This window comes from Arachis ipaensis, chromosome B4 (genome assembly GCF_059453495.1).
Source record: "Arachis ipaensis isolate K30076 ecotype BB chromosome B4, ASM5945349v1, whole genome shotgun sequence".
NCBI lineage: Eukaryota > Viridiplantae > Streptophyta > Magnoliopsida > Fabales > Fabaceae > Arachis > Arachis ipaensis.
In genome coordinates, this window is record NC_142439.1 from 122,516,188 (window position 1) to 122,588,276 (window position 72,089).

At 38.2% G+C, this 72,089-nt stretch overlaps 2 protein-coding genes and 3 non-coding genes across 6 annotated transcripts; 4 read left to right on the plus strand and 1 right to left on the minus strand.

Annotated features, from left to right (window-relative positions):
* The first annotated feature begins 15,208 nt into the window (after nucleotides 1-15,208).
* Nucleotides 15,209-15,316, plus strand: LOC148569038 (small nucleolar RNA R71). Its single transcript, XR_015882252.1, has one exon. It is a non-coding gene; the product is annotated as a small nucleolar RNA R71 (small nucleolar RNA).
* Nucleotides 15,317-23,482: 8,166 nt separating this feature from the next.
* On the plus strand, nucleotides 23,483-23,590 carry LOC148569039 (small nucleolar RNA R71). Its single transcript, XR_015882852.1, has one exon. It is a non-coding gene; the product is annotated as a small nucleolar RNA R71 (small nucleolar RNA).
* Nucleotides 23,591-28,314: 4,724 nt separating this feature from the next.
* On the minus strand, nucleotides 28,315-32,846 carry LOC148569040 (uncharacterized). The gene is given in 7 exon segments (XM_088484863.1): nucleotides 28,315-28,368; nucleotides 28,492-28,596; nucleotides 28,889-28,993; nucleotides 29,091-29,491; nucleotides 29,598-29,838; nucleotides 29,902-30,008; nucleotides 32,696-32,846. Coding segments are annotated over 7 exon segments (1,164 nt in total).
* Nucleotides 32,847-50,916: 18,070 nt separating this feature from the next.
* Nucleotides 50,917-51,024, plus strand: LOC148569041 (small nucleolar RNA R71). Its single transcript, XR_015882438.1, has one exon. It is a non-coding gene; the product is annotated as a small nucleolar RNA R71 (small nucleolar RNA).
* A 15,306-nt stretch (nucleotides 51,025-66,330) lies between these two features.
* Nucleotides 66,331-71,266, plus strand: LOC107639617 (delta(14)-sterol reductase). 2 transcript variants are annotated; one of them, XM_016343169.3, is made up of 14 exons: nucleotides 66,331-66,663; nucleotides 67,062-67,233; nucleotides 67,344-67,461; nucleotides 67,945-68,015; nucleotides 68,112-68,168; nucleotides 68,609-68,700; nucleotides 68,914-68,961; nucleotides 69,164-69,284; nucleotides 69,398-69,444; nucleotides 69,627-69,708; nucleotides 69,816-69,892; nucleotides 69,981-70,114; nucleotides 70,777-70,851; nucleotides 70,961-71,266. In XM_016343169.3, exons 2-13 carry the CDS (start codon nucleotides 67,186-67,188, stop codon nucleotides 70,803-70,805), a joined length of 924 nt encoding a protein of 307 aa, XP_016198655.1. In that variant the 5' UTR covers nucleotides 66,331-66,663; nucleotides 67,062-67,185; the 3' UTR covers nucleotides 70,806-70,851; nucleotides 70,961-71,266. The 2 variants fall into 2 exon arrangements, with proteins under 2 accessions (XP_016198655.1, XP_016198651.1); XM_016343165.3 differs by having other exon boundaries at nucleotides 69,995-70,114.
* The last annotated feature ends 823 nt before the right edge of the window (nucleotides 71,267-72,089 follow it).

A 72,089-nucleotide genomic window follows, 5' to 3' on the forward strand; every position in this document is an offset into this window, starting at 1 on the left:
CGGTGTTCGGCGGAACCTGGTGTGTAGAAACAGAAAGTAGGCTTAGAGAGATGGTGGCGATACGGTGGTGACACAGCGGCGGTGGATGGTGGCGCGGCGGCGGTCCGAGGTAGAGGTAGGGGCAGTTTTGGTGGTTGAAGGTGGTTAAGGTGGAGGGGGGAAAGAGAGAAGGGGGTGAGGGTTGTGTTGTGGTGGGAGGAGGAAAGGGGAGAAGGGGAGGGAGGAGAGAAATGAAAGAAGAAGAGGGGGTGGCGTTGGTGGCGGTCCGGTGGCTGGGATGGCGGCACGGCGGCGGGTCTGGGCGGCTGGGAGAGGTGGTGGTTGGAGGGTGGGAGAAGAGAAGTTGCAGAGGGGGGATGGGGGGTTTCGCGTGAATGGGGGTTAGTGTTTTTGAATCCACGCGAACGTGTGGAGCATGCGATCGCGTGATTTGGGCGAAAAGTGTGTTGACGCGATCGCGTGAGGGTGGGATAATGAAAGTGACACGTACGCGTGGGGCACGCGAACGCGTCGCTCAGAATTGTGCGAAATACACGATTCCAGCGTCGTTTTGGCGCAACTCTCTGTTTCCATGAAGGGCTCCATAAAATCCGCGTGACGCGTACGCGTCGCTCACGCTTTCGCGTGGGATGTGCGTAGTGCAAGTGACGCGTTCGCGTCAAGGACGCGAACGCATGGGCCAAATTGTGCTAAAGGCACACCAGCCGCACGATTCTAGCCCAACTTTCTGGATGTTGGATTTTTACGCCAATTTCCATTCGACGCCCACGCGTGGCCTACGTGCTCGCGTGGGGTGATTTTTTTTATACAATTATGCAGTATGCAATATGCAGTGCTAATGTAGATGCTATGAATAATTCCAGGTTCAATGAAAATAAAATAAAATAAAAACAAACACGAAATAAAATTGAAGAAGGAACGATCATACCATGGTGGGTTGTCTCCCACCTAGCACTTTTAGTTATAGTCCTTAAGTTGGACATTTAATGAGCTTCCTGCTATGGTGGTTTGTGCTTGAATTCATCCAAAAAGCTCCACCACTGTTTGGAATGCCAATAGCCTCCGGGGTCCCAAACTAGGCATGTAAAGCCCTCGAGCAGCTTCAAATAGATTCTCAGGCTTCCGGGGTGTTGAATGTCAGAACAGATTCCAGGATCCCAAACTTTGCTTTTATATCCACCTTTGTCTTGATCTATATTTTTCCAGCCGGGCGGTTTGGAAATTGTATTCTCACCAAGATGACCAAACGTCTTCCAAGACCCATTCAATTGAACTTGATACCAATCCTTGCACTTCAGATTGAAGTGTGGAACCTTATTGAATCTTGCACACCAGCTCTGAGTACGAGCCATTTTCCTCTTACTCTTAAAGCCGCAAAGAGCTTTAAGCTGACCATCTGTTTCAAGCAAACCATATTCAAGTGAAAAAGTAAAGATAAAAGCTAAAGGTTTTACCCACTTGAAATTTGTATTGGGTGGTAATGGCCTTGGGATAGGTGTTTCCAGTAGTTCTGCAAGCTCTACTCTCTTGTGTTCTTCTGTGAATTCCTCCACTTCCTTGCAAACTTCTTCAAATTCAACCATGTCTTGATCAAAGTCCTCGATTTCTTCCTCATCATCACTCAAGTCATAATTTGGAGGTTGAGAAAAATTTACCTCCACATCACCTTCGTATTCACTTGGGTAAGATTCTTCAGGCTCAAGGAGTTCAGTTGCGGATGCAAGTTCATTACTAGGAGAGCTTGATTTATGATCATCAATGCTAAGGGAATCAGCTTCTTGGTCTGTTCCGCCCAATTCTTCACAAGGTATATGCCTTGGAGGTTGTGCACTATCCTCCTTAGCATCAATTTCAAGCTTCTCGGCGGAATCCTTTACAGTTCTCGATTCCCATGGAGGTTCAGCGTCTCCTAAATCTTCAACCACTTCTTCCTCTGCAACTATTATGGCTTCCTCCACTTGTTCCAATACAAAGCCATGTTCCTCATTGTCCACCGAAGTTTCTAGTGTCTCCTTCATGCTATGCTCTTCTTTTGATTCTCCACATGCAGCCATGGGAGTAATTTGAGTGCTCAGATGTTGGGAAGCTAATTTATTTACTACCTCGGTTAAGGCAGTCGCGACTTCCAGTACATCCCTTTGCATCTTCGCTTGTCCTTGAAGAAGGACACGAAGGGTGTTATCCATTGGAGATTGGGGTGGATATGAGTGTTCATTGGTTGGGAGAGAGGGCTCATAATACGGTGGTGGTTCTTCTTGAGAAGGATATGGATATGGTGAATATGGATGTGGTGGTTCTGAGGAGTAATTGGATTGGAGTCGGGGTGGATATGGGTTAGGGTCGTCTAGAGGTGTTTGGTTGTAGGGGGCTTGTGAGTATGATGGTTTAAAGCTGTGTTGAGGAGATGGTTCATAGGCGTATGGTGGGGCTTGTCGGTAATAATGCTTTTATCTGCTAACACAAAATGAGCTGCCGACCTTTTTAAGGGAGGAAGCCTCAAAACATCATATATAGACAAAGGCATTATACTGACACATGCTCCTAAATCACACATGCAATCATAAATTACTACACCACCAATAGTACAACTAACTATGCAAGGACCTGGATCACTATATTTTTCAGGTAATCCTCCCATTAAAGCAGATATAGAACTACCTAAAGGAATAGTTTCTAATTCATTAATTTTGTCTTTATGGATACATAAGTCTTTTAGAAACTTTGCATATTTAGGTACCTGCTGAATAACATCAAAAAGGGGAACAGTTACCTCAACCTTTTTGAATATTTATACCATTTTAGGATCAGGTTCCAGCTGCTTCCTGGGCTTCCTTGCAAGTTGTGGAAATGGAATGGGAGTAGTGTTTTCTGTGGTGCCTGCACCTTTTTGTGCTTCTTCCTGTGGTTGAGCTATCTCTTCTTCAGCTATGTCCTGTATGTCCTCTTCCTCTTCAACATCTTCGATTTCTACCACCTCTTCAGCTGAGGCGTATTCTGGTGAGCTTGGTTCCTCCTGATTCCTCTCCTGGAGTGTGGTTCCGGACCTCAGGGTGATGGCATTAATGCCTCCCTTTGGATTGGGTAATGGTTGAGAGGGGATTCCAGTGGTGCTTGAAGGTTGGTTACTGGAATTTTGTGCTGAACCAAGTTGTGTCATAAGAGCTTGCAGAGTAGAGGTGAAACCATTCAGACTGGTGTTAATACTGTTCACGATGGTATTTTCCATGGCCAGTTGTCTTTTCTCAAAAGCTTGTAATAAATCTTCATTAGAAGATACAGAAGAATGAGTAAATTGAGAGGTTTGCTGCTGATTGTTCGGTGGTCCTTGGTTTTGCCTCAGGTGAGGTGCTCGGTAAGGTTGATTTTGCTGCTTGTTATTGTTATTATTCCACCTCTGATTTCCCTGATTATCTCTGCCTCCCCTATTATTGTTGTCTCTCCAATTCTGGTTTGAATTGTCCTGCCATCCATGGTTATTATTTCCACTTTGATTGTACCCTTGGTTGGGGCGGTCATAGAAGTTGTGAGTGGATGCCACCATGTTGTCTTCTTGTTGGAGCTGCGGGCATTCATCAGTGTAATGGCTGTAATCAGCACAAATTCCGCAAATTCTTTGTGGAACTAGTTGTTGATTTTGCTGCGGTTGAGTTTGCTGAGCTTGTTGACTCAACTGCATTTGCTTTAGCAGGTTGGTCATCTCACAGATGCTTCGATTTAGAACAGCAGTCTCTATGCCAGAAGATACTTCTGCAACGGCTTTTGAACGGCCTGGCTTCTGTCTGTGGTTTCGAGTAGATTCAGCTAAATCGCTGATCAATTGCCAAGCTTCATCAGTGGTCTTGTACTTCTTCATGGACCCATTATTGGCACTTTCCAATGTGGTCTTATCTTGGGGCCACATACCTTGTGTGATATAGCTGAGTAGCATGATCTTGTCAATCATGTGGTAGGGGCATGCTTCCAGAAGATTATTGAAGCGCTCCCAGTATTCAAAGAGAGTCTCATTGTCATCCTGAACAATTGTAGAGATATCCTTCCTCAGTTTATCAGTAACTTCAGATGGAAAGAATTTCTCCAGAAACTCCTTTCTGAGTGTATCCCAGTTGGATACATTTGCTATAGGTTGAGTGTAGTACCACTCTCTTGCTTTTCCCTCAAGAGAGAACGGAAAAACTTTCAGCAGAATTGAAGTTTCATCAGTGCCATCACGCCTGACAGTAGAACAGGCTGCCTGGAAGTCTCTCAAGTGCTTGATAGGCTCTTGAGCAGGTAGGCCATGAAACTTGGGCATCAAATTTAGTAGTGCGGTCTTTATTTCAAAATCCATAGCTACCGCTGGATGATGCGCTTGGAACGGTTGCATTGGAAAATCAGGAGCTCCTTCCTCCTGAATGGTAACTCTTCTAGCTGCCATGTTTTCTGCACGTAAAACAACCGAATCAGTAGAACGGGGGCTGGTTTCTTCCTCAGATTCACTTTCAGATCCGCCCTCAGAGCGGGCTAACCTACGCTGTTCTCGCCTTATTCGTGAAATAGTCCTTTCAATTTCAGGATCGAATATTAGCAAGCGCGGATCAGGAAGTGAACGCGTCATTTGACGGAAGAAACATGCAGCTTATATTAGCAAAATTAAATAAAATGCAAATAAATAAATTCTAATTAATAAAATTAGCACTCTATTGCAACTCCCCGGCAACGGTGCCAAAAATTGATGGGAAGCAGAAGCTGGTGAATTAAAAATTTATTAAAATGGTTACGTTGCAAGTATAGTTCTTAATTCACTGAGAATCTGCTTATCAATTTAGAAATATGTCACAGAGAGTTTAAATTAAAATTACTGGGAGTTTTAAGTCCCAGGTCGTCTCCCAACGAGTTGCAAAAAGTGTGCTGTTTTATTAATCAGATGTTCCAAGAAGTTGAGCTAAGTAAATTGGAATTTAAATTGAGGATTTTTAAATAATATAAATAAAAGCCTTGACTGGGAATTGATTGGTTAGAATCTCTATCATTGATGGTGTGATTGTAAGATTAATTTATAATTAATGGTTGTTCTGTTTGGTTATCCTTTACTAGGTAAGGGAAAGTCAAACAAGTGGGAATGCCAGATCTGTTCACAAGTTGCAACCCACTTAGTTCAAAGGGATTGGCGTCGGTGACAGGATAGCAATCCAACATTTAACCAAATTACAAATTTTCTTTCAATCCTTCCAACTCAAGAGTTCCTTTTAATCAACTCCCCATCAAGTAAGAAAACTACTCACGCATTGTAAATAAAGAATCCATAGCGCATGAAAGGGAATTAAAAGAAGACATGATTATTGGAATTGAAATTGAATTAAAAAGAAATAATCCTTGCATTAAATAATCATAAAAGTATCTGAATAACAAAATTGAACATAACAAAGAACATGGAAGAATAGAACCAAGTTAAAAGAACAAACTAGAATGATGAAGTCTTGATGAGGAAATAACCCTTCTCACTGTTCCAATGCTAAGATCAATTGAAAATTAAAATTCTAAAAACTGGAGAGAAAAACCTAAGAGAGTGAAAAACTAGATCTAAAACTACTAAATGAATGTCTATGTTGTTTCAGCATATTCTCTGACTCTAATCTGTTGTTCCGGGCCAAAAACTGGGCCGAAATAAGGTCCAAAATCGCCCCCAGCAGATTCTGTAGATTATGCAGATCGCACATGTCACGCGATCGCGTCGTCCATGCGGACGCGTCGCTTGCGCTTTTTTCCTCTCCACGCGTTCGCGTCGTCCACGCTACCGCGTCGCTTGCGCTTTCCAATCCGCGCGGCCGCACAAGCCATGCAGCCGCGTCACTGCTATTTGTGCTCCTTCGCGCGGTCGCGTGAGCCATGCGATCGCGTCACTTTTTGCTGGTTATCTCCTCAAATTCTTGTGTTCCTTCCATTTTTGCTAGCTTCCTCTCCAATCTCCATCTCATTCATGCCCTATAAAGCCTGAAACACTTGACACACAGATCACGGCATCGAATAGAATAAAGGAGAATTAAAAATAAATAATTAAAGTCTCTAGGAAGCAATTTTCAAACATGTACTGAATTTAGGAAGGAAATCTAATTGCATGCTAAATTGCTGAATAAGTGGGCAAGGATCATGACAAAACCACACAATTAGACACAATATAAACCATAAAATAGTGGTTTATCAACCTCCCCACACTTAAACATTAGCATGTCCTCATGCTAAATTGAAGGAGACAGGGAAATAATTATGAACATGTAGAAACTCATGAAATGCAATGCAACCCTACATATATAAATAAATGCAACTATATGATTATTGTCCACTTGATCAAAAGTAAATAAGCCCTTCAAAACAGTTTCAAATCAAATTCCACTAATTCTATCATTATACAATAAAACCGATAAAAGTGCAAGAAGATAGCTTATGAAAGCAGGAAACATGAAAATTCAAGCATTGAACCCTCACTGATAATGTATGTACACTCTAATCTCTAGTGTATAGGGTAATCACTCTATTCTTCTCTAGTCATGTTTTCTAACTTTTATTTTTCTCCTAACCAATCAACAACAGTTAATATACCAATGCAAACATCATGAGGTCTTTTCAGGGTTGTAATGGGGTCAAGGTGCAGGTAAGGATATACATATGGCTAAGTGAGCTTTGTAAATTGAATCTTTAATTAACCTAAGCTCTCACCTAATATACATATATTCTATATACTTTTAAATTCATGCTTAGCCACCCATAATTCCCTTTTTCAACCCATACTCATGTTTCAACTTTGCATTTTAATTCTATCATATGTTCATTGATCCTTGAATTCTGAATTTAACGTTGGGGTAATTTTGTCCCCTTATTTATTATTATTTTTTTTATTGAATACATAAAGCTTATCAATGCACATAGATTTTTCATTCTTATATTTTCACATGAGTAGGTATCCAAATTCCCTTTAAATTCTCATGACATATTCCCTCAACAACTTTTGTTCCCACAATTTCCCATGCTTAACTAGCACACACAATTCTATCTTAAGCTAACCAAAGATTCAATTTGGGATATATAATTGTTTTTTCGGCTTAAGGTTAGTAATGTGGTAAGATATCGAACAAATGGGGATTAAAGGCTCAAAGTGGTTAACAAAGGTAATTGAGAAGGGTAGGCTTGATTTGGATAAGTGAGTTTAAACAAGTAATGGCCTCAATCATGTGCAAGCATGTAAATATAATAAATATTGGACATATAAGATAAAACAAAATATAGATTACAATCATAGAGAAGTAAACACACAAGAATAAAATGATTATGGTTAAATAATGTAACCATACATAAAGGCTCAAATCTTTCACAGGTTGTGTGTTCTTTAGCTCAAACATCATGTTCCAAATACAACTCAAGCAGATTTATCATAAAAATTTTGAAAAATTAGTGAAATTTTGTTCCAAAGATAGATTTTAAAAGAAACTTATTGTCTCTTCAATCAAGTAGAACATGCATGCAACTATTCTAACCTATGCAATTTATTCTATTCTATAAAAGAAGGGAAATCTAACTAAAATATCCTAATTATTGGTGCCAAAGAAGAGAATTTACCTCCGGAAGTCAGGTACTGACCGACCTCCCCACACTTAAGACTTTGCACCGTCCTCGGTGCCATCTGTCAGAAACAGGGGTGGGCTGGTAGCAGTATCTCCATAGTCGGGACCATCATGGCTCCCGGTGCTGGTAAAGGAAGTGGAGTCCGGAGTGTCTGAGTCCTTGAATTTGCCCATGATCAGCTCCTTGAGGTATGTGAATCGGCGCTTGTTACGGCGCTCTCTCATCTTAGCTTTCTATTCATGCCGATCCAACTGTTCAAGTATCTGCTGGAGCAATTTCTCAGTGGTGGATGCTTGTGGTGTTGAAGAAGGAATATCTTCAACTGGCTCAGTAGGCTGGCTTGTAGTGGCTGGTGAAAGTCTTAGGTATTTCCCGTTAGGGACATATTGATCATCCCGTGGAAGCATGACTTTGGTGTCCCCAGCTCTGTAGGAGACTCCGGCTGCTGAGACAAGATCTAAGACCAGGGTGAAAAAAGGTAGGTTGCCCGCAATTTGTACGTGTTCCATAGCATTCCGGATATGTCTTGAGAGATTCAGAGGTTGGTCTGTAAGGATGCACCATAGTAGAACAGCCATGTCTGTAGTGAAGGAGGACTCATGAGTGCTCGGAAAGACGTAATGGGACATGATCTGTGCCCATACGCGAGCCTCCAAGGTAAGTGCGGAAGCCAAGATTCCCTTAGGGCGGGTACGGTGGTATCCGTAGATCCAACGGCTGCCAGGTAAAGCGATGACTCCGAGAACGGAGTCCCAGTCAAATTGGTATCTCTGGCGCTGAAGGGTGGCTTTTTGAAAAGCATCCATTCCTGCTGGAATAGGGGGAAGACTCAGAGATTGCTGAATGGCCTCTTCTGTGATGGGGACTTGCTTCTGCCGGACATAAACAGACTGCAGGGTCGGTATGTAGAAGTTGGAGTAGAACTCAACTACCCAAGAGAGATTAACCTGCCTCGGTTGTCTCCATAAGAAACCCCATTGTCTTCGCTCAATTTGCGGCTCAACAAAGTCGACAATATTGGACGGGAGGATAAGAAGGTATTCATTGTTATAGTTCCTTTCTGCTAGGATAGGGAACATCTGCTCACAGTAGCGATTGGGAAATCGCGCAGTGTCCTTTGCTGGAAAGGCTTTCTCCTTGTCGTCAACCTTTATTATCCTGTTAACTCTTTTTGTTGAGGGCTTGACTGCGGTTGAAGAAGGCTCTGCCACTAATGCTCTTTTAGTTCCTCTTCTTGCTGGTGGTTTGGAAGTAGCTTTCTCTTTTCCTTTCTTGGTGGCCATCCTGAAAGAAGGGAAGAGAAACGAAATTAAATTCAAAGAGATAAAGCAAGGAAGAGGGTATTGTAAGTGATAGTCAATGCACAATAAAGATAAATGGCATTAACACATGGTCCGGATTACATGTGAAAAGCTCATCAATGGAAATATAGCAAGTGCATGTAGGACAATGGAATGCAAGAGGTTTATTGGCATGCAGGCAAAGGCATGAGTAGCATATATCAAACATTCAATGTCCAGTTTAGATGACCATTTGTAACAAACTATCACGTTTGTATTGACAATTAAATCTAATTAATAAAATAATAAGGGAAAGTTGTGAAAAGCAAGCATTGAATAGTATAGCAACATAGAGAAGTGCATAATGCCACATGAGCTTTTTCACAAACATATAGCATGCATGGTGAATAGGGTATAGAAAATATGAAGATAAACATGCAAGCAATCCCTTAAATAGGAGAAAAATAATTGTCAAACAATTTGCAATAATCCACAAGCATATAATGGGGGATGATGACTCAAAAAGGTTTCTAACACCATGTAAAAGGGAAAGAAGAAGAAGAAGAATAAAAGTTTGAAAAGAAAAAAGAAAAGAAAAAGAAAATAATAATATATATACATAATAGAATAAGAATGATAGAAAAGAGAAGAAGGAAGAAGAAGGTAAAACCTTGTTAATGGAGGAGGGAGAGAGAGAGTGAGAGGTGAGATAGAAAGGGGAAGGGGGGAAAGAAGAAAGAAGGAGGGAAAAGAAAAATTAGGATTTGGAGGAAAGAAAGATAAGATAATTTGGCAATTGGGGTTTAGTTGTGCGGCGCATGCGACGCGGCCGCCTGGGGCACGCGTTCGCGTGGGGATGCGTTAGAGAAGGGGACGCGATCGCGTCGGTCATGCGGTCGCGTGACCTGTGTTGCACTGCTGGCGCGAGTGCAGCCTCACTCCAGCACAACTCTCTGTTCGATTCGTTTTAATAGCCAAAATTGGGTGACGCGATCGCGTGGGTCATGCGATCGCGTGAGTGTGCGTCAGAAAGTAATTGACGCGGCCGCGTCGGCGACGCGGTCACGTGACAAGGATTGTGCTTCCAGCACCAATCCAGCACCACTCTCGCACAATATAGCATTGTGCAGCCCTTTTACGTCGAAAATGCAGGGCACGCGGCCACCCCACGCGGCCGCGTGGGGCACGCAGTCGCGTGGGTCAATTTGTGCCATTGGCATGACTCCAGCGCTCCTCCTGCGTAACTTTCTGTTCATTTTTATTTTTCTTTACTCCCCCCTGCCACGCGGACGCGTCGCTGGTGCGATCGCGTCGCGCGGCAAAATTTTTTTTTTTTAAAGATAAAGATATGTAATTGAAAGAGCACGAGAGCACTAATAAAGAGAAGAGTTATTAAAGAAGAAAAACTAAGAGTGAAGAAAAGAACGATCATACCGCGGTGGGTTGTCTCCCACCAAGCACTTTGCTTTTACGTCCGTAAGTTGGATGCTCCAATAGCTCAATCTGCTGCGATGTGGGGATCTTCCAGGCGGAAGATCTCAAGCTCTTTATTTTTCTGCACCTTCTCACCATGGTATAGCTTCAGGCGCTGTCCATTAACCTTAATAAGTTCAGAGCTTGAAGGATGGCTTAGGTGATAGACTCCGTACGGTTCAGCCTTCTCTACTCTGTATGGACCTTCCCATTTTGATCTCAACTTACCGGGCATGAGCCTCAGTCGAGATTTGTAAAGGAGAACAAAATCTCCAGGTTGGAACTCTCGCTTCTTGATGTTTTGATCATGCACAGCTTTCATCTTTTCCTTGTATATTCTGGAGTTCTCATAAGCTTCTAGGCGAAGGTTCTCCAGTTCCTGCAGTTGCAACTTTCTTTCAGTTCCAGCATTCTCAATTCCCATGTTGCACTCCTTAACTGCCCAGAAGGCTCTGTGTTCTATTTCAACTGGGAGGTGGCAAGCTTTTCCATAAACCAAGCGGAAGGGACTCATCCCAATGGGTGTCTTGTATGCTGTTCTGTATGCCCACAGTGCATCTTGTAGTCTGGTGCTCCAGTCTTTTCTATGAGGCTTTACTATCTTTTGCAAGATACGCTTAATTTCTCTGTTTGACACCTCGGCTTGCCCATTAGTTTGGGGATGGTAAGCTGTTGCAACTTTATGGATTATCCCATGCTTCTTCATCAAGCCTATTAGTCTCCTGTTACAAAAATGGGTGCCTTGATCGCTCACGATCGCTCGTGGTGATCCAAAGCGGCATATAATATGGTTTCTCACAAAGAAAACAACAGTGTTAGCATCATCAGTGCGGGTAGGAATTGCTTCCACCCATTTGGAAATATAATCCACAGCTAACAATATATAAAAATATCCACTAGAATTTGGAAATGGACCCATGAAGTCAATGCTCCACACATCAAAAATCTCACAGAAAAGCATATATTGTTGAGGCATCTCATCCCTCCTGGATATGTTACCAAATTTCTGGCATGGGTGACAAGATTTACAAAACTCAGCGGCATCTCTAAAAAGAGTAGGCCACCAGAATCCGCAGTCTAAGATCTTTCTAGCTGTTCTTTGAGGGCCAAAGTGTCCTCCACTCTCAGATGAGTGGCAGGCCTCTAAAATGGAATGGAATTCTGATTGAGGTACACAACGTCTAATTATCTGGTCAGTGCCACATCTCCATAAATATGGGTCATCCCATATATAATATTTAGACTCGCTTTTCAGCTTGTCTCTTTGATGTTTAGAAAAATGTGGAGGAAATGTACGGCTAACTAAATAATTAGCAACAGGTGCATACCAAGGGACTACCTCGGATACTGCTTGCAGGTTGTCAAAAGGAAAATTATCATCTATAGGAGTAGAGTCATCCTTAATATGTTCAAGGTGACTCAAGTGGTCTGCTACTAAATTTTGATTACCACTCCTATCCTTTATTTCTAAATCAAATTCTTGTAACAGCAGTATCCAACGTATAAGTCTTGGTTTGGATTCCTTTTTAGCTAATAAATACTTTAGAGCTGCATGGTCCGAATACACTACTACTCTAGTACCAAGTAAATAAGCTCGGAATTTATCCAGAGCGAAAACAATAGCAAGTAGCTCTTTCTCAGTAGTAGTATAATTGGACTAGGCAGTGTCTAAAGTCTTAGACGCATAGGCAATAACAAAAAGGTCCTTACCTTCTCGCTGAGCCAGCGCTGCTCCTACTGCATGGTTGGAAGCATCGCACATGATTTCAAACGGCTGGCTCCAGTCGGGTCCTCTCACAATTGGGGCTTGAGTTAGAGCAGTCTTCAGCTTATCAAATGCTTGTTTGCAATCTTCACTGAACTCGAACTCAATGTCCTTCTGCAGTAATCTGGATAAGGGAAGTGCCACCTTACTAAAGTCCTTAATAAATCTCCTGTAGAAACCTGCATGGCCAAGGAACGAACGAACTTCCCTCACAGAAGAGGGGTAAGGTAAACTAGAAATAACATTCACCTTTGCTGGGTCTACAGAAATGCCATTATTAGATACCACATGTCCTAATACAATTTCTTGCTTTACCATAAAGTGGCATTTTTTGAAATTCAATACAAGGTTTGTATTAACACATCTATCTAATACTCTAGATAATCCATCTAAGCAAAGGTTAAAAGAATCACCATAAACGCTAAAATCGTCCATAAAAACTTCCATACAGTCCTCATTAAGATCAGAGAAAAGGCTCATCATGCACCTTTGGAAGGTGGCTGGTGCATTGCACAAGCCAAAGGGCATTCTCTTATAAGCATAAGTCCCAAAAGGACATGTAAAAGTAGTCTTTTCTTGATCCTCAAGAGCTATATGAATCTGGAAATAACCTGTGTAACCATCTAGAAAGCAATAATGTGATTTACCTGACAGGCGATCCAGCATTTGATCAATGAATGGAAGTGGGTAGTGATCCTTACGGGTAGCTTGGTTGAGACGCCTGTAATCAATGCAGACTCTCCAAGCATTCTGAACTCTAGTTGCTATGAGCTCTCCATGCTCATTCTTCACGGTAGTGACTCCGGACTTCTTGGGCACCACTTGTACTGGGCTTACCCATTCACTGTCTGAAATGGGATATATGATACCGGCCTCCAATAGTCTGGTCACTTCCTTTTTGACAACTTCCAAGATGGTGGGATTTAATCTTCTCTGGGTTGACGGAAAGGTCTTGCTCCTTCTTCTAAAAATATTCTGTGCTCGCATACTTGAGGGTTGATTCCCACTATGTCTGCCAAACTCCACCCAATTGCCTTCTTATGCTTCCTCAGTACATCAAGTAACTGCTCTTCTTGTTGAGAAGTCAGTTCCCTTGCAATAATAACCGGAAGCTTCTGTTCATCCTCAAGATAAGCATATTTGAGATGTGGAGGGAGAGGTTTCAATTCTAACTTTTGATCATGGGCAGGCTCTGGATTATCTGGGACTTGCGAAAATGGCGAAGTGTCCTCATTGTTAGTTAAGAGGGTCCCCACACTTGGATCTTGTCCAGTGTGCCTCTCTTCAAACTCTTCTTTTTGAACTTCAGCCACACTCTCGTCTATGACATCACACTGGAAGATAAAACGATCTTCTGGGGGTTGTCAATGACTCCATTCAGATTGAAGATCACTATGCGGCCATCTATTTCAAAGGAGTATGTTCCTGAAAAAGCATCCAATTTGAATTTTGATGTCTTCAGGAATGGTCTTCCAAGTAGGATTGATGATGGCTTATCTGAATCATTATGGGGCATCTCCAAGATATAAAAATCAGTGGAAAATGTGAGCCCTTTAATGTTCACTAAAACATCTTCAGCAACTCCAGCCACTATAATAATGCTTTTATCTGCTAACAAAAAACGAGCTGCCGACCTTTTTAAGGGAGGAAGCCTCAAAACATCATATATAGACAAAGGCATTATACTGACACATGCTCCTAAATCACACATGCAATCATAAATTACTACACCACCAATAGTACAACTAACTATGCAAGGACCTGGATCACTACATTTTTCAGGTAATCCTCCCATTAAAGCAGATATAGAACTACCTAAAGGAATAGTTTTTAATTCATTAATTTTGTCTTTATGGATACATAAGTCTTTTAGAAACTTTGCATATTTAGGTACCTGCTGAATAACATCAAAAAGGGGAACATTTACCTCAACCTTTTTGAATATTTCTACCATTTTAGGATCAGGTTCCAGGTGCTTCCTGGGCTTCCTTGCAAGTTGTGAAAATGGAATGGGAGTAGTGTTTTCTGTGGTGCCTGTGCCTTTTTGTGCTTCTTCCTGTGGTTGAGCTATCTCTTCTTCAGCTCTGTCCTGTATGTCCTCTTCCTCTTCAACATCTTTGATTTCTACCACCTCTTCAGCTGAGGCATATTCTGGTGAGCTTGGTTCCTCCTGATTCCTCTCCTGGAGTGTGGTTCCGGACCTCAGGGTGATGGCATTAATGCCTCCCTTTGGATTGGGTAATGGTTGAGAGGGGATTCCAGTGGTGCTTGAAGGTTGGTTACTGGAATTTTGTGCTGAACCAAGTTGTGTCATAAGAGCTTGCAGAGTAGAGGTGAAACCATTCAGACTGGCGTTAATACTGTTCACGATGGTATTTTCCATGGCCAGTTGTCTTTTCTCAAAAGCTTGTAATAAATCTTCGTTAGAAGATACAGAAGAATGAGTAAATTGAGAGGTTTTCTGCTGATTGTTCGGTGGTCCTTGGTTTTGCCTCAGGTGAGGTGCTCGGTAAGGTTGATTTTGCTGCTTGTTGTTGTTATTATTCCACCTCTGATTTCCCTGATTATCTCTGCCTCCCCTATTATTGTTGTCCCTCCAATTCTGGTTTGAATTGTCCTGCCATCCATGGTTATTATTTCCACTTTGATTGTACCCTTGGTTGGGGCGGTCATAGAAGTTGAGAGTGGATGCTACCATGTTGTCTTCTTGTTGGAGCTGCGGGCATTCATCAGTGTAATGGCTGTAATCAGCACAAATTCTGCAAATTCTTTGTGGAACTAGTTGTTGGTTTTGCTGCGGTTGAGTTTGCTGAGCTTGTTGACTCAACTGCATTTGCTTTAGCAGGATGGTCATCTCACAGATGCTTCGATTTAGAGCAGCAGTCTCTATGCAAGAAGATACTTCTGCAATGGCTTTTGAACGGCCTAGCTTCTGTCTGTGGTTCCGAGTAGATTCAGCTAAATCGCTGATCAATTGCCAAGCTTCATCAGTGGTCTTGTACTTCTTCATGGACCCATTGCTGGCACTTTCCAATGTGGCCTTATCTTGGGGCCACATACCTTATGTGATATAGGTGAGTAGCATGATCTTGTCAATCATGTGGTGGGGGCATGCTTCCAGAAGATTATTGAAGCGCTCCCAGTATTCAAAGAGAGTCTCATTGTCATCCTGAACAATTGTAGAGATATCCTTCCTCAGTTTATCAGTAACTTCAGATGGAAAGAATTTCTCCAGAAACTCCTTTCTGAGTGTATCCCAGTTGGATACATTTGCTATAGGTTGAGTGTAGTACCACTCTCTTGCTTTTCCCTCAAGAGAGAACGGAAAAGCTTTCAGCAGAATTGAAGTTTCATCAGTGCCATCACGCCTGACAGTAGAACAGGCTGCCTGGAAGTCTCTCAAGTGCTTGATAGGCTCTTGAGCAGGTAGGCCATGAAACTTGGGCATCAAATTTAGCAGTGCGGTCTTTATTTCAAAATCCATAGCTACTGCTGGATGATGTGCGTGGAACGGTTGCATTGTAAAATCAGGAGCTCCTTCCTCCTGAATGGTAACTCTTCTAGCTGCCATGTTTTCTGCACGTAAAACAACCGAATCAGTAGAACGGGGGCTGGTTTCTTCCTCAGATTCACTTTCAGATCCGCCCTCAGAGCGGGCTAACCTAAGCTGTTCTCGCCTTATTCGTGAAATAGTCATTTCAATTTCAGGATCGAATATTAGCAAGCGCGGATCAGGAAGTGAACGCGTCATTTGACGGAAGAAACATGCAGCTCATATTAGCAAAATTAAATAAAATGCAAATAAATAAATTCTAATTAATAAAATTAGCACTCTATTGCAACTCTCCGGCAACGGCGCCAAAAATTGATGGGAAGCAGAAGCTGGTGAATTAAAAATTTATTAAAATGGTTACGTTGCAAGTATAGTTCTTAACTCACCGAGAATCTGCTTATCAATTTAGAAATATGTCACAGAGAGTTTAAATTAAAATTACTGGGAGTTTTAAGTCCCAGGTCGTCTCCCAACGAGTTGCAGAAAAGTGTGCTGTTTTATTAATCAGATGTTCCAAGAAGTTGAGCTAAGTAAATTGGAATTTAAATTGAGGATTTTTAAATAATATAAATAAAAGCCTTGACTGGGAATTGATTGGTTAGAATCTCTATCATTGATGGTGTGATTGTAAGATTAATTTATAATTAATGGTTGTTCTGTTTGGTTATCCTTTACTAGGTAAGGGAAAGTCAAACAAGTGGGAATGCCAGATCTGTTCACAAGTTACAACCCACTTAGTTCAAAGGGATTGGCGTCGGTGACAGGATAGCAATCCAACATTTAACCAAATTACAAATTTTCTTTCAATCCTTCCAACTCAAGAGTTCCTTTTAATCAACTCCCCATCAAGTAAGGAAACTACTCACGCATTGTAAATAAAGAATCCATAGCGCATGAAAGGGAATTAAAAGAAGACATGATTATTGGAATTGAAATTGAATTAAAAAGAAATAATCCTTGCATTAAATAATCATAAAAGTATCTGAACAACAAAATTGAATATAACAAAGAACATGGAAGAATAGAACCAAGTTAAGAGAACAAACTAGAATGATGAAGTCTTGATGAGGAAATAACCCTTCTCACTGTTCCAATGCTAAGATCAATTGAAAATTAAAATTCTAAAAACTAGAGAAAAAAACCTAAGAGAGTGAAAAACTAGATCTAAAACTACTAAATGAATGTCTGTGTTGTTTCTGCATATTCTCTGACTCTAGTCTGTTGTTCCGGGCCGAAAACTGGGCCGAAATAAGGTCCAAAATCGCCCCCAGCGGATTCTGCAGATTATGCAGATCGCACATGTCACGCGATCGCGTCGTCCATGCGGACGCGTCGCTTGCGCTTTTTTCCTCTCCACGCGTTCGCGTCGTCTACGCTACCGCATCGCTTGCGCTTTCCAATCCGCGCGGCCGCACAAGCCATGCGGCCGCGTCACTGCGATTTGTGCTCCTTCGCGCGGTCGCGTGGGCCATGCGACCACGTCACTTCTCGCTGGTTATCTCCTCAAATTCTTGTGTTCGTTTCATTTTTGCTAGCTTCCTCTCCAGTCTCCATCTCATTCATGCCCTATAAAGCCTGAAACACTTGACACACAGATCATGGCATCGAATGGAATAAAGGAGAATTAAAAATAAATAATTAAAGTCTCTAGGAAGCAATTTTCAAACATGTACTGAATTAAGGAAGGAAATCTAATTGCATGCTAAATTGCTGAATAAGTGGGCAAGGATCATAACAAAACCACACAATTAGACACAATATAAACCATAAAATAGTGGTTTATCATTGCCTAAAGGGTTGATCAGATCCTCGTGGCTCCATCCATCTCTGATTGTTCCGACCTTGATGCATGTTTCTATCATAACTTCCACTCCTTGCAACAACATTGGAACCAAACTCAAAGCGATAGGGGTGAGAATTCATAGTAGATAAAAAAAATTAAAAATAAAAACAAATAAACAAGTAAAAGAAAATATTTATAATAACCAATAATAAGGCATACGTTTGTAATTCCCCGGCAACGGCACCATTTTTTGACGTTCGGATTATCTATTGGTAAAGAAATTTTATAAATATGATCGCGTTGTAAGTATAGTTTCTAAACCAACAAAGAATCCTTTCGTACAAAAGTTTGGTTGTCACAAGTAACAAACCCTAAATAAATTGATAACCGAAGTATTTAAACCTCGGGTCATCTCTCAAGGAATTGCAGGGAGGTGTTCTTATTATTGGTTATGAGTCTTGTAAATTGGGGGTTTTTAAAATAAGGAACAGGTAATTTAAATAACAAGAAAAATAAATTAATAATAATAAAATCTCTTGGCAAGGTATGAGAAATTGAAGTCCTATCCTAGTTATCCTTATCAGGTGTGAAGAGAATTGGATTCTGCTCCCACTTAGTAAAGTCAAGTGGACTAATTAATTTAATCCTCAAGTCCTAGTCAACTCCTATGGAAAGATGGTGCACGAAATTGTGATCATCAACAATGGCGCCAAAGACTTGGTGCTCTCAAACGTGAATCACACTTTGTCACAACTTCGCACAACTAACCAGCAAGTGCACTGGGTCGTCCAAGTAATAAACCTTACGTGAGTAAGGGTCGATCCCACGGAGATTGTCGGCCTGAAGCAAGCTATGGTCACCTTGTAAATCTCAGTCAGGCGGATTCAAATGGTTATAGAGAATTGATAATTAAAACATAATTAAAATATAAACTAGGATAGAGATACTTATGTAATTCATTGGTGGGAATTTCAGATAAGCGTATAGAGATGCTTTTGTTCCTCCTGAACCTCTACTTTCCTATTGTCTTCATCCAATCATTCCTACTCCCTTCCATGGCAAGTTGTATGTTGGGTATCACCGTTGTCAATGGCTACATCCCATCCTCTCTGTGAAAATGGTCCAATGCGCTGTCACTGCATGGCTAATCATCTGTTGGTTCTCGATCATACTAGAATAGGAATTACTATCCTTTTGCGTCTGTCACTACGCCCAGCACTCGCGAGTTTGAAGCTCGTCACAGCCATCCCTTCCCGGATCCTACTCGGAATACCACAGACAAGGTTTAGACTTTTCGGATCTCAGGAATGGCTGTCCATGGGTTCTAACTTATACCACGAAGATTCTAATATCTCGGACTCGGTCCCCTGTATTAGATACCTAAGAGATACTCATTCTATCTCATCTTCATGTAGAACGGAAGTGGTTGTCAGGCACACGTTCATAGTTGAGAATGGTGATGAGCGTCACATAATCATCACATTCATCATGTTCTTCGGTGCGAACGAATATCTTAGAATAGGAATAAGCTTGAATTGAATAGAAAAACAATAGTACTTTGCATTAATTCATTAGGAACAGCTGAGCTCCACACCTTAATCTATAGTGTGTAGAAACTCTACCGTTGAAAATACATAAGAACAAGGTCCAGGCATGGTCGAATGGCCAGCCCCCTAAACGTGATCAAAAGGATCAAAAGATAATCCAAAGATGTAAATACAATAGTAAAAAGTTCTATTTATACTAAACTAGTTACTAGGGTTTACAGAAATGAGTAAATGATGCAGAAATCCACTTCTGGGGCCCACTTGGTGTGTGCTTGGACTGAGCATTGAGCTTTACACGTGTAGAGGCTTCTCTTGGAGTTGAACGCCAGTTTGTAACCTATTTCTAGCGTTTAACTCCACTTTGCAACCTGTTTCTGGCGTTTAACTCCAGAATAAGGCAGGAAGCTGGAGTTGAACACCAGTTTGCGTCATCTAAACTCGGGCAAAGTATGGACTATTATATATTGCTGGAAATCCCTGGATGTCTACTTTCCAACGCAATTGAGAGCGAGCCATGTGGAGTTCTTTAGCTCCAGAAAATCCACTTTGAATGCAGGGAGGTCAGAATCCAACAGCATCTGCAGTCCTTCTTCAGCCTCTAAATCTGATTTTTGCTCAAGTCCCTCAATTTCAGCCAGAAAATATCTAAAATCACAGAAAAACACAAAAAATCATAGTAAAGTCCAGAAATGTGATTTTTATTTAAAAACTAATAAAAATATACTAAAAACTAACTAAATCATACTAAAAACTATGTAAAAATAATGCCAAAAAGCATATAAATTATCCGCTCATCACAACACCAAACTTAAATTGTTGCTTGTCCCCAAGCAACTGAAAATCAAATAGGGTAAAAAGAAGAGAATATACTATAAATTCCAAAATATCAATGAAACTTCGCTCCAATAAGATGAGCGGAACTTGTAGCTTTTTGCCTCTTGAATAGTTTTGGCATCTCACTTTATCCATTGAAGTTCAGAATGATTGGCATCTATAGGAACTTAGAATTCAGATAGTGTTATTGATTCTCCTAGTTTAGTATGTTGATTCTTGAACACAGTTACTTAATGAGTCTTGGCCGTGGCCCTAAGCACTTTGTTTTCCAGTATTACCACCGGATACATAAATGCCACAGACACATAACTGGGTGAACCTTTTCAGATTGTGACTCAGCTTTTCTAAAGTCCCCAATTAGAGGTGTCCAGGGTTCTTAAGCACACTCTGTTTTTGCTTTGGACCTCGACTTTAACCGCTCAGTCTCAAGTTTTCACTTGACACCTTCACGCCACAAGCACATGGTTAGGGACAGCTTGGTTCAGCCGCTTAGGCCAGGATTTTATTCCTTTAGGCCCTCCTATCCACTGATGCTCAAAGCCTTGGATCCTTTTTATTACCCTTGCCTTTTGGTTTTAAGGGCTATTGGCTTTTTGCTCTTGCCTTTTGGTTTAAAGAGCTCTTGGCTTTTTCTGCTTGCTTTTTCTTTTTCTTCTTTTTTTTTCGCCATTTTTTTCTGCAAGCTTTTGTATTCACTACTTTTTCTTGCTTCAAGAATCATTTTTATGATTTTTCAGATTATCAAATAACATTTCTCCTTTTTCATCAGTCTTTCAAGAGCCAACATATTTAACATTCATAAACAACAACTTCAAAAGACATATGCACTGTTCAAGCATTCATTCAGAAAACAAAAACTATTGTCACCACATCAAAATAATTAAACCAGGATGAATTCGAAACTATGTACTTCTTGTTCTTTTGTAATTAAAATATTTTTCATTTAAGAGAGGTGGTGGATTCATAGAACATTCATAACTTTAAGGCATAGACACTTAGACACTAATGATCATATAGTAAAGACACAAACATGAATAAAACATAAGGCTCAAAAACCGAAAAACAGGAAAATAAGAACAAGGAGATTAAGGAATGAGTCCACCTTAGTGAGGGTGGCGTCTTCCTCTTCTTGAAGAACCAATGGTGCTCTTGAGCTCCTCTATGTCTCTTCATTTCCTTTGTTGCTCCATCCTTAGTGCTTTTGGTGCTCCTATCCTTAGTTGCTCCAATAGTTGTGGGGAGAAAAATGTATCCCTTGAGGCATCTCAGGGATTTCTTAATAAGGGAATTCCTCATGCTCTTGTTGAGGTCCATGAGTGGGCTCTCTTGATGTGCAGTCAAATGCTCTACTACTGAGCTATGGACCCTTGAGACAAATCTTCTCCATCTCCCATGACTCGGAGATGGAAGCTTTTGCCTTCCCTTTCCTCTTTCTAGAGGTTTCTTTGGCCTTAGGTGCCATAAATGCTTATGGAAAAACAAAAAGCAATGCTTTTACCACACCAAACTTAAAAGGTTTGCTCGTCCTCGAGCAAAAGAAGAAGGAGGGGGATAGATGGGGATCCTGTGGGGTCCACAGATCCTGAGGGGTCAAGGATTTCATCCCTGCTCCTTTCAGGCATGCAAAACACCCTTATTGTGCAATCCTAGCGTTTAACGCCAGACTACTGCCTGTTTTTTGTGTTAAACACCCAAATGTAGCCTGTTTCTGGCGTTTAACGCCAGGTTGATACTTTTTTCTGGCGTTAAATGCCAGCTTGGTGCCTGTTTCTGGCGTTAAACGCCAGACAGATGCTTGTTTCTGGCGTTTAAACGCCAGAATGCTCCTCCTCCAGGGTGTGCTATTTTTTTATGTTGTTTTTCATTCTGTTTTTGATTTTTCAGTAGTTTTTGTGACTTCACATGATCATCAACCTAATAGAACATGAAATAACAATAAAATAGATATAATTAAATAAAATTGGGTTGCCTCCCAACAAGCGCTTCTTTATTGTCAATAGCTTGACAGTGAGCTCTCATGGAGCCTCACAGATGTTCAGAGCATTGTTGGAACCTCCCAACACCAAACTTAGAGTTTGACTATGGGGGCTTTGGTTGACTCTGCAGTGAGAGAAGCTTTTCATGCTTCCTCTCCATGGTTACAGAAGGAGAACCTTGAGTTTTAAATGCAAGGTAGTCCGCATTCAGTTGAAGGACCAACTCTCCTCTGTTCACATCAATCACAGCTCTTGCTGTGGCTAGGAAGGGTCTTCCAAGGATGATGGATTCATCCTCATCCTTCCCAGTGTCTAGGATTATGAAATCAGCAAGGATGTAAAGGCCTTCAACCTTTACTAACACGTCCTCTACTAATCCATAAGCCTGTTTTCTTGAGTTGTCTGCCATCTCTAATGAGATTCTGGCAGCTTGCACCTCAAAGATCCCAAGTTTCTCCATTACAGAGAGTGGCATAAGGTTTATGCCTGACCCCAGGTCACACAGAGCCTTCTCAAAGGTCATGGTGCCTATGTTACAGGAAATTAGGAATTTACCAGGATCTTGTTTCTTTTGAGGTAATTTCTGCCTATCCAATTCATTCAGTTTATTGGTGAGCAAGGGAGGTTCATCTTCCCAAGTCTCATTACTAAATAATTTGGCATTCAACTTCATGATTGCACCAAGGTACTTAGCAACTTGCTCTTCAGTAACATCTTCATTCTCTTCAGTAGAAGAATACTCATCAGAGCTCATGAAGGGCAGAAGGAGGTTTAATGGAATCTCTATGGTCTCTAGATGAGCCTCAGATTCCTTTGGTTCCTCAAAGGGATACTCCCTATTGGTCACTGAACGTCCCAGGAAGTCTTCCTCACTAGGATTCACGTCCTCTCCCTCCCTTGTAGGTTCGGCCATGATGGTTAAATCAATAGCCTTGCACTCTCTCTTTGGATTTTCTTCTGTATTGCTTGGGAGAGTACTAGGAGGGGTTTCAGTGACTCTTTTATTCAGCTGGCCCACTTGTGCCTCCAAATTTCTAATGGAGGATCTTGTTTCATTCATGAAACTTAAAGTGGCCTTAGATAGATCAGAGACTATATTTGCTAAGCTAGATGGATTCTACTCAGAATTCTCTGTCTGTTGCTGAGTGGATGATGGAAAAGGCTTACTATTGCTAAACCTGTTTCTTCCACCATTATTAAAGCCTTGTTGAGGCTTTTGTTGATCCTTCCATGAGAAATTTGGATGATTTCTCCATGAGGGATTATAGGTATTTTCATAGGGTTCCCTCATGTAATTCACCTCTGCTATTGCAGGGTTCTCAGGATCATAAGCTTCTTCTTCAGAAGATGCCTCTTGAGTACTGTTGGATGCAGCTTGCATTCCATTCAGACTCTGAAAAATCATATTGACTTGATGAGTCAATATTTTGTTCTGAGCCAATATGGTATTCAGAGTATCAATTTCAAGAACTCCCTTCCTCTGAGGTGTCCCATTATTCACAGGATTTCTTTCAGAAGTGTACATGAACTGGTTATTTGCAACCATGTCAATGAGTTCCTGAGCTTCTGCAGGCGTTTTCTTTAGGTGAATGGATCCACCTGCAGAATGGTCCAGTGACATCTTTGATAATTCAGATAGACCATCATAGAATATATCCAGGATAGTCCATTCTGAAAGCATGTCAGAAGGACACTTCTTGGTCAGTTCTTTGTATCTCTCCCAAGCTTCATAGAGGGATTCACCTTTTTTCTGTTTGAAAGTTTGAACATCCACTCTAAGCTTACTAAGCTTTTGAGGAGGAAAGAACTTGGCTAAGAAAGCCGTGACCAGCTTATCCCAAGAGTTCAGGCTATCTTTAGGTTGAGAGTCCAACCATACTCTAGCTCTGTCTCTTACAGCAAACGGGAAAAGCATAAGCCTGTAGACCTCGGGATCAACCCCATTGGTCTTTACAGTATCACAGATTTGCAAGAATTCAGTTAAGAACTGAAAAGGATCTTCAGATGGAAGTCCATGAAACTTGCAGTTCTGTTGCATCAGAGAAACTAATTAAGGCTTTAGCTCAAAATTGTTTGCTCCAATGGCAGGGATTGAGATGCTTCTTCCATGTAAATTGGAATTTGGTGCAGTAAAGTCACCAAGCATCTTCCTTGCATTGTTATTATTTTCGGCCATGTCTTCTCCTTTTTCGAAAATTTCTGTCAGATTTTCTCCAAAGAGTTATGCTTTAGCTTCCCTTAGCTTCCTCTTCAGAGTCCTTTCAGGTTCAAGATCAGCTTCAACAAGAATGTTCTTATCCTTGTTCCTGCTCATATGAAAAAGAAGAAAACAGAAAAGAAAATATGGAATCCTCTATATCACAGTATAGAGATTCATTTATGTGAGTAGAAGAAGAAAAGAAATTCGAACACAGAAAGAGGTAGAGGGTTCGAATTTTTAAGAAGAAGAGAAGTGTTAGTAGATAAATAAATAATTAGAAGGAGGTGAGGGAGAAAATTTCGAAAATTAGAAGAAGGAAAGAAAGAAAAATATTTTTGTTTTTATTTTATTTATTAATTAGTATTCGAAAAAGTTAGAAGAAACAATTAATTAATTAAAAAGATTTTTGAAAAAGAGGGAGGTGATTTTCGAAAATTAGGAGAGAGAAAAGTAGTTAGGTGGTTTTGAAAAAGATAAGAATCAAACAAAAAGATAGGATTAATTGAAAAGGATTTGAGAATCAATTTTGAAAAGATAAGAAGTTAGAAAAGAAGTTAGAAAAGATTTTGAAATTGATTTTGAAAAAGATGTGATTGAAACTTATTTGAAAAAGATTTGAAAAAGAAATTTAAAAAGATTTGATTTTGAAAATTAAAGTTGATTACTTGACTAACAAGAAACAAAAAAGATATGATTCTAGAATTTAAAGAGTGAACCTTTCTTACTAGGCAAGTAACAAACTTAAAGATTTTTGAATCAATCACATTAATTGTTAATAAAGAATTTGAAATTATGAAACAAAATAAGAAAAAGATTTTTGAAAACCAATTTGGAATTTTCGAAAATTATGAAAAAAAAATGAAAAAGATTTGATTTTTGAAAAAGATTTTGAAAAAAAAAAGATAGGATTTTTTTAATTGAAAATTTGATTTGACTCATAAGAAACAACTAGATTTTAAAAATTTTGAAAAAGTCAACTCAAATTTTCGAATTATATGAGTGAAAAAGGGAAAAGATGTTTTTTTTTATTTTTTTGAATTTTAATGATGAGAGAGAAAAACATCAAAAAGACTCAATGCATGAAAATGTTGGATCAAAACAAATGATGCATGCAAGAACACTATGAATGTCAAGATGAACACCAAGAACACTTTGAAGATCATGATGAACATCAAGAACTTATTTTTGAAAGATTTTCAAGAAAAGAAAACATGCAAGACACCAAACTTAGAAATTTTTAATTTTTAGACACTATGAATGCAAGAATGCATATGAAAAACAAGATGCAACACACAACAAGAAAATATGAAGATCAAACAAGAAAACTTGTCAAGAACAACTTGAAGATCATGAAGAACACATGCATGAGTTTTTGAAAAATGCACAAATTTAAAAAAAAATGTAATTGACACCAAACTTAAAATTTGACTCAAGACTCAAACAAGAAACAAAAAAAATATTTTTGATTTTAGGATTTTATAAATTTTTTGTGGATCTTTTTTTTTTTTGAAAACTTTTTGAAAATAAAATTACCTAATCTGAGCAACAAGATGAACTGTCAGTTGTCCAAACTAGAACAATCCCCGGCAACGGCGCCAAAAACTTGGTGCACAAAATTGTGATCATCAACAATGGCGCCAAAGACTTGATGCTCTCAACGTGAATCACACTTTGTCACAACTTCGCACAACTAACCAGCAAGTGCACTGGACCGTCCAAGTAATAAACCTTACGTGAGTAAGGGTCGATCCCACGAAGATTGTCGGCCTAAAGCAAGCTATGGTCACCTTGTAAATCTCAATCAGGCGGATTCAAATGGTTATAGAGAATTGATAATTAAAACATAATTAAAATATAAACTAGGATAGAGATACTTATGTAATTCATTGGTGGGAATTTCAGATAAGCGTATAGAGATGCTTTTGTTCCTCCTGAACCTCTGCTTTCCTATTGTCTTCATCCAATCATTCCTACTCACTTCCACGGCAAGTTGTATGTTGGGCATCACCGTTGTCAATGGCTACATCCCGTCCTCTCTGTGAAAATGGTCCAATGCGCTGTCACTGCATGGCTAATCATCTGTCGGTTCTCGATCATACTAGAATAGGAATTACTATCCTTTTGCGTCTGTCACTACGCCAGCACTCGCGAGTTTGAAGCTCGTCACAGCCATCCCTTCCCGGATCCTACTCGGAATACCACAGACAAGGTTTAGACTTTCCGGATCTCAGGAATGGCTGTCCATGGGTTCTAACTTATACCACGAAGATTCTAATATCTCGGACTCGGTCCCCTGTATTAGATACCTAAGAGATACTCATTCTATCTCATCTTCATATAGAACAGAAGTGGTTGTCAGGCACGCGTTCATAGGTGAGAATGGTGATGAGCGTCACATAATCATCACATTCATCATGTTCTTGGGTGCGAATGAATATCTTAGAATAGGAATAAGCTTGAATTGAATAGAAAAACAATAGTACTTTGCATTAATTCATGAGGAACAGCTGAGCTCCACACCTTAATCTATGGTGTGTAGAAACTCTACCGTTGAAAATACATAAGAACAAGGTCCAGGCATGGCCGAATGGCCAGCCCCCTAAACGTGATCAAAAGGATCAAAAGATAATCCAAAGATGTAAATACAATAGTAAAAAGTTCTATTTATACTAAACTAGTTACTAGGGTTTACAGAAATGAGTAAATGATGTAGAAATCCACTTCTGGGGCCCACTTGGTGTGTGCTTGGACTAAGCATTGAGCTTTACACGTGTAGAGGCTTCTCTTGGAGTTGAACGCCAGTTTGTAACCTGTTTCTAGCGTTTAACTCCACTTTGCAACCTGTTTCTGGCGTTTAACTCCAGAATAAGGCAGGAAGCTGGAGTTGAACGCCAGTTTGCGTCATCTAAACTCGAGCAAAGTATGGACTATTATATATTGCTGGAAAGCCCTGGATGTCTACTTTCCAACACAATTGAGAGCGAGCCATTTGGAGTTCTTTAGCTCCAGAAAATCTACTTTGAGTGCAGGGAGGTCAGAATCCAACAGCATCTGCAATCCTTCTTCAGCCTCTGAATCTGATTTTTGCTCAAGTCCCTCAATTTCAGCCAGAAAATACCTAAAATCACAGAAAAACACAAAAAAATCATAGTAAAGTCCAGAAATGTGATTTTTATTTAAAAACTAATAAAAATATACTAAAAACTAACTAAATCATACTAAAAACTATGTAAAAACAATGCCAAAAAGCGTATAAATTATCCGCTCCTCAAAAGACTAGAGTTATTGGAGTACAAATTAACCAGCGAGGAATTTCAATTTCAATCAACAGCTGAGTTTGATAACTCAAGTATTACTAATTACTCAACAAAAAGCCAAAAGGGAAGAAATTCTACTTGAATGAAAATAATTTGGATAAATCGAGAGCATTAATAGATTAAAGAGAGCAATCATAAGTCTGAAATACCTCAAATTATGTTAAATAAAGAAATCAATTCTAACATGGAGTTCATAAACCAACATTAACAAACTAAAATAAAATAATAGAATAAATAAAAGTAGAAGAGAAATTAAAGTAAAGGAACATTGAACCTGGGATTGAGAAGCAATCCTAAAATTAAGAGAAATCCTAAATCCTAATCCTAAGAGAGAGGAGAGAACCTCTCTCTCTAAAAACTACATCTAATCCTAAAAATTATGTATTATGAATGTATGATATGTTGTTGTTTGATTCCTCCATTCTCTGGCTTATATTCTGTATTTCTGGAATCCGAATTGGGCCGAAAAAGGGTCCAGAAATCGCTGGGGGGTTTTCTGCAGATTCGTGTATGTGGCGTCTGTCACGCGTTCGCGTCATCTGGGAGTTTTCCTTGTCACGCGTACGCGTCGGTCACGCGTACGCGTCATTTGCGTTCTGCTCACGGCGCGCATCCGCGTCAGTCATGCGTGCACATCGATGCCTTTTCGTGCTGGGCACGCGTTCGCGTCGTCCATGCGTTCGCGTCACTGTCCTTTTCTTCAAAACTCCATTTTTGTGCTTTCCTTCCATTTTTGTATGTTTCCTTTTCGTCCCCTAAGACATTCTTGCCCTATAAAACCTGAAAATACTTAACACACAAATCACGGCATCGAATGGTAATAAAGGGTAATTAAAATTAATATTTTTAAAGCATAGGAAACATGTTTTTCACATATATCATAAAATAAGGAAGGAAAAGCAAAACCATGCAATTTACATGAATAAGTGGGTGAAGGGTTGAATAAATCATTTAAATTAAGCACAAAATACATCATAAAATATGGGTTTATCATGTATCCAAGTGCATCAAAACCTCTCTAACTCCCTCCCTTCGAGTAGATTCCTGAAATCACATCAATAACACAAATTCAACGTAAATGAAAGGTAAAACATAAACTGAACAGTTTACTCAATCTACGTTTAAACATGAAAAAGAAAGATTTAGGGAATGTTAATCTTAACTCACTTTTCTGTGGTCCATGTCTTCTCGTTCAGGGCTTGGGTCACTTGTGTCCTCTAGTGTGGCACCTTCCATGCTCCCATCTTCATTCTGGCCAGGCTCGCTGCAATCCTGTTGTTAGCCATTAACTGGTCAGAAGACACATACAGCTAAAGCAACATCATGTTCGATAACATGAAAATATGGACATAATAAATGACACACCCGTTAGTGACATCTTCCAGTGCTTAATAATAAAATGCAAAACCATGAATTTCATGAACTCAAGAAGTCCATTTGTAGTCAATTACATCAGAAAATGAGCTTCGAATTAAAAATTGACGATTTTAACACAAAACCAATAACTTGAAAAATCAAACTTATGCGGGACACAGGACACCGATAGCACTGCGTCAATGTATACCTCCGGTTGAATAGTTTCTGCCATAGCGCTAAGCTCCTTGGCAGTCCATGCAGAAAGCCACGACTCAGGTTCTTGACAACCCTTGAGTTCACCGTGCTTTAGCTTCTGGAAGTACAACACATAGAGATATTGTATAAACAAGTTAGTTTTAGGGATGCACGTTTTAGTCACATTAGATTGCATTTTAAACTAACAACATTACCAGTAACCCAAACATGTAGCCCTCACAGAATTTGTTCTTTTTATGTTGGTACTTTCTAATTGCCTGTTCTAGAGAATCAAAAATATGAAATGGCCAACGATATCTCGCTGGATCAGATACATCAAGTATTGTGTCGATGTGCCACGACGAGATTACATGTTGCACGGTCGGGCACAAAAACATATTTAGCACCAGTAGGATGAAGTGTCTCCTGAACTCTATCCTATCATCTTCAGTATCCATTGCACATTGATTGACAAAATGCATCAGCTGTATAGTTTTCAATCGGTGATATCTTTTTTTAATTGACACATGAGCAGCATTCCTGCCGTCGAACGGTGGGAAGTAGTCAACTGCAATATGGATATGTATAAAATAGGGCAAAATGAGTAGTGTCATAGGTAAAACATAGCAATGACCATGGAGACCGAAACAAATATGACCAATTCAATGATATGTAATAGGTAAAGGTATACTCACCCCCGAGCGGGATACCGAAAACACGCTAGAAGAGCTCTGGCACAATGCGGATGTTCCCATTTTGTAGCTTGAGGGTGATCGTTTCAGTGTCATAGGCTTTGGCCAACGTCACCATTATGCCTTGCCTCACTTGCCACCTTGGGACAAGCTTCAGAAAACCAAAACCGATTTCTTCTATCTCATCAAGCTTTGCTTGAGCCTGGTTGGTTTCCAGTTCTTTGAACAAGTTCGCAATGTAACATGGTGAGCATCTTGTCTCTAGTAATTTCTGTCAAATATACCACGGGACTATCAGAAGCAAATAACTGATAAGGAACTATAACAAGAGCACAAATTTGTGGATGAGGTTTTACTAGCTTTCCTATATATATATAAGGTGGTTTTTGCGTAAAGAGCAGAAATTGATTCTAAGTAGAAACTTCTCTTGTGTTGCCCAAAGTCAACTAAACTATAAGTACAAAATATTGGGGGAAATAGAGTCAACATATAAGAACCTATTATAGTGGAACGGATAGCAAAAAAAATTGAAAACACCCACATAAATTCAGATTGTGAAAATCCAATGTGTCCTACCAAACATGTAACACCTACATGTATAGTAACATAATCAAACTGAGGCGGCAAAAAAGCTCCTAGAAACATTTTATAAAAGCTAAATGTGATCACAATACACACCAATTATAAAATCAATATGCACCATTAAACTTGTGGCTCGGTGAACCATGAAGCAACCAACTATTTTTAAAAATTCATATATATCTCAATGCATTTTTAGAACAAAAAATGAGGACAACAATTATTTAACCTATTTGTATAATAATGTATTCAATGTGTGTACGGAAAAATACTTCTATGCACATTTCATAAAGGCTAGATATGATCAAAATATACACCAATTTTAAAATGAATTTGTTGTTGTGTGTGTCATAAGAAAATTCACCTCAAGACACAATAAGCTATGAAAATTTAAAAAATAAAAAATAAAAAAACCATATAGGACATTAACACCACCACGTTTCAGCTTCTGTGTTTTCTAATTCAACACAGACACATGACTAAGAATAACAATACAAACCAGAAGTTTAACCAAGATATACTATCACTCAAAGAATTGCTAACCTGATCATCAAATTTAGACATACCAATTAGAAATTAAATTTGTTAACAAAAAACACCAAGAAACAACCCATTAAAGCTAAATGTGATCAAAGGACACCCCAATTATAAAATCAATTTACGCCATTGCTCTTACCGCTCGGTGAATCATGAAGGAACCAAATATTTAAAGAAACATATATAGATCTCAATGCATTTTTAAAATTAAAAAAGAGAAAAGCAGTTATTTAACCTATTAATAAACTAACATGTCCAATCTGAGTACGGAAAAACACTTTTACGCAGATTTCAAAAGGAATAAATATGCTCAAAAGATACACCAATTTTAAAGTGAATTTGCTATTCTGTCTGTCATAAGAAAATTTAGCACAAGACACAACAAGTTATGCAAATTAAAAAAAAAGGAATTAACTCAAGACCACGCTTTAGCTTCTGTCTTTTCTAATACAACATAGACACATGTTGAACAATAACAATACCAATAGTTATTAAACCATCGTAGACTAAAATGAACAATACACATCTGATGTAAAGAAGGTGCACTCTCAAAGGCAAATTATTAGACACACCAATTATAATTTCATTTGCTAACAAAAAGCTCGTAGAAACATTTCCAAAATAGCTAAATGTTAACACAAGCCACACCAATTGTAAAATTATATTGCACCATTGCTCTTGTCGCTCGGTGAATCATGAAGCAACCAAATATTTACAAAAACACATGTTGATATCAACGGATTTTTAAAATAAAAAAAGATGACAGTAATTATTTAACCTATTTGTATAATCACATGTCCAATTTGAGTACGGAAAAATACTTTTCTGCACATTGCAAAGGGACTAAATATGCTCAAAATATATACTCATTCTCAACTGAATTTGTTGCTCTGTGTATCACAAGAAAATGCACCACAAGACACATTAAGCTACAATGAGCAAGACACATTAAGCAAATTAAACCAAAAAGAAAAATATCATGGAAAAGTGCTAAAATGAACAAGACACATATGATGTAAAGTTGGTGTACTCTCAACAGCAAATTATTAGACACACAATTATAAATTCAATTTGCTAATAAAAAGCTCATATAAACATTTCCATAAAAGCTAAATGTTAACACAGGCCACACCGATTATAAAATCAATTTGCACCATTGCACTTGTCGGTCGGTGAATCATGAAGCAACCAACTATTTAATAAAAAACACATAGATCTCAATTCATTTTTTAAAACAAAAAACGAGGACAACAATTATTTAACCTCTTTGTATAATAACATGTCCAACCTGAGTACGGAAAAACACTTTTACGCACATTTCAAAAAGGCCAAATATGCCCCAAAAGAGACACCAATTTTAACTGATTTTCCTGTTTTATATGTCATAAGAAAGTTCAGCACAAGGCACAATAAGCAATGCAAATTAAAAAAAATAAACATTAAGGCATTAAATTAAGACCACGTTTCAGTTTCTGTGTTTTCTAATTCAACATAGACCCATGTTGAACAACAACAATAGAAACAGTAATTTAGCCATCAAACACTATCGCTCCCCGAATTTCTAAAATGATCAAGACACAGCTGAATAAATTATATTACTAAAGTATCTGAAACAATATTAAAATCAAAAGATGGGGAAAAGGTACTAAAAAGTATGAGACAACAACTTTGTCACGAAGGGCGACCACAGAGGCACTACACCAAACAATGTTTTAGAGTCACCAAATAATACAACACAGCCACAAGGGATAAACTGAAAACCATACCAACGACAAAAACTATTCAATAACTGATAACACCATTTTTGTCACATAACTGATAGAAAACAGCATGCGAAACCACCTTGGTCCAGGGAACATGTTCAACAAAAAAAAACAATTCATTCACCAATTCCCAAGTTCTTTCACAGCCAACAGACACAGACCCATTTTTAATCCTTCTCAATCCAAATGTAATGCTCAGAATTAGAAATCTATACCAGCACCTAGTTTAAATCTCAAAGAACCACTTACCTCTTAGTGTCGCGGTGGTGCCGAAGGGAAGACACTCTTCTAGTTGGGCTCGTCCACGAGTCAAGGAGCGGCGCTCAGTGGGAATGGCGCAGCCAGAAAGCCACGGGGTTTCTAGCGAGCTCACACGGCCCGATGAATGCAACCGCGACATGTGCTAAGGCGGCGCGGGGTTGCTACGTGGTGTTGAAGGTTGAACAACTAGATGCGTCTTCAAGGCACCTCCGACGATGACATGCACTAGAGCCGGCGGCTTCACGGCGACTATGGGAACGTACTCTTGAATTTGTGGTCAGGTGGTCCGGCAGCATTGACTTCCCTTAACGGCGGAGACGGCAACAATGGAGGCTATGCAGCGCTGGATGCAGATAGAGGGGTTGGGAGAGATTGTCCACGGTAAGTCAATGTGGGTCTATGGTAAATTAGGTTTAACGGGGTAAATTAGGTTTAATCCGGGTTAACTTGGATGTGGCTTTTGTAAGTGAATGGGCTTGGTGTCCAGCCCAACTAAAGTTGGCAGATCTTGGCAGAAAGAATGTTAGTAACGTAGCATGATTGAATGAATTATTAAGTTTCAGTATATTTAATATCAACCGAAGTGGCTATTTAAATTCATTAAATAATAATAAATTCCCAAAAAAGTTGACCAACGGCTAAATTTAAAAGGTTAACGAAAGTCATGCATGCAATGTTTGCTATTTTTCTTTGTCCAAACACTATGTAAGCCATGCATGCAATATTTGCTACTTTTTTCCACTTGAACACTACTAGGTAAATACAAATTATGGTACAGTATTTCCATTTGCATAAAATATGTTATATATTTCTAAACATACATAAAACACGTATTTTGAGTAGAACATCATTTTCGTTTGAAAAACATTTTGTGCATCGTGTAATAGAAATGTTAATATATCAATATTAAGCATACAGACGATAGTTATTAATACTAACATTTTTTTTATCATAATTCATGTGTTTTTTTATTTCTTATTAAATCTTTTTTTATAAAATAAATTTTTGTTCCAACTGGTTAAATTATTCTTTTTCGTCACTACCCATTACCTTACCAAGTTATCAGTTCTATCTACTATTAATGTGACATCCTAAATTATTACATAATTCCCACAATATGAAGCATAAAAATATCTGTTAACATTAAATCAACACTCTATGGTCTATTCAACTAGCAATTACAATCACATCGGTAATGAAAAAATTAATATCAAATCTCACACTACAGGCATGCATCCCACATGAAAGTATAATTAGGCCTAGGATAGGCATTTATTACTTGCACTATGTTATTATCGAAATTTGATATACTTTGAACAAAAAAAATTTAAATTATGGCATAAATATTTATAACTCTATTAATTAGTATAAATTAAATAGCGTAGAATTTCAAATTATAAGTTACTGAGTTAGTATATGTAAATTATATTAATTAGTTCAATAGTATATTTATGGGTGATTACTAATTAAAACTAAATTATAAAAGATTTATTTCAATTAACCATGAAAAATCTAACATTAACTTTTTTATGAACTATTCAAAACGCAAACTGAACCATTGTATGTTTTTTTCACAATATTTTCTATACAATTAAACTAAAAAAACAAAAACAAGTTTATCATCAAAAGTTCACGAAATTAACTAAAATAGTTGGTGCTTTTCCAACGACTAATGCATGATTCATATTAATCATCTACTAATTTATCTCGGTAACAGCCATATTAAAAAAAAATTATTTTCTAAGTTAATGGAAATTACATATTCACATGCATTTAACATTTTGTCAACAAAAAATTAATGATATATTTTTATATCGATGCTAAAAAATAAAAGTAAAAAAAAGTATCAATATGCCTTTTTTGGAAAAAAAAGGTCAACAATATTTTTGTTGTCTAAACATTTTTTATAAATCATTTTTAACTTATATGTTACAGGTATGAACAAGCATGTATTTTAATTATCTCATTTTATCGGATCAAAATGAAATTTTTCCACACACAAAAGTAGAAACACAATCAAAACATAGTCCACATGTTCAGGAAGGATAATCGTTCATAACAAAACAGGATACATTGCTAGCTACTATATTAACAGATAACATAAGCATAACGGCAGATTATAAAAATTGGCAAACAACAATGTCTATTAAAATGTAAACATTTTCAAGAAGACCCTCACCTTGTAATCAGCTAGACAATGCATACACAAGACACCAGACACATCTTGGACATTACCCATGGTGCTGCGGGTAGGGCAACTGGTGGACCGATAAGTCACGGACTATCCAGGATCTGAAGGTCTCTCATCTACCCACCGCTTCTTGACGAACGGATTTCTATCAGTAAAGATATTCACAAATATAATCGCGTTGTAAGTATAGTTTCTAAACCAACAGAGGATCCTTTCGTACAAAAGTTTGGTTGTCACTTAAGCAAACCCAATAAAAAATAATAAACCGAAGTATTTAAACCTCGGGTCGTCTCTCAAGGAATTGCAGGGAAGTATGATTTATTATTGGTTATAGAAAATTGTATATTTTTTGGTTTTTGAAAGGTTTGAACAAGTAATTTAAATGACAAGAAAAATAAATTAATAATAATAAAATCTCTTGGCAAGGTATAAGAATTGGAAATCCTAGCCTAGTTATCCTTATCAGGTGTGATGAGAATTGGATTTTGCTCCCACTTAGTTAACCCTTACTAAATAAAGGAAAGTCAAGTGGACTAATCAACTTGATTCCTCAAGTCCTAGTCAACTCCTATGGAAAGACTAACTTTAGAGGGATCCAAGTCAATCAGCAAATTCTAATGTTCAAACAACAGCTGAGTTTGACAACTCAAGTGTCACCAATTACTCAACCAAAGCCAAAAGGAAAAATAAATCTAATTTAAATTAAAAATATCCATGACATAAATAAATCAAAGCAATCTTAATTCTGAAATACCTCAAATTATATTAAATAAAACATTCAAATCTAACATGGAAAGTTCATAAGCCAATTGGACAACATAAGTCAGATACAAGTAAAAGTATTAGAATAAATAAAAATAGAAGAGAAACATAAATTAAAAGAACATTGAACCTGGCATTGAAGTAATAACCATGAAGTTAAAAAAATCCTAATCCTAAAACCTAAGAGAGAGGGGAGAACCTCTCTCTCTAAAAACTACATCTAAAACCTAAAATTATTAATTATTAATGTTGTATATGTGTTCTCTATGTTCCTCCTATGAATGGATGGAGTTCCCCACTTTATAGCCTCTAATCTATGTTTCTAGACTTGGATCTGGGCCAAAAAGGGGCCCAGAAATCGCTGAGGACGTTTTCTGCAATTTCTGCACGTGGCGTCCGTGACGCGTACGCGTGGGTCACGCGTTCGCATCATTTGGAGTTTTTTCTTGTCACGCGTACGCGTCATTTGCGTTCTGCTCAAGGCACGTGTCCGCGTCGTCCATGCGTACGCGTCGCTGCCTTTTCTTCAAAACTCCATTTTTGTGCTTTTCTTCCAATTTTGTATGTTTCTTTTCTGTCCTCTAAGCCATTCCTGCCCTATGAAGCCTGAGAATACTTAACACACAGATCACGGCATCGAATGGTAATAAAAGATAATTAAAATTAATATTCTTAAAGCATAGGAAACATGTTTTCACATATATCATAAAATAAGGAAGGAATAGTAAAACCATGCAATTTACATAAATAAGTGGGTGAAGAATTGATAAAAACACTCAATTGAGCACAAGATGAATCATAAAATAGGGGTTTATCAACCTTCCCACACCTAAACAATAGCATGTCCTCATGCTAAATCCAAGAGAAAAGAGTAAAGGTAAAATGGTGGAATCTTATGCAATGCAATCTATCCTAAATGCAAGCTACCTAAATGAATCATGCAATTCTAATTACTATTCACTATATATATATAGAGCTTACATGTAGTTAATTTGATTCATATTTTCAAGGAATTATATATGTACAATTAAGGCCAAACCATATTAAAACACATTCACAATTGAGTTGGGTTAAAATATTTCACAAACTTGCAAGACAATTAACAATTTAAACATGGATATATGGAAATGAGCTATTGAACCCTCACTGGATTTGTGTTTACTCTCTAATCACTCAGTGTTTGGGGTTAATCACTCTATTCTTTTCTATTCATGCTTTCTAAAATTTTATTCTTCATCTAACCAATCAACAAATATATAATGTATTCATACAAACATCATGAAGTCTTTTTGAAGGTTGTAATGGGGCCAAGGTAAAGGTGAGGATATATATATATATATATATATATAAGGCTAAGTGAGCTATAAGTTGAATCCTTGATTAGTCTAAGATCTCACCTAACATATACATACTCTTTCATAATTTTGAAAATTTGCCTAGCTACCTAATTTTCCTACTTTTGTATTACATACTCATGCACCAATTTTTTTTTTTAATTTTACTTCTATGTGCATTGATTTCTCTACTAAACTCATTATTAGGGTGATTTTGTCCCCTTATTTATTTATTTAATTAAAAAGGATTTATTTTTTTTTTAAAAAAAGCAAAAATAACATATATATCAATGCACATGGTATTTCAATTATGTTGGTTTCACATGAGCATGCTCCCAAATTTCTGATTATTTTATTAAATTAATCCTTTCCTATCAACCTATGTTCCCACGTTTTCCCACACTTAGTGGATACACAGTCTCTATCTTAAGCTAACCAAGGATTCAACTTGAGATTTTTAATTTATTTTTCTGCTTAAGGCTAGTGATGTGGTTATAGAACAAAAGGGAATTAAAGGCTCAAGGGGGCTAACAAGGGTGACGTAAAAGGTAAGCTTATTTGGGATAAGTGAGGAAAAATTCAATTGATGGCCTCAATCATATGCGGGTATGTATCTACATTCTATATTGGACATATAGATTGAAACAAAGTAAAGATTACAAGCATAGAAAAGAATGGCGAAACACACAGGAATAAAATTTATGGTTGAATGTAACCATACAATTAAGCTCAAAAACTCACGGGTTGTGTGTTCTTTGGCTCAAAAAACCATATATCAGTTATATATGTCATGCAAGTAGAAATCAAGAGTTCCCATTATTCTCAATGTGAATCTTTGAATGGCTCTTATAAAAATAGGTATTTTTCCTGAAAAAATGTTGTCAAATTAACCAACATTTATTGCTATATATATACAGTGTGTGGATTGTTGTGATTCTGTTAAACTAAAGTTTCTAGTTTACTCTTTTATTTTCAATTAAACCAAATTATCATATGCTAAAAGGGTAAACTAAACTAATTAATCCATATATTCTATATCACAACTTAATAAGCTAAGAGTGCAACTAAACTAAATATCTAAGATATATATATATAAACCAAAGTGCAAAATGCAGAAATAAAGTAAAAATACAGCAAAAGAAAAATGTGCAAGTACTGAAAGATAAATAAGATAAGATAAAATAAAAATACAGAAAATAAGCAAAATAGGATAAAGAGAGTTTGAAAGTGGTCACCAAAAAGATTCGCCAGATGGCGACCTCCCCACACTTAAATAATAGCATCATCCTCGATGCTCAATCAAGCTGGGTGTGAAGAAGTGTCATCTCCGGAAGGATGTGCAGTAGGTGTCTCTGTGGTGGTCTGAGGCTCTGCAGTCTGTATGAGAGTCGGAGGATCTGCCTGCTGAAGTGGAGGCTCTGTCTGTAGAGGAACCTTTGGATCTACAGGCTGTATCTGATGGGGCCCTTCAAGATGTGGCACAGCCTGCTCAGGGCCTGCCTGCTCAGCCTTTGCATGTGTCTCTGCCTCATGATCGTCCGCCTCTGCATCAGATGGCTCTGATGGGGTGTCAGGCTCGGAGGGGATGTCACTGTCTGATCGGATCATCAAGTTTAGGTGCTCATAGCGTCGCTTGCTGCGACGCTCCATACGATCCAGGCGTGCGAAGAGTCGGTGCATGAGGTGATAAATAGGCTCGGGAGCAGGTGAGGATGCAGTGGTGGTGGCTGGGGCAATAGATGCTGAAGGGGCAGCAGAAGATATGGCTGCCTCACTGGAGGCAGTGAGGAATGGAGGTCTGTAGCCCAAAGCCTGAAACTTTCTGCTGTGAGGGATAATCTTCTTGTAGTCGGCGGCGGTTGGCTTCTCATCTGCCAGCTCCCAGGGCACCTCAGCTCGGCAGCTTAACTGAGTGATCAAATATGGGAAAAGAAGGGTGCCTCTGACATGGACTCTGGCCATGTAATATCAGATAAAATGGGGCAGATATAAGTCCTTTCCCTCCATCACACACCAGATGAGGGTAATCATAGCAGTTGGCACCTCTGTCTCATGAGTGCTCGGCATCACGTAGTTACTCAGAATCTACTGCCAAAGCCGAGCCTCATCATTCAAATAGATAATCTTTATTCCCTTTGGGGTCACTGTCGACTTTCCCATGACCCATGGGATAGTAGGATCAATAGCTATTCTCTGCTTCACTGTGTCCCAGTCAAATCTCGTGAATCTCATATCCTCTTCAGCTTGCTGATAACCATCTGGTTTATCGGATTTAGGTAGGTGCTGGAGGATCTCTTCTATTACTTCATCAGTAACCAGTATCTGCTTGCCTCTGAGCTGCACGGCATCCAGGGTTGTTTTGAAGTAGTTACAGTAGAATTCTCTGACCCAGGATGAGTTGACTTCATTCAAGTTTCTCTCCAAGAAGAACCAGCCTCTCTATTTAATTTATTCTGAGGTGTATTGTTTGAGTTCTTCTGGGATTTTGAGGGTCCTTTCTAGGTATAGGTTCCTGAAAGTGGCAAAAACTGGATACTTTAGCTCACAGTATCTGTTGGTAAACTTGACAGGGTCTGTGGCAGTCAGTAGCTGATCAGCCTTTTCCTGCGGGATAAAATTCTTTTCCCGCCAGGAATCGTCATGGAGGATATCCAAAATAGAGGTAGAGGATTTTTCTCTTTTCCTTTTGCCTGTGGTTGCCTTGCCCTTTCCTTTACTTTTAGGGTCATACATCCTGAAAAGCAAAAATTCCAGGATACAGTTTAAGAATTAAAGCCGGAAAACAGGTAAGCAGATAGGATTTTATCAATATAAGCACAGAGTGGCAAAAGAGGAATAAAAGAGCAATATAAGCATTGAGTGAGTTAAATAAATGTAAGATATTGGACTGTATTCAAGTTAAAAGTTTTAGAATGAAGATCACAATCCAAAATCTATAATATGCAGAATTCTTTGTTAATTAGGAACAACAGTAATCATGCCTTGAAATGGGTGAAAATAGTTAGTGAAAAACCAAAAGAGAAGTTAGAGAGTTAAAGTAGTTAGGAGTTAAAAAGTGAAGTTAAAGTAAGTGGCATGGGAATGTTGTTCTAGTTAACAGAAATTGCACATACTTGAATAGCAAGTAACTCACATGCAAGTAAATATTGCAGATTATTGATGATTAGTCATAGAAAAAAAATTGCAAAATGAAAGTGGAATCATCAATAATGTTATTTAATGAATAAGGGAATCAGAAAGAATAAGAAAGTTAGCCCGTGCATTCATGAATTGTTTTGGTTGAAACCAATTAGTGCAAAACTTGAAATTTCCAAAACTAATTCATGAATGAGAGTTGAGTGAAGCAATTTGCTGAAAAAAATTGGGCAGCATTCTGGCTAAAAATTGGACATTCCCGGGTAATAAACAGCAGCAAAAACAGTTCATATGATAATCAAATAGTGCAGAAAAGAGTGACAAATAGTAATTTACATGAATTCAGAATAAACAAACTCAATCTGCATTAAAGAATAGTAAAGAGTAGCATATGAACAGCATTATCATCACACCAAATTCAAAATTTGCAAAATAGATAAAACAAGTAACAAGAACGGTGCAATTATCAGGCCTAAATCCACTAACCACATCCTAACTACCTAACCACCTAAAATCCACTATGATCATGCATCTCTAACTATCCTAATTTGAATAAAATTTGAAAAAAATGCAACTAACTAACTGAAAGAGGAATCGTTGGTTGGCGGAACCTGGTGAGCAGAGGAACAGAAATTGGACTAATAGATATGGTGGTGGGTCTGGTGGTAGTGACGTGGTGGCGCTAAGAGGCGATGCGGCGACAGGCCTTGGTGGGGTGGCAGGGCAGCGGTTCGGTGGTTGGTGAAGAGAAGGGGTCGTGGAGGGGAGAAGGGGGCGAAGAGGATGAAGGTTGTGGGGGTGTGGTGGTCGGCGGTGGTGCAGCAACGGTGGTGGGGGTTCGGTGAGGGTGGCGCGGCAGTGGAGGGGGAAGGGTGGGAGAGAAGAAAGGAGAAAAAGGGAGGGGAGGAGGGTGGTTCGGCGAGGGCGGTGCGGTGGCAGCGGTGCGGCGCGGCGGTGCTGGGTGGGTTGGCGGCGGTGGTGTTTGCAGAGGAAGGAGAAGAGAGGCGCTGAGGGGTTGGGGGGAAGGGGACGCGAAATGGTTAGGGTTTCGCGTGGGTTGGGTTAGTGGATTCAAATCCACGAGAACGCATGGATCATGCGATCGCGTGGTTGAGGTAGAAAGGCAATCACGCGAACGCGTCATTGACGCAATCGCGTTAATGAGGGATAATGAAAGTGACGCGTATGCGTGGGCACGCGTACGCGTCGCTTAGAATTGTGCTAAACACACAATTCCAGCGTCGTTTTGGCGCATCTCTCTGTTTCCATTTAGGGGGTAACGATTTCCACGCGACGCGTACCCGTCGCTCATGCTTTCGCGTGGTTTGTGTGAAGTGAAGATGATGCGTTCGCGTCGTTGACACGTTCACATGGCCCAATTTGTGCCTAACGCATACCAGCCGCACGATTCCAGCCCAACTTTCTGGGCATTGGATTGTTACGTCGATTTCGACTCGACACCCACGCGTAGCCCATGCGCACGCGTAGGGTGCATTTTTTTTTTTTGCAGGATGCAAAAATGCAATGCTGATATGGATGTTATGAGCAATTCCAGGTTCAATGAAATAAAATAAAACTTAAAAACAAACAAATCAACATAAATTTAAAATTAAAAAAATGAACGATCATACCATGGTGGGTTGTCTCCCACCTAGCACTTTTAGTTAAAGTCCTTAAGTTGGACATTTGCTGAGCTCCCTGTTATGGTGGCTTGTGCTTGAACTCATTCAAAAATCTCCACCAATGTTTGGAATGCCAACAGCCTCTGGGGTCCCAAACTAGGCATGTAAAGCCCTTGAGCAAATTCAAACAGGTTTGCAGGCTCCCGGGGTGTTGAATGTCAGAATAGATTCCAGGATCCCAAACCTTACTGTTATACCTGCCTTTGTCTTGATCTACATTTTTTCAGCCGGGCAGTATGGAATTTGAATTCTCATTAAGATGACCAAACATCTTCCGAGACCCATGCAATCGAACTTGATACCAATCCTTGCACTTCAAATTGAAGCGTGGAACCTCTTTGAATCTTGCATACCAGCTCTAAGTACGAGCCATTTTCCTCTTACTCTTAAAGCCGCAAAGAGCTCTAAGCTGGCCATCTGTTTCAAGCAAACCATATTCAAGTGGAAAAGTAAAGATAAAGGCTAAGGATTTTACCCACTTGAAGTTTGTATTGGGTGGTAATGGCCTTAGGATAGGTATTTTCAGTGGTCTTGCAAGCTCTACTCCCTTGTATTCTTCTGTGAATTCCTCCACTTCTTTGCAATCTTCTTCATATGTAACCATGTCTTAATCAAAGTCTTCGATATCTTCCTCATCACTCGAGTCATAATTTGGAGGTTGAGAAAAGTCTACTTCCGCATCATCTTCGTATTCACTTGGGGAAGATTCTTCAATCTCAAAGAATTCACTTGCGGATGCAAGTTCATTACTAGGAGAACTTGACTCGTAATTATCATTACCAAGGAAACTCGCTTCTTGAGTTGTTCCGTCCAGTTCTTCACAAGATACCTGCGTTGGGGGTTGTGCACTATCCTCCTTAGCATCAATTGCAAATTTCTTTACGGAATTCTCCTCAATTCTAGATTCCCATGGAGGTTCAGCGTCTCCTAAATCTTCAACCAATTCTTCTTCCTCGATGATTTCGGCTTCCTCCACTTGTTCCAGTACAAAGTCATGCTCCTTACTGTCCACTGGAGTTTCTAGTATCTCCTTCATGCTACGTTCTTCATTAGATTGTCCATATGAAGCCATGGGGGTTTCTTGAGTGTCTGAACGTCGGGAAGGTAATCGATTTATCGCTTGATTCAATTGGTGAAGGGTTACATGAAATTTATTCATTGTTTCCTTGAGACGCTCCTTTGATTCTTGGGTTGATGGATATAGACACGGTGCATATGGAAGTGGTGGTTCTTGGGAGTAATTGGGTTGGAATTGGGGTGGATAAGAGTTAGGGTCATATAGAGGCGAATGGTGGTAGTTGGCTTATGAGTGTAGTGGTTCAAAGCTATGTTGAGGAGGTGGTTTATAGGTATATGGTGGGACTTGATGGTAATTACAAAGGGGTCCACCATATCTATCATCTTGGTATGCACCTCGGAATGGCTCTCGACCATAGTGATTTGGTGGGCGTTGGTTGTCACGAAAGGGTCCACCAGTACTATTGTTTCGGCATGCATTCTGGAATGGTTGTCGTCCATGGTACTTTGGAAGGTGTTGTTGCCTAAAGGGTTGATCAGATCCTCGTGGCTCCGTCCATCCCTGGTTGTTTTGACCTTGATGCATGTTCCTGTTATAGCTTCCATTCCTTTCAACAATATTATAACCAAACTCAAAGCGACGGGGGTGAGAACTCATAGTAGCTAATAAAAATTAAAAACAAAAATAAAAGCAAATAAACAAGCAAAATAAAATATTTACAATAACCAATAATAAGGCACACGTTTGCAATTCCCTGGTAACGGCGCCATTTTGACGAACGGATTTCTATCGGTAAAGAAATTCACAAATATAATCGCGTTGTAAGTATAGTTTCCAAACCAATAGAGGATCCTTTCGTATAAAAGTTTGGTTGTCACTTAAGTAAACCCAATAAAAAATAATAAACCGAAGTATTTAAATCTCGGGTCGTCTCTCAAGGAATTGCAGGGAAGTATGATTTATTATTGGTTATGAAAAATTGTATATTTTTGGGTTTTTGAAAGGTTTGAACAAGTAATTTAAATGACAAGAAAAATAAATTAATAATAATAAAATCTCTTGGCAAGGTATAAGAATTGGAAATCCTATCCTAGTTATCCTTATCAGGTGTGTGATGAGAATTGAATTTTGCTCCCACTTAGTTAACCCTTACTAAATAAAGGAAAGTCAAGTGGACTAATCAACTTGATTTCTCAAGTCCTAGTCAACTCCTATGGAAAGACTAACTTTAGAGGGATCCAAGTCAATCAGCAATATTTCAATGTTCAAACAACAGCTGAGTTTGACAACTCAAGTGTCACCAATTACTCAACCAAAGCCAAAAGGGAAAATAAATCTAATTTAAATTAAAAATATCCATGACATAAATAAATCAAAGCAATCTTAATTCTGAAATACCTCAAATTATATTAAATAAAACATTCAAATCTAACATGGAAAGTTCATAAGCCAATTGGGCAACAGAAGTCAGATACAAGTAAAAGTATTAGAATAAATAAAAATAGAAGAGAAACATAAATTAAAAGAACATTGAACCTGGCATTGAAGTAATAACCATGAAGTTAAAAAAATCCTAATCCTAAAACCTAAGAGAGAGGAGAGAACCTCTCTCTCTAAAAACTACATCTAAAACCTAAAATTATTAATTATTAATGTTGTATATGTGTTCTCTATGTTCCTCCTATGAATGGATGGAGTTCCCCACTTTATAGCCTCTAATCTATGTTTCTGGACTTGGATCTGGGCCAAAAAGGGGCCCAGAAATCGCTGAGGGCGTTTTCTGCAATTTCTGCACGTGGCGTCTGTGACGCGTACGCGTGGGTCACGCGTTCGCGTCATTTGGAGTTTTTTCCTTGTCACGCGGACGCGTCATTTGCGTTCTGCTCAAGGCACGCGTCTGCGTCGTTCACGCGTACGCGTCGCTGCCATTTTGCGCTAGGCACGCGTCCGCGTCGTCCATGCGTACGCGTCGCTGCCTTGTCTTCAAAACTCCATTTTTGTGCTTTTCTTCCAATTTTGTATGTTTCCTTTCTGTCCTCTAAGCCATTCCTGCCCTATGAAGCCTGAGAATACTTAACACACAGATCACGGCATCGAATGGTAATAAAAGATAATTAAAATTAATATTTTTAAAGCATAGGAAACATGTTTTCACATATATCATAAAATAAGAAAGGAATAGTAAAACGATGCAATTTACATGAATAAGTGGGTGAAGAATTGATAAAAACACTCAATTGAGCACAAGATGAATCATAAAATAGGGGTTTATCACTCCTCGAAAATTTCTGTGAAGACCTCCTTGCAGCTTTCGACCTCACCAGAAGTACGTATAACTTTAAAAAATTCAACACCCCGTCTCCTGTGCTCTTCGTCTTCGTGATTACACAATAGTAGCATGGCACACAAGTAACCGGATTCAACGCTGCCCTTTATTGCAGCGCTAGTCAGCAGATCCATTCCAATGACACGATTGTGATTACACTTTGATTATGTAAAATTCATCGCTCTTTCTTTCCCTGGTAATGGCACCAAAAACATGATGCCAATACCATGGTTCACAATTTCGCACAACTAACCAGCAAGTGCACTGGGTCATCCAAGTAATACCTTACGTGAGTAAGGGTCGAATCCCACGGAGATTGTTGGCTTGAAGCAAGCTATGGTCATCTTGTAAATCTCAGTTAGGCGGATATAAAATAGTTATGGAGTTTTCAAAATTAATTAATAAAAGAAGGATAGAAATACTTATGTAAATCATTGGTGAGAATTTCAGATAAGCGTATGGAGATGCAATCGCTCCTCTGAACCTCTGCTTTCCTGCTGTCTTCATCCAATCAGTCTTACTCCTCTCTATGGCTGGCTTTATGTAAGGATGTCACCGGTGCCAATGGCTACTTTCGATCTCTCTTGGGAAAATGGTCCAAATGCTCTGTCACAGCACGGCTAATCGTCTGGAGGCATCACCCTTGTCGTTGGTTGCATCCTATTCCTCTCTTGTGAAAAATGGTCCGATGCGTTGTCACTGCATGGCTAATCATCTTGGAGGTTCTCGATCATACTGGAATAGGATTTACTATCCTTTTGCGTCTGTCACTACGCCCAGCACTCGCGAGTTTGGAGTTCGTCACAGTCATTCAATCTCGGAGTCCTACTCGGAATACCACGGACAAGGTTTAGACTTTTCGGACTCTCATGAATGCCGCCATCAATCTAGCTTATACCACGAAGATTCTAATTAAGAGATCTAAGAGATACTCATTCAATCTAATGTAGAACGGAAGTGGTTATCAGACATGCGTTCATAGGGAATGATGATGATTGTCACGTTCATCACATTCAGGTTGAAGTGCGAATGAATATCTTAGAAGCGAAATAAGATGAATTGAATAGAAAACAGTAGTACTTTGCATTAATCTTTGAGGAACAGCAGAGCTCCACACCTTAATCTATGGAGTGTAGAAACTCTACCGTTAAAAAAACATAAGTGAAAGGTCCAGGCATGGCCGAATGGCCAGCCCCTCTGATCTAAGAACCAGGCGTCCAAAGATGTCTAATACAATAGTAAAAAGTCCTATTTATAATAAACTAGCTACTAGGGTTTACAGAAGTAAGTAATTGATGCATAAATCCACTTCCGGGGCCCACTTGGTGTGTGCTTGGGCTGAGCTTGAGTGTTGCACGTGTAGAGGTCCTTCTTAGAGTTGAACGCTAGCTTTTGTGCCAGTTTGGGTGTTGAACTCCACTTTGCAGCTTGTTTCTGGCGCTGGACGCCAGATTTGGGCAGAGAGCTGGTGTTGAACGCCAGTTTGCATCGTCTAAACTTGGGCAAAGTATGGACTATTATACATTGCTGGAAATCCCTGGATGTCTACTTTCCAACACAATTGGAAGCGCACCATTTTGAGTTATGTAGCTCCAGAAAATCTATTTTGAGTGCAGAGAGGTCAGAATCCAACAGCATCAGCAGTCCTTCTTCCACCTCTGAATCTGATTTTTGCTCAAGTCCCTCAATTTCAGCCAGAAAATACCTGAAATCACAGAAAAACACACAAACTCATAGTAAAGTCCAGAAATGTGAATTTATCATAAAAACTAATGAAAACATCCCTAAAAGTAACTAGATTATACTAAAAACATACTAAAAACAATGCCAAAAAGCGTATAAATTATCCGCTCATCACAACACCAAACTTAAATTTTTGCTTGTCCCCAAGCAACTGAAAATTAAATAGGATAAAAAGAATAGAATATACTATAAATTCCAAACTATCAATGAAACATAGCTCCAATCAAATGAGCGGGACTTATAGCTTTTTGCCTCTTGAATAGTTTTGGCATCTCACTTTATCCATTGAGGTTCAGAATGATTGGCATCTATAGGAACTCAGAGTTTAGATAGTGTTATTGACTCTCCTAGTTCAGTATGATGATTCTTGAACACAGCTATTTTATGAGTCTTGGCCGTGGCCCTAAGCACTTTGTTTTCTAGTATTACCACCGGATACATAAATGCCACAGACACATAACTGAGTGAACCTTTTCAGATTGTGACTCAGCTTTGCTAAAGTCCCCAATTAGAGGTGTCCAGGGTTCTTAAGCACACTCTTTTTTTTGCTTTGGACCTTGACTTTAACCGCTCAGTCTTAAGTTTTCACTTGACACCTACACGCCACAAGCACATGGTTAGGGACAGCTTGGTTTAGCCGCTTAGGCCAGGATTTTATTCCTTTAGGCCCTCCTATCCACTGATGCTCAAAGCCTTGGGGTCCTTTTTATTTACCCTTGCCTTTTGGTTTTAAGGGTTATTGGCTTTTTGCTCTTGCCTCTTGGTTTTAAGAGCTTTTGGCTTTTTCTGCTTGTTTTTTCTTTTTCTTTCTATTTTTTTTTTCGCAAGCTTTGTTCTTTGCTGCTTTTTCTTGCTTCAAGAATCATTTTTATGATTTTTCAGATTATCAAATAACATGTTTCCTAGTCATCATTCTTTCAAGAGCCAACATATTTAACATTCTTAAACAACAACTTCAAAAGACATATGCACTGTTCAAGCATACATTCAGAAAACAAGAAGCATTGTCACCACATCAATATAATTAAACTAAGTTCAAGGATAAATTCAAAACTCATGTACTTCTTGTTCTTTTGAATTAAAACATTTTTCATTTAAGAGAGGTGATGGAGACACAAACATAGATAAGCACTTAACATAGAGAAAACGAAAAACAGAAGAAATAAGAATAAGAAATGAATCCACCTTAGTGATGGTGGCGTTTCCTTCTTGAGGAACCAATGATGTCCTTGAGCTCTTCTATGTCTCTTCCTTGTCTTTGTTGCTCCTCCCTCATTGCTTTTTGATCTTCTCTGATTTCATGAAGGATGATGGAGTGCTCTTGATGTTCCACCCTTAATTGTCCCATGTTGGAACTTAATTCTCCTAGGGAGGTGTTGATTTGCTCCCAATATTTATGTGGAGGGAAGTGCATCCCCTGAGGAATCTCAGGGATCTCTTGATTTGCAGCCACATGTTCTACCACTGAGCTATAGACCCTTGAGATGAATCTTTCCATCTCCCATGACTCGGATGTGGAAGCTTTTATCTTCCCTTCCCCTTTTCTAGGGGTTTCTCCGGTCTTAGGTGCCATCAATGGTAATGGAAAAATGAAAAGCTTATATGCTTTTACCACACCAAACTTAGAATGTTGCTCGCCCCGAGCAAAAGAAGAAAGAATAGAAGAAGAAGAAGAAGATATGGAGGAGATGGAGAGATATGAGTATGGATGTGAGTGGTGAATGGAAAACAGAAGGGATGACCATGAATGGAGAGAGAGGGTGAGGTGGGTGGGGATCCTGTGAGATTCACAGATCCTGAGATGATCCTGTGGTGTCCACAGATCCTGAGGTGTCAAGGATTTACATCCCTGCACCCATTAGGCATGTAAAATGCCCTTGCACACAACTCTGGGCGTTCAGCGCCAGATTGGTGCTTGTTCTGGGCGTTGAACGCCCATTTGTTACCCTTTTCTGGCGTTGAACGCCAGAGCCATGCTTGTTCTGGGCGTTCAACACCAGCTCTTCTCCAGGGTGCATTTCTGGCGTTCAAACGCCCAGATGCTGCCCATTTCTGGCGTTCAGCGCCAGAACCATGCTCTGTTCTGGCGTTGAACGCCCAAAACATGCTTTTTACTGGCGTTTAAACGCCAGTAAGGCCTTCCTCCAGGGTGTATTTTTCTTCTACTGTTTTTGATTCCGTTTTCAATTTTTATATTTATTTTGTGACTCCACATGATCATGAACCTAATAAAACATGAAAAACAATGAAAATTAGATAAATAAACATTGGGTTGCCTCCCAACAAGCGCTTCTTTAATGTCAATAGCTTGACAGTGGGTTCTCATGGAGCCTCACAGATGTGCAGAGCTTTGTTGAGACCTCCCAGCACCAAACTTGGAGTTTGGATATGGGGGTTTGACACCAAACTTAGAGTTTGGTTGTGGCCTCCCAACTCCAAACTTAGAGTTTGACTGTGGGGGCTTTGTTTGACTCTGCTTTGAGAGAAGCTTTTTCTGCTTCCTCTCCATGGATGTAGAGAGAGATCCTTGAGTTGTAAACACAAGGTTGTCCTCATTTAATTGAAGGATCAATTCTCCTCTGTCCACATCAATCACAGCTCTTGCTGTGGCTAGGAAAGGTCTTCCTAGGATGATGGATTCATCCTCTTCCTTTCCAGTATCCAGAACTATAAAATCAGCAGGGATGTAAAGGCCTTCAACATTTACTAACACGTCCTCTACTTGTCCATAAGCTTGTTTTCTTGAATTATCTGCCATCTCTAATGAGATTTTAGCAGCTTGCACCCCATAGATTCCCAGTTTCTCTATTACAGAGAGGGGCATGAGGTTTATTCCTGAACCAAGGTCACACAGAGCCTTAAAGATCATGGTGCCTATGGTACAAGGTATTATGAACTTTCCAGGATCCTGTCTCTTCTGAGGCAATGTCAGTTGATCCAGATCACTTAGTTCATTAGTGAACAAGGGAGGTTCATCTTCCCAAGTTTCAATACCAAATAATTTGGCATTCAGCTTCATGATTGCACCAAGAAACTTGGCAGTTTGCTCTTCAGTAACATCCTCATTCTCTTCAGAAGAGGAATACTCATCAGAGCTCATGAAGGGCATAAGGAGGTTCAATGGAATCTCTATGGTCTCTAGATGAGTCTCAGATTCCTTAGGTTTCTCAGAGGGAAGCTCCTTATTGATCACTGGACGTCCCAGGAGGTCTTCCTCCTTGGGATTCACGTCCTCCTCTCCCTCTTTGGGTTCGGCCATGGTGCTTATGTCAATGGCCTTGCAATCTCCTTTTGGATTCTCTTCTGTATTGCTTGGGAGAGTACTAGGAGGGATTTCAGTGATCCTTTTACTCAGCTGGCCCACTTGTGCTTCCAAATTTCTAATGGAAGACCTTGTTTCATTCATGAAACTTAAAGTGGCCTTGGATAGATCAGAGACTAAGTTTGCTAAATTAGAGGTATTTTGTTCAGAGTTCTCTGTCTGTTGTTGAGTGGATGATGGAAAAGGTTTATTATTGTTAAACCTGTTTCTTCCACCATTATTAAAGCCTTGTTGAGGCCTTTGATCCTTCCATGAGAGATTTGGATGATTTCTCCATGATGGATTATAAGTGTTTCCATATGGTTCACCCATGTAATTTACCTCTGCTATTGCAGGGTTCTCAAGATCATAAGCTTCTTCTTCATAAGAAGCCTCTTGAGTACTGTTGGATGCAGCTTGCATTCCATTCAGACTCTGAGAAATCATATTGACTTGCTGAGTCAATATTTTGTTCTGAGCCAATATGGCATTCAGAGTATCAACTTCAAGAACTCCCTTCTTCTGAGGCGTCACATTACTCACAGGATTCCTCTCAGAAGTGTACATGAACTGGTTATTAGCAACCATGTCAATGAGTTCTTGAGCTTCTGCAGGCGTTTTCTTTAGGTGAATGGATCCACCTGTAGAAGTATCCAATGACATCTTTGATAGCTCAGATAAACCATCATAGAATATATCCAGGATGGTCCATTCTGAAAGCATGTCAGAAGGACACTTTTTGGTCAGCTGCTTGTATCTTTCCCAAGCTTCATAGAGGGATTCACCTTCTTTCTGTCTGAAGGTTTGAACATCCACTCTAAGCTTGCTCAGCTTTTGAGGAGGAAAGAACTTGGCTAAGAAAGCCGTGACCAGCTTATCCCAAGAGTTCAGGCTGTCTTTGGGTTGAGAGTCCAACCACACTCTAGCTCTGTCTCTTACAGCAAAAGGGAAAAGCATGAGCCTGTAGACTTCAGGATCTACTCTATTAGTCTTAATAGTATCACAGATCTGCAAGAATTCAGTTAAGAACTGAAAAGGATCTTCAGATGGAAGTCCATGAAACTTGCAGTTCTGTTGCATCAGAGAAACTAGCTGAGGTTTCAGCTCAAAATTGTTTGCTCCAATGGTAGGGATGGAGATGCTTCTTCCATGTAAATTGGAATTTGGTGCAGTAAAGTCACCAAGCATTCTCCTTGCATTATTATTATTTTCGGCTGCCATCTCCTCTTCCTGTTCGAAAATTTCTGAAAGGTTATCTCTGGATTGTTGTAATTTAGCTTCTCTTAGTTTTCTCTTCAGAGTCCTTTCAGGTTCTGGATCTGCTTCAACAAGAATATTCTTGTCCTTGCTCCTGCTCATATGACAAAGAAGAGGGCACAGAAAAAATAATAATAATAATAATAATAGAGATCCTTTATACCACAATATAGAGGTCCCTGTGTGAGTGGAAGAAAGGAAGGGGACAAAGAATGTAATGTAAGGAAAGAAACACAAGGGTGAGGAGAGCAGAGATGTGAGATGAGGAGATGTTAGTAGATGAATAAATAAATAGAATAAGATGAGAGAGGGAGAATTTCGAAAATAATTTTTGAAAAAGAGTTAGTGATTTTCGAAAATAGTTTTTGAAAAAGGTTAGTAGTTTTTTTTTCTTCGAAAATTAAAATAAAAAAATTAAAATAATTAGTTAATTTAAAAGAAATTTTTGAAAAAGAGGGAGATATTTTCGAAAATTAGAGAGAGAGAGTTAGTTAGGTAGTTTTGAAAAAGATAAGAAACAAATAAAAAGTTAGTTAGTTAGTTGAAACAAATTTTGAAAAGATAAGAAGTTAGGAAGTTAGAAAAGATATTTTGAAATCAAATTTTTGAAAAAGATAAGATAAGAAGATATTTTTGAAAAAATATGATAGAAATTAGTTTTTTTTTTAAAAAGATTTGATTTTTAAAATCACAATTAATGACTTGATTCACAAGAGATCACAAGATATGATTCTAGAACTTAAAGTTTGAATCTTTCTTAACAAGTAAGTAACAAACTTGAAATTTTTGAATCAAAACATTAATTGTTATTGTTATTTTCGAAAATTTGATATAAAAATAAGAAAAAGATTTTTGAAAAATATTTTTGGAATTTTCGAAAATAACTAAGAAATTTGAAAAAGATTTGATTTTTTAAAAAAGATTTTGAAAAAAGGATAAGATTTTCAAATTGAAAATTTGATTTGACTCATAAGAAACAACTTGATTTTAAAAATTTTTGAAAAAGTCAATTCAAATTTTCGAATTTGATGAGAGAAAAAGGGAAAAATATTTTTTTTTTATTTTTGAATTTTTATGATGAGAGAGAAAAACAAGAAAAATGATGCAATGCATGAAAGTTATGGATCAAAACAATGAATGCATGCAAGAATGCTATGAATGTCAAGATGAACACCAAGAACACTATGAAGATCATGATGAACATCAAGAACACAATTTTGAAGAATTTTTTATGCAAAGAAAACATGCAAAACACCAAACTTAGAATTCTTTAATGCTTAGACATAAGGAATTCAGGAATGCATATGAAAAACAAGAAAAGACACAAAACATGCAAATGCAAAGATCAAACAAGAAGACTTACCAAGACCAACTTGAAGATCATGAAGAACACTTATGAATGCATGATTATTTTCGAAAAATGCAAGATGCACATGCAATTGACACCAAACTTATAACATGACTCAAGACTCAAACAAGAACACAAAAATATTTTTGATTTTTATGATTTTCTAATTTTTTTGTATTTTTTTGAAATTTATTTGAAAAAAAAAATAAGGATTCCGAAATTTTTAATATGAATTCCAGGAATCTAGCATTCTTAGTCTAAAGCTCCAATCTGAGGGTTAGGCATGGCTTAAGAGCCAGCCAAGCTTTAGTATGTAACTCAGACATGACACGCCTGACATACCCTATCCCGAAGAATTGGACATGGCTCCATTGAGGTAATTAGTTGAAGACCAATCCCAAAGCAGTTTGGGTGTGGCTTTACAGCCAGATAGGATTCAACATGTTTCATGAAACACTAGAATTCACTTTTAAAAATTCTGAAGAAAAATATATTTTTGAAAACATTTTTATTTTTTTCGAAAACAGATGAGAAATTTTTTGAAAGATTTTTGAAAAATTTTTGAAAAGAAAACAAAAAGAAAATTACCTAATCTGAGCAGCAAGATGAACCGTCAGTTGTCCAAACTCGAACAATCCCCGGCAACGGCGCCAAAAACTTGGTGCGTAGAAATTGTGATTACACTTTGATTATGTAAAATTCATCGCTCTTTCTTTCCATGGTAATGGCGCCAAAAACATGATGCCAATACCATGGTTCACAATTTCGCACAACTAACCAGCAAGTGCACTGGGTCGTCCAAGTAATACCTTACGTGAGTAAGGGTCGAATCCCACGGAGATTATTGGCTTGAAGCAAGCTATGGTCATCTTGTAAATCTCAGTTAGGCGGATATAAAATAGTTATGGAGTTTTCGAAATTAATTAATAAAAGAAGGATAGAAATACTTATGTAAATCATTGGTGAGAATTTTAGATAAGCGTATGGAGATGCAATCGCTCCTCTGAACCTCTGCTTTCCTGCTGTCTTCATCCAATCAGTCTTACTCCTCTCTATGGCTGGCTTTATGTAAGGATGTCACCGGTGCCAATGGCTACTTTCGATCTCTCTCGGGAAAATGGTCCAAATGCTCTGTCACAGCACGGCTAATCGTCTGGAGGCATCACCCTTGTCGTTGGTTGCATCCTATTCCTCTCTTGTGAAAAATGGTCCGATGCGCTGTCACTGCATGGCTAATCATCTTGGAGGTTCTCGATCATACTGGAATAGGATTTACTATCCTTTTGCGTCTGTCACTACGCCCAGCACTCGCGAGTTTGGAGTTCGTCACAGTCATTCAATCCCGGAGTCCTACTCGGAATACCACGGACAAGGTTTAGACTTTCCGGACTCTCATGAATGCCGCCATCAATCTAGCTTATACCACGAAGATTCTGATTAAGAGATCTAAGAGATACTCATTCAATCTAATGTAGAACGGAAGTGGTTATCAGGCACGCATTCATAGGGAATGATGATGATTGTCACGTTCATCACATTCAGGTTGAAGTGCGAATGAATATCTTAGAAGCGAAATAAGATGAATTGAATAGAAAACAGTAGTACTTTGCATTAATCTTTGAGGAACAGTAGAGCTCCACACCTTAATCTATGGAGTGTAGAAACTCTACCGTTAAAAATACATAAGTGAAAGGTCCAGGCATGGCCGAATGGCCAGCCCCTTTGATCTAAGAACCAGGCGTCCAAAGATGTCTAATACAATAGTAAAAAGTCCTATTTATAATAAACTAGCTACTAGGGTTTACAGAAGTAAGTAATTGATGCATAAATCCACTTCTGGGGCCCACTTGGTGTGTGCTTGGGCTGAGCTTGAGTGTTGCACGTGTAGAGGTCCTTCTTGGAGTTGAACGCCAGCTTTTGTGCCAGTTTGGGCGTTGAACTCCACTTTGCAACTTGTTTCTGGCGCTGGACGCCAGATTTGGGCAGAGAGCTGGCGTTGAACGCCAGTTTGCGTCGTCTAAACTTGGGCAAAGTATGGACTATTATACATTTCTGGAAAGCCCTGGATGTCTACTTTCCAACGCAATTAGAAGCGCGCCATTTTGAGTTCATTAGCTCCAGAAAATCCATTTTGAGTGTAGGGAGGTTAGAATCCAACAGCATCAGCAGTCCTTCTTCCACCTCTGAATCTGATTTTTGCTCAAGTCCCTCAATTTCAGCCAGAAAATACCTAAAATCACAGAAAAACACACAAACTCATAATAAAGTCCAGAAATATGAATTTATCATAAAAACTAATGAAAACATCCCTAAAAGTAACTAGATTCTACTAAAAACATACTAAAAACAATGCCAAAAAGCGTATAAATTATCCGCTCATCAATCGGCAATCCAGAAATACTCCGTCATCTCATGCCAGAATATAGCATCCGGATTTCTTGCTTTCACGCAGCGATCAAGGAACCTCCTTTCAGGCCGGCCAAAGTAAAATAAAAAGGACATTAACGATATATATACTACATCGTCACATGCTTGTATACAGGATCTGACCTCGCTGCAGCCAGAAACACCTTGTAAGTCACCTGCATGGTAAAAAGATCCTGAATCGAATTCGATGCAATCTTCGTAGCAATCCTCACCCATATGTCACGAGGAAGAAGATTAAGTGGACATTCGTACTCAACGGATACGTTCTTTTTCTTTCTATTCTTCTTGGATGTTCCAGCCATTTGCAAGAACTTTGGGGAGATTATTGGAGAATATCAAGAGAAGAGACGACCACCCACGATGTGTTTTATTTGTTCCTATTATATCCTTTTTAATTTTAAGATACTAGCATTAATTAAGATTCAGTATCTCATACATTTGTTTATCGATTCTTCCGGATAAGATCAGATAATTAATAGATATTATTAATTAAAAAATTATTAAAAAAATTCTTTGCAAAACGGCAGTATCATTTTTATTTTGTAATTTTTCCTGAAATTTGAAACTGGAAAACGTCAATAATATTTTGGTTGTTTACAAATTTTTTAATTAAGAAAATTGAAAACAATGGAGAAGGAATCAAAGGATAGAATTAAATACTGATAGAAATCTTATAGATCTATAGGTTTCTAATTTGATTTAGAATAAAATTATAAATGGTAAAAATAAATAAATTTATTGAATTATTTTTATTAATAATTATTCAGCTTAATTATTTGTTCTATTTATTCTTCGGAGAAAGAAAAATAAGAATAAAAAATCACTAAAACAAATATGCTAAAATTTGAAAAAAAAAAGTCCTAATTATACTAATCTTTAAACAACTGAGATTTAGTTTGGTAATTAACTAGTCGAGTAGTTTTAAAATAAATCTCAAAATAAAATTTAATAAATTTTTGTCGAGACAAAAATATAATTGCATTAAAATAAATATATTGATTTATATAATATTATTACTTTTTTTTTTATTTAGTAGGGGCAAGTGTCCCCCTCCTCCTAAACTTGAATCCCTGTTTGGTTGTAATATTTTATTTATAATTATTTACATAAGTTATATTATCATTCAACAAATCTTTCATACCATATCAAACTTAAATTTTTTCATGCACAAAAAAGAAACATAATAAAAATATAATCCATATGTGGATAATCATTTGTAAATTCTTAACAAAACAGGAGGCAATACTAGCTATTGTACTATCAAATACGAGAAGCATAAACAACAAGCTTGAACAACAGAAATCGCTAAATAGCAATTTTTATTGAAATCTAAATATTTCCAAGAATATCCGCACCTTGTAATCGGCCAGGTAGTGCACACATGAGACACGAGATACATCTTCGACAACACCTATGGTGTCGCGGGTAGAACAACTGGCGGACCGACAAACCACAGGCAGTCCAGGATTTGACGATTTCACCTCCACCCACCGCTGCTCGAATATCTCCCTGAAGACCTCTCCGCATCTTTCAATTGCCCCAGAAGCACGTACAATTTCAAAAAATTCAACTCCCCTTTGTCTGTGCTTTTCTTCTTCCTTATTACACAGTAGAAGCATCGCACACACGTAACTGGTTTCAGCATCGTCCTTCGTTGCAGCCCTAGTCAGAGTCTCCATTCCACTGATGCAGTGGCCAATTTAGAAGAAATCAATCATCTCCACCCGGAGTAGAATAGCCCGACTCCATCGTCATTTAGTTTAACATAAAACAGAATACTTAACTCTAATTAATTTTAACTTACAAATTCATAAATTTTTGCTATATTAACCCAGATAGATTTTAGATCTAACAACAATAACCACCAAGAAATCAAATTTTCTAAAGTGACTCTTCTGACACAAAACCTACAAAAAGTATTCACTAGCCAATCAAAAGAAACAAGTTTCAGGATGATTTTTACCGTTGAATTAAAAAATAAAACAGATCTAATGGCTCTCCACTAAAATGCGCACCGGTTAGCCAAAGACGTCCGGCTCGCCGAATCCATCCCCTTGATTTAGTTAACCAAAAATAGTTTCTTCTGCTCACCGTCTTGGATTTATTAAAAATCCAATTTGTAATAAACTTCCAAAAAAACTGCTTGAATTGACCGTTAATCGATGAATTGGCTGAACCAATAGCAGATCTCCCAGGTTGGCTTTTTTTTGGGTAAAGTATATTTTTTGTCTTTGAAGTTTGACAAAAATTTTAAAAATACCCCTAAGTTTTATTTTATTTCAATTTTGTTCTAGAAGTTTTCAATTTACATCAAATATACCGTGACGGCTAATTTTTTAAAATATTTAAGACCAATTCAATAACAATTTCATAAAAATAACCCTCAACATAAGCAAATCAAGCATAATTTTCATACATTATTGTTAGATTGGTCTTAAATATTTAGAAAATTTAGTTGTCGAGGGTATATTTGATGCAAATTGAAAACTTTTGGGACAAAATTGAAACAACATAAAACTTAGAGGTATTTTAAAAACTTTTGCTAAATGGTGCACGAAATCGTGATCGTTCATTCCTTGGTAACGGCGCTGAAAACTTAATACGCACGTTCTTAATCTTAATTCTTTGTCACAACTTCGCACAACTAACCAGCAAGTGCACCGGGTCGTCCAAGTAATAAACCTTACGTGAGTAAGGGTCGATCCCACGGAGATTGTCGGCTTGAAGCAAGCTATGGTCACCTTGTAAATCTCAGTCAGGCGGATTCAAATGGTTATGGTGAATTGATAGTTAAAATATAATTAAAATATAAAATGGGATAGAGATACTTATGTAATTTATTGGTGAGAATTTCACATAAGCGAATGGAGATGCTTTTGTCTCTTCTGATCCTCTGCTTTCCTACTGTCTTCATCCAACCCCTCATACTCCTTTCCATGGCAAGCTGTATGTAGGGCATCACCGTTGTCAATGGCTACTTTCCGTCCTCTCAGTTAAAATGGTCCAAGATGCACTGTCACCGCACGGCTAATCATCTGTCGATTCTCGATCATACTGGAATAGGATTCAGTAATCCTTTTGCGTCTGTCACTACGCCCAGCACTCGCGAGTTTGAAGCTCGTCACAGCCATCCCTTCCCGGATCCTACTCGGAATACCACAGACAAGGTTTAGACTTTCCGGATCTCAAGAATGGCTGCCAATAATTCTAGCCTATACCACGAAGACTCTGATCTCACGATCAGAAGGCTAAGAGATATGCATTCAAGCTTGCTTTCATGTAGAACAGAAGTGTTTGTCAGGCACGCGTTCATAAGTGAGAATGGTGATGAGCGTCACATAATCATCACATTCATCATGTTCTTGTGTGCGAATGAATATCTTAGAGAAGAAATAGACTTGAGTTGAATAGAAAAACAGTAGTACTTTGCATTAATTCATGAGGAACAGCAGAGCTCCACACCTTAATCTATGGTGTGTAAAAACTCTACCGTTGAAAATACATAAGAACAAGGTCCAGTCATGGCCGAATGGCCAGCCCCCATAAAGGTCTAAGATAGCATAAAACTAATCAAAGATCAGACATTTAACATGAGAGTAAAAGGTTCTATTTATACTAAACTAGTTACTAGGGTTTACAGAAATGAGTAAATGATGCAGAAATTCACTTTCGGGCCCACTTGGTGTGTGCTTGGGCTGAGCATTAAAGCTTTCACGTGTAGAGGTCTTCCTTGGAGTTAAACGCCAGTTTTTAACCTGTTTCTAGCGTTTAACTCTGCTTTGCAACCTGTTTCTGGCGTTTAACTCCAGAATAGGGCAGAGAGCTGGCGTTGAATGCCAGTTTGCGTCATCTAAACTCGGGCAAAGTATGGACTATTATATATTGCTGGAAAGCCCTGGATGTCTACTTTCCAACGCAATTAAGAGCGCGCCATTTGGAGTTCTGTATCTCCAGAAAATTCACTTTGAGTGCAGGGAGGTCAGAATCCAACAGCATCTGCAGTCCTTCTTCAACCTCTGAATCAGATTTTTGCTCAAGTCCCTCAATTTCAGCCAGAAAATACCTGAAATCACAGAAAAATACACAAACTCATAGTAAAGTCCATAAATGTGATTTTTATTTAAAAACTAATAAAAGTATACTAAAAACTAACTAAATCATACTAAAAACTATGTAAAAACAATGCCAAAAAGCGTATAAATTATCCGCTCATCACTAAACTTCAGGAACAAAAGGTATATTTTATCCCTTTTTTTAGGAGTGTTAAGGGGCTAGCTAGGGGTGGCAAAGCGGGTCGACCCGCCCCATAAACGGGGCGGGTAAAATGGGTTCAAAATACTAGCCCGCACCCACTTTATGGTGGATTGGCGGGTCGGCGGACTAGCCCGCTTCACTCTTTTTTTTTTTAAATAAAATTCATTAAAATTAACCAAAAAATAATAATTAAAAAATCAAATACAAATAAAAAAAGTTAAATTATAATATAATTTTGTTCACTATATTTTTTTTTAATTTTAAACTTCAATAAAATTGTTCAAAATAATATTTGTCAATAAAATCATCTTTATTTTAAAAAATAAGTCACATAATTTGAGTAAATATACGAAATTGTAAAATAAAATAAATAAAATTAATAACTAAAAGAAGAATAAAAATAAAAACAAAAAAAATGTTTGAAAATTCTATAATTATTAATTTTATAATAATAATCACTCTTTTATTTAATAAATAAAAAAAAAAAGTAAAAATGTTCGACCCGGCGGACCGACCCGCCCCGCCCCGCCAAAACCCACCAATTTGGCGGTGTGGATTTGGCGAATTTTTTTAATTTGACGGCTTTAAATCCTAACCCAACCAGCCTTTTTTAGTGGGTTTAGCGGGTTGGCCCGACGGGTTCAACCCGTTTTGCCACCCTTAAGGCTAGCAGATTTTGTGATTTATAGCCATCAATGATATTTTTAATGGTGTGATAGGGGTGTTCGCGGTGCGGTTTGGATCGGTTTTGAGTCAAAAATTCATCCGATCCGAACACAAATTTTACTTGCGGTGCGGTTTGGATTGGATGCTTTTAAAAAAAAAATCCGATCCAATTTCAAGCGGTTTAGATTGGATTGGATTTGCGGTTTATAAATTAAAAAAATTAAATACATATAACAAGTCTCAACATCAAATTTTAAATAATTAACAATGACATAACAAGTCTCAATAATATTATAAAAAGCCAATGATAACATAACGATAGAAATAAAATTATAAGTTAGTTAAAATAAATAAATAAATAATATTTTGAACTTAAAATATTTATTAAATAATAATAATACATGAATAATATAAAAATCTATAAAAAATTGAACATGTTATAAGTATAATTATAAATATAATAATAAAATAATAATATTATAGCACATTGTGCGGTTTGGATTGGATTGGATTGGTTATGAAAAGTAGATCCAAAATCCGATCCGATCCAGCGGTTTGTAAAAAATAGAATCCAATCAAATCCGAATTAGTGCGGTTTTAATTGATTTTCGGTTTGGATTGGATTGGATGAGCGGTTTAATTTGGATCGGTTTGGATTTGAATACCCCTAGGTGTGAGATTACATCTAGTGGTGCAGGATTATTCAATTTTCTTTTGATAGTTAAGTGCTGACCAAAATTTAATAAAAATACTAACCTCCTAGACTTTCTCTTTTTTTTTAAAAAGAAAATTCCCCTTAAACGACGTGACTTTGGATTAAAGAAAAAACAAATGTGCCTTTTTTTTTGTCATGAACAAATTGAGTTGAAGAGTTCAGATGAATGTTCTAAAAACTGGACTGGATTGATCGATTTGATCAGTCTAACTGTGAATCGGCAGTAATTATGGTTCGGTTTGTCCCTTAAAACTGTTTTTCCAAGAACCGAAGAAAAACTGCCGAACCGGTCGGTTTCTGGCCGGTTGATCGGATAGAGAACCGACCGGTTTAAAAGAAACGGCGTCGTTTTTGGCAAATTTGGCTTACTTTCATCTTGGTTCTGAAGCTCCTTCGTTTCTTTCTCCGTTTCTCCCTCCCTTTCTTTCATACACAGAAACTCAGCCAAAAAAACCTAGCACTGTAAGCCTACACCACCGCCGCAAGGAGTGGCATACTGCCGCCGTCCGTCCGTCTATCTAGCTTCCCTCGTGCTCCAAGTCTTCAACCCCTGTTCGCTGTTACCGATCGCAGCTGCTTCCTCGAGCTCGGCGTCCGTCGTCTTTGTCTGTTCAGCCGCGCTTCCGCCGCAGTTTGTTTGCCGTTCACGTTCGCGTCTTCGTTCAGCCATCGTCTTCGTTCGCGTTCTTCGCTGTTCAAGTTTGCTCGGCGTTCACCGTTCGCGTTCACTCGCCGTTCACCATTCGGGTTCGCGTTCGTCTGGAAGCCACGTTGCTCTGCTTCAAACTCTGCGACCAACCCGCGCGCTCCACCTAGCCGTCGAACTGCTCTCTTTTGTCGCCGCCGTGAGTTCCCTAAACCCGCCACCAGACAATACACTCACACAGCACCAATACTCTTTTTCAAACTCTGCAACTTCTTATTTCTATTACAACAAGTAATTATTTGATTTAGTAGTGGTTTGGATTTTTTTCATAGACTGAATTAAAGTTTAAGTTTTACAATAAGTAATTATTTCGTTTTAAGTTTACCGCACTCAACATGTTTGATGAAATGCTTTAACCATATTTCAGGTTGGTTTTATCATTTCTAGCTTTTAGAAACTTAGTAAGTTGATTGCATGTGAAATTAGAATACTTGGATCTTAGAAATTAGGAAATTTTAGCTGCACAAATAGCATCTTTGTAGAAAACATATTAGCATGATGATTCCACTTGCATTAGTGTTCTTCTTGTAAGTTTTTGGGCTGTTGTTGTTTTAATTTGCTAAATTGTTAGGTTTCTGCGATTTAATTTGTTGGATTTTCTATTTAGGTCTTGTTCTTGTTTATTTGCTAAATTGTTGTAATGAATATTGTTGTCTTTGAGATTCTTGCTGGATATTGGTGATCATTGATTTATTATATGCTTCATGTTTTCATTGTTTTCTTCTTCTGAAGGAAAAAAAAATTCTGTTTTCATTGTTTTGTTGATTGTTTGTTTTGTTTCAAACTCCGCCTATGTTACACTTGCGGTACATAGCCGGTCCCAAGCCCGGATAAAGGAGGAGGGTTGTGTTAGGTCTTCGGCAACCAACATAAAAATATAGCCGAACCCCCATGACATGAATCAAAGACATTATTGCGCTAAAGCTAGGTCGTTGCCCGGAAGCAACGCGCCGTATGGCTCGAGTACGGTGTCGAAGCAAGAGCCGCTGCATCGGTGCCCGGATGTAGTGTTAAATGAGCAAGGGTTCTCGCGTTTTCGTGAACGGACGAGGGTAAATAAGCTAGTTCACAAAGGAAAAGGTAAAGGTCGAAGCGACAGAAGGTTGAGATTTGGGACATGGAACATAGGCACTCTAACAGGAAAGTCCATGGAGGTGGTGGACACCATGACAAGGAGGAAGATTAACATTATGTGCCTACAAGAAACGAAATGGGTTGGTGCAAAGGCTAGGGAGTTGGATACTTCTGGTTTCAAACTTTGGTATACAGGAAAGGTGAAGAATAGGAATGGGGTTGGAATAATTGTGGATAAGCAATGGAAGAAAGACGTAGTGGATGTCAAGAGGGTGGGAGATCGGATCATCTCTATCAAACTTGTGGTGGAGGGAGGTGCTTTCCATGTGATTAGCGCCTATGCACCGCAAGTGGGTTCGGACGAACAACACAAGATAAGGTTTTGGGAGGATCTAGAGAGTTTGGTTCAAGGCATACCTTTGGGAGATAAGATTTTCTTAGGAGGAGATTTAAATGGCCATGTTGGGAGAGAAGTGACTGGATATGGGAGTATTCACGGAGGCCATGGTTTCGGGGTGATCAATGCCGAGGGTAAAACTATTTTGGACTTTTCCTCAACTTTTGATCTTCTCATCGCAAATACATGTTTTAAAAAGAGAGACGAACATCTTATAACCTATAAGAGTGGCATGACAAGCTCTCAAATCGACTTCTTCTTGTTGAGGAGAGTCGACCGGAAATTTTGCATTAACTGTAAAATTATCCCGGGAGAGAGTTTGACAACACAACATAGGGTGCTCGTCATGGATTTTCGCGTTGAGCAAAAATTGAGGAAAAGACATCATACGAAGAACCCAAGGACGAGGTGGTGGCGGATGAAAGGGGAGGAACAAAGAAGCTTCCTAAGACGGGTAGGAGAAGAGGCAAAGTGGGATGGGAATGGAAGCGCGGAAGAAATGTGGAGGGAGATGGCAGAAGTTATTAGAAGAACAGCAAAAGAAAGTTTTGGTGAATCTAAAGGAATAGGACCAAGAGACAAGGAGTCCTGGTGGTGGAATGCGAGTATACAAGAAAAGATAAAGATAAAAAGGGAATGCTTTAAAGAGTGGTCTTTATGCCGCAATGCAGATAACTGGGAAAAATATAAGGCGGCTAAGAAAGAGACAAAAGTGGCTGTAAGTGAAGCAAGAACAAGAGCATATGAGGGTCTCTACCAGTCTTTGGGCACGAAAGAAGGAGAAAAAGGTATATATAGAATCGCAAAGAGTCGGGAAAGAAGAACGAGAGATTTGGATCAGGTTAAGTGCATAAAGGATAAGGATGGAGAGGTGTTGGCTCAAGAGGAGAAGATTAATGAAAGGTGGAAGAGCTACTTCTACGAGTTATTTAATGAGGGACAGAAGACTCTTCCGAGCCTTGGTCGATTATGCACAAGGGAAGAAGATCAAAACTTTAACTACTATCGAAGGATTCGAGACTTCGAGGTAAAAGAGGCTCTAAAGCAGATGAAAAATGGCAGGGCAGTAGGACCTGATAATATCCCGATTGAGGTTTGGAAGGGTCTTGGAGGAAAAGGCATCAACTGGTTAACCAAGCTTTTTAATGAGATTTTAAGGTCAAAGAAGATGCCTGATGAGTGGAGAAAGAGCACCTTGGTACCTATCTACAAGAATAAGAGGGATATACAAAGTTGCGGAAACTATAGAGGGATTAAGCTTATGAGTCATACTATGAAGTTATGGGAAAGGGTGATAGAACGGAGGTTGAGAAAAGAGACACAAGTAACAGAGAACCAATTTGGATTTATGCCAGGCAGATCTACCACTGAAGCGATATACCTATTAAGAAGGATGATGGAGAGGTATCGTAGTAATAAAAGGGATCTACACATGGTGTTTATTGATTTGGAAAAAGCGTATGATAGAGTACCAAGGGAGGTCTTATGGAAGGTTTTAGAAAAGAGGAGAGTAAGGATCGCATATATTCGGGCAATTAAAGACATGTATGATGGGGCCACAACTAGTGTGAAGACTCAAGGTGGTGTGACAGAGGAATTCCCTATTGGTATAGGATTACACCAGGGATCATCCTTAAGTCCATACCTTTTCACATTAGTCTTGGAAGTACTCACAGAGCACATCCAAGAGCCTGTGCCATGGTGCATGCTTTTTGCCGATGATATCGTCCTTATGGGAGAGTCAAGGGAAGACCTAAATAAGAAGTTGGAGTTATGGAGAGAAGCTCTAGAAGTGTATGGTCTGCGCATAAGCCATAGCAAGACGGAATATATGGAATGTAAGTTCAGTCTGAGAAGGGAAAACTCCAATATAGAGGTGAAGATTGGAGAAAACATCCTGCGAAAAGTTAAAAGTTTTAAGTATCTTGGGTGCATCATACAGGATAATGGAGAGATTGAACAGGATGTAAATCATAGGATCCAAGCAGGTTGGTCAAAATGGCGGAGTGCATCTGGTTTTATATGCGACAAAAAAGTGCCTTTAAAACTTAAAGGTAAATTCTATCGCACCGCTATAAGACCGACTATGCTATATGGTACGGAGTGTTGGGCGGCTAAAGGGGAGCACGAACATAAGTTGAGTGTGGCAGAGATGAAGATGTTGAGATGGATGAGTGGTCATACGCGATTGGATAAAATAAGGAATGAAGATATAAGGGAGAGAGTTGGAGTAGCACCCATTGTGGAAAAGATGGTTGAATCGCGTCTCAGGTGGTTTGGACATGTGGGAAGAAGACCGATAGAACATCCAGTCAGGAGGGTGGATGAGATGGAAGATGGACAAAGGGCGAAAGGCAGAGGAAGACCTAAGAAGACCATCCATGAGGTGGTCAAACGAGATCTACATGTAAACGGTCTCTCTGTAGACATGATACATGACAGAGCACAATGGCGTCATTTGATTCATGTAGCCGACCCCACTTAGTGGGACAAGGCTTTGTTGTTGTTGTTTTGTTGTTTGTTTTGTTTCAGAAATTATTTTTTTGTGATCAATGCTCAAACTCTAAATGCTGTTCTACTGGTTTTGGTGTGTTTGTTTTGTTTCAGAAATCAATTTTTTGTTATCAATGCTCAAACTCTGAATGTTGTTCTTCTGTTTTTGTTTTGTTTCATAAATCAATATTTTGTGATCAATGCTCAAACTCTGAATGTTGTTCTGCTGTTTTTGTTTTGTTTCAGAAATCAATTTTTTGTGGTCAATGCTCATACTCTGAATGTTGTTCTATTTTGTTTTAAGGCTGTGTTTGGAAGAGGTGATTGATTTCTGAGTGTTGTTTTGTTTTTGTTTTAAAGCTGTGTAATGTGTTCAATTTTCATTTTGTAGAAAATTCTTTGAGGTACATGAGAATTAAGAAGGAAGACTATTTCAACGGTATTACTCTGTTGATTCTGGTTTGCTACAAGCTTGAACATAGAATTGAAGAGAGAAACCTTTTATTATTTCATCATTGGCCTATTTTTGGCATTGCATATCATTGTAGTTTGTTTATTCATAGAACTAGTTGTTTATGATCTCCTTTTGAAGTAAAAAAAATGCAGTAGAAGAGTGTTTAGAACCAGTTGCTTTATTCATTAAATTTTTATAGAATTAGGTGTTTATTATAAAACGGTTTTCCCGGTTGAACGACGGTTGAACCAATGAACTAGTGAACCAGTAACTAAAACGGTTTGATGACCGTTCCGGTTTTTAGAACCTTGGTTCAGATTCATTCACTTAGGTTATGCCCAAAATTAAAAATCCCAAAACCCACCCACCTAATGAGCTGTAGGCGCCGGCCATACCCCTAGAGGCAGCAGGAGGAGGCAGGCCCGATTGGCTCCGTTGGCCAGTTCAGAAGGTCGCCGTCGCCGGTGTTGGTGCAGCCTTTGTCCTTGGCCACGTCGCTCTTGTCGCCCGCTTTGCCGCCGTTTCCCGTGCTATTGTCATTGCCCGCTGCTGTCGCCGGCGCTTTTGCAGCCTTTATTCTTGGCATCGTCGCTCTTCTCGCCCGCCTTGCCTGTCGTCGCCGGCTTTGTTGACACTGCCGTCTCTTGCTGTCTGCTCACTCCCCCACTTCCCTGTTCGTAACTCAGCGTCGTCTTCTTCAGTTTTATTTTTTCTTTTTGTTTTTATTTGTTTGATTTAATTTATTTCATGAGATCAAAATTATTTTATTTGTTAATCTCTTGTTTATTGTTGACTGTTGTTGGTTGATATTAATATGATTTTGTTGATTTTGGGCCACTTCACGACTATTATGACTTGTGATGAGTGTTTGTTTAAAGAGAAAAGATTGTTATTTTTGGTCATTGAACATCGTGAAATTAAACGTGAGATTGTGAAATTTTAAATTTTATTGTTATGAATGGTTGAATTTAAATATTTAAAATTTTATTATATATTTAATTAAATTGGTTTAATTACGGTTCGATCACAGGTTAGATTATTAAATTATTGAATCAGTCATTCGATTTTCAGAATCTTGAGTACAATAAAGTAGCAACAACAGCACTGCAGCAATAATCGAAGTCACAATCTTCTCTGACACTAAAATCACAATCAAGCTACTCATTCCATTCAGATACAAGGCTCACACGTGCTCATGGATCTGAGTTCTTTTCTTCAAGCTCTTATACCATCATGGAACTCAGTTAGTGCTATTCATTCATTCACTCACTATACCCTTTATATGAATTAGTTGATTCTACGGATGTAATATGTAAAGTTTTAATATTTTCACTACTTTGGAATGTGGATAAGGCTTATTTGCTTCTGGGCTTCTTTGCTTATTTGGCAATTGCGGGATCCATTGTGCTGGGAAAACTGGTTCCTGGGGTTGTTCTTGCTGATGGAACTCGCCTTCATTATCGCTGCAATGGTTCGTTTTTAACATTCTAGTACATTATAAAAATGTGGTTCATTTTAGTGTGATTTTGATGTAATATAGGTTCTCTAGTTTATGGTAATCCTTAAATCAGTGTTATAATGGCAACATATTTTTGCTGTTCACTTCATGACCAGTCTTCAATGCTATACATGACAAAATGTTTGTTCAATGACCTATTAATAGAGGAAATCTTAGAAAAGGAAAAATCATAGGTGATAGATGAAATTGTTATAATGGTTAGATTTTAATAATTTGAATGTATACATGATTTATAACAAAGATTATGATGATTTCTTATTTATGCTACTTATTGTACCTAGTGAGATAAGGTTTAGCAGTTGTGGTATATTTTATACTTTTAAGGATATTTTGCATGTTGATTCATATGAGATTCACAAGAATTGAGTCTATATTTACACCACTATTCCTTTTATATTTTTTTGGAGGTGTAACTCCATGTTCACATTTTCTCAGGTTTAGTCTTGCTTCTTCTGTTGGTTGCACTTCTTGGGATTAGTGCCAAGATGGATTTTGTATCTCCTACCGTACGTGTTCATATGGATATTCTGAATTTTGCATAACACTATGAATCATATGCTAGAGTTAGAGTGACACAGAATAACTTGTGGCAACTTTTGCAGGCTATATCTGAGAGAGGATTTGAGCTGCTGTCCACAACATTTATCTTCAGTTTTCTTGTATGTAATTGTAAGCATAGAATCTTATTTAGAACTTAGTAATGGCATTCAATGGTTCTTTTCATAGTCATATCTGTCTGACTGTCTCTGATTCTGGTGTTGTTATATAAAGGTCTTTAGTAGTTAAATGTTGTTGCCTAGCTCGTCTGGTGGACACTGAAGAATTTAGGTACTAACACTTGTATTAATGGAGTAGTGTTCAATTTCATCATATGAATATGCTAGAACTGAAATATGAACAAATGACACATTATTGAACTTAATAACAATGATGGAAGTCAAATCCTATTGTATCATTAGATAAGGCTGGCTAAACGTACCAATGCACAGTTGTTGAAATATATCAAAAGCTAAATTTAATACCTTATTTGTTTTTATTGGTACTCTGCATTGCTTGATAATAACCTTTTTTGTTGTCATTTTTACTAATTTCATATCAGGTGACTCTGGCACTGTATTTTGCGGGCTGCAAGTCACATAGTAAAAGTTCATCACTAAAACCCCATACCACTGGAAACCTGATACATGATTGGTATGTTCTAGATGTTAAAATTACTTTAATCGTAATAGCTTCTGCTTGAAATTTGTGTTTGCATCTCTGTTGTGTTTTTCTATCTAGTACAACGAAGCCCGACTTTTTAACTAGTGTGAAGTATGAACATGGTTGATTTTATTTCCTTGACCGTTGCAGAAATTGAATTTTATTGGTTAATCTTGTTTTTCGTTTTCTGTTTTACTTTAATAGGTGGTTTGGAATACAACTAAATCCTCATTTTATGGGTATTGACCTCAAGTATGTTATCCACCTGATGTCGTTCCTTGCTTGTTCTCATTTTATATGATTGCTTAAGTGTATATAATTGGCAGTTATGATGGAAAAAAAGCGTTCTTAGCTTGCAACCCTGCCAATGGAATTGCCAAAATTGCGGTTTTTTTATGATTATTATGAATACTATAAATATTCCTGCACATATAATGGAATTGTCAAATTGTAGATTTTTGTTTGTTAGAGCTGGAATGATGGGGTGGCTGCTTATCAATTTATCCGTTCTTGCAAAGAGCATTCAAGATGGTACTTTGAGCAAATCAATGATTCTCTTCCAAATATTCTGTGCAGTAATTTCAAAATCTTGTATACTTTAGTTTCTTGAATTTCCTTTTTTTCTCTTTTCTTTTAATAAGCACTAGTTTGGGTGTTTGATGAGTGACTTTCTTCACATTTATGCCAGTTATACATCTTGGACTACTTTGTGCATGAAGAGTACATGACATCAACGTAAGTGAATTGCGTTTGCTCCACTTGAAAAATTGTTCATCCCAATCTATCTAAAAAAATAAAACATGTTTTCCTTGTAATATTTTCACTAAGTTATGAACTCATGATTGTGATATCTATACTGTCATTCATTTTAGATATAATTTTGGTTTATGATCTTATCTTTTAATTTTTGTTTTTAGCTGGGACATAATTGCAGAGAGGTTGGGCTTCATGTTGGTCTTTGGAGATTTAGTTTGGATTCCTTTTACTTTTAGCATTCAGGTAATTGCTATAACTTAGCTTCCAACTTGCCATTTATTTGCACCATTATGTATAGTACTTTTCGTTTAAACACATAACATGTATTGACATGCTACAATTGCTGTCAGGGCTGGTGGCTCTTAGCAAACGAGGTGAAGTTAACAACGACAACCATTATAGCTAATTGCCCTGTCTTCCTGATTGGGTAATGTGTTCGTAATATCCAACCGTGAATTCTATAATGCGCCACATACACTCTTGAAGTTACATAAGTTTATAACAAAAAATTGTAGATCAAACTTTGCAGATACATGGTATTTCGAGGAGCAAACAAGCAAAAACATGTATTCAAAAAGAATCCAAAGGCCCCTATTTGGGGTAAGCCTCCAAAAGTCATTGGTGGAAAGTTACTTGCTTCTGGTTATTGGTAAGATTTCTTTTCATTTGATATCTGTATTTTGTTTCTCTTTTTCCTTTTCCTCTTTCTTGATTTAAGGGGTAAAAACTGAAAAAAAAAAGATTGCTTGGAGTAGATATGCATCTGTTTTCCTTTCACCTTTAATCTAATACATAATATGTGATTACCGATTAAGCACTATCTTGAAACATGTTGGGAGGCTTCGGAATAAAAAATGGGATGAGAAAAGGCTCCATTGGCTAAGTTATTCTTTTTATCAAATAGCGAAAGTTATGGTTGGTTGAGTATGTGTATAATCCAAGTTAATGATTGGTAATTAGTAATAGTATAACATATTACCAATAAAATTTTTTAATCCTCATGAATTTTTATTTAGAAAGTCAGTGAATTTAGGTCATGCTGAGATTATATGTGGTTAGTTCTTAACATCTTATGCATTACACATTACACATTACTCCTTGGTCATTTGTCCACTTTTTGGCATGCTTTAAATCAATATGTACCAAAAAGTAACAGTTGACAGATAAAAAAGAACGAAGACAGTAACATGTTTTAATCCGTGGTTATTATTTGTCTATCTAGAGTCTTGTTAGAACAATGTATATACACTCAATTCACTTTCTCATGGAAGCTATTAACACAAATTGTCGTTGTTGTTGTTGTTGTTGAAGGGGTATTGCTAGACATTGTAATTACCTAGGTGACTTGCTTCTTGCTCTCTCCTTTAGCTTACCTTGTGGGATAAGGTGATCTCATTAACTCATTCCTTTAATTATTTCGCCGATATAAAGTTATAGATATTGATTTTTCTACAAAGAAAATGTCAAACCTTGTATATTTTACTCATTTTTGCAGTTCACCAGTTCCATACTTCTATCCAATATATCTTCTTATTCTGTTGATATGGAGGGAGAGAAGGGACGAATCTCGTTGTGCGAAGAAGTATAAAGAGATGTGGACTGAGTATCGAAAACTTGTTCCTTGGAGAATATTGCCATATGTGTATTAGAAAGAAAAGAAGAAAAAGAAGTCTCCATTGTATTGGCTTTTGCATTTTTGTGGAATTGAAACTATTGATAGAAGTTGCATACTGTTTATGAAGGAGTTTATTAATAAGAACCTTGTTTGATTTTATGAAAGTGAGATGAATATTTTAGCAAAGTGGTCTCTTTTCTTTATATTATTATTATTATTATTATTATTATTATTATTATTATTATTATTATTATTCTCTATGTTTTGATTTTGAGCCAACTAAATAGAAAAAATAGTTAAAGTAATAAAATTTTGTTTTTTTTTTGTTTTTTTTGCAATATTCTAAAATGAAAAATTAATGAAAATAAAAATAGAAGCTGTTAACAAGATTGGTGAACATTGTAGATATTTTGGTCTCTTAACTAGTGCTTTAGATTTTTTTTTTTTTACATGGCATCTTTTAATTTAGCAGGTCAAAAATTAATTTATTGCAGATTTGAATATTGTTAACAATTTATTGTTGATCAGTATTGTATATATACGTTGAGATTTAAACACTCAATACTTATTTAATCAGATAAATAAACTAACACTTAACCAAGCAAGTTGGTTATTAGAAAATAGCAAATGAAAAAAGATTCTTATTGCGAGATTTTTATATCCTTCTTAGATCTTCGTCTTAGACAGGGGTAATTGGATATTCAATAGTTTCATCATGATAGAAAAGTTGGAAGTTAAACTATCGTGCTAAGGAGAATTTGTCAATATAATAGACTAGAGATCTTAGATGAGTCTTGAAATTAAAGAACAGAACTTACTATTTTCATGAAATTTGATCCAAATGGCCATAATTCTTATTCCAAAAATAAAAAATTTCATAGATAGGGACAGACCTAGAGGGACAAGTAGTGGCCTCGCCCCCCAAGATTTTAAGAAACTATACTTATATACGAGATGTGTCTAACGAAATAAATAATATTGTGTAATTTAGTAGTTTTATATATATATA

Coding starts and splice junctions, on each gene's coding strand:
- LOC107639617 (XM_016343165.3), top strand. CDS start 67,186: ATGGATCTGAGTTCTTTTCTTCAAGCTCTTATACCATCATGGAACTCA. Junction 68,016..68,111: donor TGGATTTTGTATCTCCTACC/GTACGTGTTCAT, acceptor CAACTTTTGCAG/GCTATATCTGAGAGAGGATT. Junction 68,962..69,163: donor TTTATGGGTATTGACCTCAA/GTATGTTATCCA, acceptor GTCAAATTGTAG/ATTTTTGTTTGTTAGAGCTG.